Genomic DNA, 60948 nt, shown 5'->3' with positions numbered 1-60948 from the left:
TTGGAGAAATACTCTTCCCTTTTGTGATCCCATCACGATGTTTTATCCAATTACAACGGACAAATTTTCTTGATACCAACCATTTTATTACATTCTTTTTCTACACACACACACACACACCCAATCAACTTACACTTTGGTAATGGAAACGATACAACCTTATCTATCCACGTCGCGTCGCTTCGATTTGATAAATCGATACCATGTACTATGTATTAGTTTTATCTACGAGTGCTTTTTTGATAAAACTAGCATTATTTTTACAAAACAGACCAAACAAACGGAAAAGCATTGGGCGTTTTAAACATATAATATTAATGTTTTGAACAGATTTAGCTATGTAGATCTGTTTGTTGAATCTAGTGATCAATATTTGTCACGAATTGATTCAATAATACTGGCCATTGATGACATTGATGACATTGTACATTTGTTTGAAAAATCAAAACTTAGTAGGTATTGTATGTTCGTATGTAATTATATAAAGTTGATGGCACAAGCCAGAGAGGCATTGTACAATATTACAATACAGAGTAGAAGTGACACGAACACTGTCTTACGTAGAATCTTTGTTTTAATTACCTGCTCTGACTCCAATTACTTGAACTTGGTATAAATGGGAAATGTTCTCGACAGACAATTACGCCACACCGCTTTGTGCAAAATTTGCAATGGAGCATCATTGTCGAGCTGCGATAATAGAGGTTGCAAATCGACGAACAAAAAAGACAAATATTTATGAATTATTGTTTTCTAAACATTCGTTTTTCAAACCTACTTACAAACTGTACCTGAAAATGTTTGTAACCGACGACCACTCGAACGTTCACTTTTTTTCTGTAAGAACTCTAAAGAATGCTTCTACGTACGTTCTATGTACTATTTATGTATGTAGTTTGAAAGTCGCATCGATTAAATACTCAATTAAGCAAAACAATTAACCCAGATAAATTTTCTCATCACTCACAAGAAGAGTATCGTCATTTCATGCATATGTACATATATATACACATGTATAGGAACGGTTTTCGATATAAGCGATTGATTCTAGGGGCGCTTTTAAAGCTCTTTTTTTCGAAGCAAGTTTATGTGCCTCATCAACCCTCACCTTTTTTCCAAATCGTTTCGAAAATTATTTTTCAACCTTATACGCCCTGCCGGGGCTAAGGTGCTATTTTCCCGAATTTTATGGTCCCGTAAATAAATTTCCCGGGTGAGATCGATCATATTACCCCAGAGACGACTTCTTTTATATAAACCGCACACTTTTCAAGCGAATAAATAACACCTCGAAAACTTTTTCATTTCGCACAAAATTACTCGCAACATCCCAGTGTATTATACCTACGGAAAAATCCCGAATGGACGAAATATGTACATATGTATACCTACCTACACCTTTTTTGACACAAACACCTACTATACTAAGTATATCAATTACAAAATATTAAAAATATATTCCAGTTAAGTTTTTATTTATTAAATCAATTTCTCACATTAAATCCATCATACACGAAAGATATATATATGTATTATAAAAATTTCACAAATAAAATAATTCAAAAAATTATACAATAAACACGGACATACAAAAACGTATTAAGGATTATCATATTACATATATGTATTTATGTATGTGTAATATATTTCAGTAATATTTACATTTTACATTATTTTATGGAGGAATCGACAATTTTACATTAGTTAAATGTAATTATACGTACCTATTATTTAATGTGTCAGTATTAAGTCGAAACTTGAAACTTCGCCTTACACACACACATCTCCACGACGGGACGTGAAGATGCAATTGACTGTTTAGAAAAGTGTTCATTTTAAATTGCTTTAATTACTTTATAATATATATAATAATATGTAGGTACATACATTATTTTTTTTAATAAATTAAAACGTCTACTGTTATAACACCATCTATGGATTAAATATAAAATTTTCGCTTTGTAAACTATCTACAAAAAAAAAAACTCACGTTACGTGACATACATATTTCTTCTTATACATATTTAAGATTGTTAAATTTACTTTAGAATCGACTCCAATTTTCCTATACACAACATTCATAAAAAAACGTCGCTGGTGTTGTTCTCTATTTTAAAATACAAATTGAATGAAACGAAAAACAATCAATTCCGATCAGTCAATTCGAAGCTTAATTACGTTGATTATATTAGATAATATGTATGATGTTGATGTTAAGACATTTTACAAATGTTAAAATTGTTTTTTATTTAATCCCAATCAAGACATAAGAACTTAAAATTTTCTTGCATTCGTGTATGAAGCTCAGGGGCATCATTTGAGAGGGGGGGGGGGCCCGGCCCCCCTAGATTTGAACGGGACTATCCACGTTGTTTAATGTATTATTATGAATTCTAACATACTTAAATTCTAAACCAACAAACCAAATCGCAAATTATTTTACTATTAATTTTATTGATAAAAATATTATATATAAATAAATAAATGACATAATTAAAATTCATATACACTCATTTATTTAATATAACACACCCTCGCCCCCTAGAAAGTCATTACTTACTGGTCAAAAATTTTGCCCCTCCCCTGGGAATAGCTGAAATGACGTCCCCGGTGAAGTTCCTGTGTTTTGAAAGTTTTCAAATCAAAATGATATAAAATATGCATTCGATGTTTGCACTCAAAATATTTTATGCAAAAATCAAATACATATACATACATACATATTGTGGTATTTTTATATTTCGCAATGATATTTTAAATCCATTAGTTACACTAATTATTTTTATATATATGTATCGTGGTTATTAACATTTCATAAAACGTATCACGTGTGGGTCTGGGTCACTGCAAGGAAAGTGACTTGATGGAAAAAATTAAAATCGATTCGTCGACTCGTCTTTACCGTAGGTCGAGGTTATCTATCTCTTTCATCATAATGTAACCCTGGCACAATCTTTCTAATCTCTTCGATCTACGCTAACGACGAGTCAACGAATAAATTTTAATTTTTTCCATCTTTCGACTTTCCATTAACTCACTTTCCTTGGAGTGACGGACACCGATCACGTGTATATATTTACATATACACGTGAATATGTATATGTTATATTTAGAACAAATGTGTGTATGTACATATCTCTATTAACCTATTTGTCAAAAAATGTATACCACACTATATAATATGTATGTAGGTATATATAATTGGAATTTGTTGTAATGCGACTTAAAATTAAATTGTACATACAAGAAATATACGATACAGTGTAGACATTGCATTGATTCCAATGCGAATTAAATTATGATGAAGAAATGATGAACGGATGGCTTTTATAAAAAAGTTACACACTGTCGGTATTACATCTCAGTGACATCTTCAACTTCCGGCTCCTCTTTGACCGTATAAACCCCGGATCTGGAGAGGGTGCCCGTCACGTGGTTCAACATTTCCGGCAACGGGGTGGGCTTGGGCTCCCTTGTGATCGTTCCATCCTTGGAGCAATCCTTCAGCATCATCCCGTCCAGGTCCGAATCTGGCGTATTGAAAGCCACCGTATTGGAATGAGTCGAGCCGAGCAGAGTCTCCTCGGTTAAATTCCTCTGGTACAATCTCTCCGACTTGGTCAACGTCTCCTCGCCGTTGTATTGTCAAGATATCTGACGGCTGCTCAGATCCTGCTTCAAGGCTCTCTGGACGCTGGCACGCAACATCCTCTCCTGATGCTTCAACCGATGGACGATCTCGTCGTGTAGGACGTTGAAGCACATGGCCGTCAACGCCAGGCCGGATATGATGTAAATCGAACAGAACCATATGGTACCATTGGAGTCGCGTTTCTTGTAGTGCGGACTCGAACCCGGCACCAGGTCGCCGAACCCTATCGTACTCAGGCTCATGAAGCAGAAGTAAATCCCGTCGAGCAGCTTCCAGTTCTCGATCTTGTATAACACGAACCCTCCGATGAAGATGTACGAAGCTATCATGATGAGGCAAAGCAGCACCGGAGCCAAGATCGAAAGTCCTCGGAAGGATATTTTGGAGTCCGTGTCGCCGCAGCTCAGGGAATCGCAGTCCCTCAGAAAAGACGGCTGCTTTTCTTTGGTGGGCGATGATAAGGACTGAGTCCTGTGGGCATGAGCTTGCGCTGCGGATATGATGGTGCCCGAAGGAGACCTGACATAGTACGGCTCCTGCATCAGCTGGTGAGTGGTGTGCTCGGTGTGCTGCCTGTGCAGCTTCTTCTTCCTCTCCTTGTCTGCCATCCTGGCCTCGTCGTAGCAGCAGTAGCCACAGTTGGTGCACAGGCAGCAGCAAAGTGCCCTGGAGAAGACACTCCTGGCCAGCCTGGAGAGAAGAGTTCCCACCACGCTCAGGTACAGCAGCGTCAGGGGGATCCCTAGCACGGCATACCCCATGGTGACGGCTTTGCCCAGCGCCGTGCGAGGAGCGATACTTCCATAACCTGCAACAGAATTTCCAATCAAACAAACAACCAAACTATACATACGCAGTTTCTGTCTACCTATACATACGCACGGGCACATTTAATTAAGGTTCTGATAATTATTTATAGGTGAGTTAAGTGTGTAAAATATGTGGCAGTTATTTCGCAAAAGCTCGACGCCTGACTCATAAATAACCACCCCTCCCCACCCCACAATATGCTCTCGGCTCGGGGCCGTCTCTCCCCCTTATTTATAAACACTCCCTAACTTTCGGATATCAAAAGTATCGAAATCGAATTCGAAACATATGTATGTATGTACATATCCGAACTTGTACACATGTGCTTTGTTCAACTTCTGAAAATATACTAATGTTTTTACTTTTTCTATGTAGTAATAATACATATGTTTGTACATGAAGTTTTGTGATCATGCGAAAATTCAAACTCGAGATTTTGACTGATTGAACACCGTTAGACCCCAAACGCACATGCAAACTATTATATCATTAGTTTATTGCAAACCTTTATATCATTACATACATACTTACGCGACCCAAGGCTTTAAGTAATATTTAATTACATTACATTACAATTTTGATTGAAATCCTAATCATGAAATCCCACATATTTTATATATTTATAGTTTATATTGTCATACATTTGTTATTGAAATAATGTTTAAATTGTCTTTTATTTTATTTCAGTATATTTTTTTTAAACAATATTTCATTTTGACCTTTTAAAATATGTCTATGCATTGTCGAATTTTGTTTATTGTCATTCCTCAAATACATTTTTTTTAATACCAATATTATTTCATCTTTGGAATCAAAATGAGGTAGAGATCTTTTAATTCAGCAAGTCTTATGGTCCGTACGCACCAAACCAACGACGATTTTGGACCAACTTTTAAAACCAGTAGCGTACAAAATATCGAAATAAAAATTAAATTAAAAAATTGAAATTAAATATCAAAATTAAGCTAAAGAGCGAGATTGAGCTAAAATTAGATCATCGTTGATGTTTTGAATTACAACAACGTTTTGAATTACGACGATACGCATTACAACCAGAGAAATATTATAATTTCTCTGATTACGAGCGAAAAAAACCTTGTTGTTATTTCTTATTAAAAGTCGTCACGATATACTACTGTTTCCGCCGTCGATGAAACATTTAACAAAAAAATCTGTCGGTGATTTGTCAAAGGGTTTTTTTTTCTTTCGTCGAAATAAAATTAATAATCACACATTATCCGATAAATTTTACGTCTGAGATGGATTTAATTATTTGATTTATTTCGACGAGAGAAACAATTGAAGACATTATCCGATAAAATTTACTTCTGAAATGATTTAATTAATTGATTTATTTCGACGAGAGAAACAATTGAAGACTAAAATTGCGATCATCGCTCGGTCACCCATACATGAGATATTCTCAGTAACTGCGCATTACGGGGAAGTAAAAATAATAATTCTTTGATTTTTTTTTTTCGATCTTAGAACGTATCTTCGTAAGTCAAAACATTTTCGACAAAAAAAAAGTCGAGGATTACCTGTATGTGATTGTTGATGATCTAATTTTAGGTCAATCTCGAAAATTTATTTAAATTGGGCATGTTCTGTTTTAACTTTCAATATTTTATTTTAATTTTAATATATTGATTATAATTTTATTTTGATATTTGAATTTAATTTTAATATAATAATAATAGTTTTAATTTTGATATTTAATTTCAATTTTTAAATTTAATTTTTATTTCGATATTTTGTACGCTACTGGTTTTATGCTGCTGGTTAAAACGTTGTCCCAAAATCGTCGTTGGTTTGGTCCGTACGCAGCATTATCTTGTATTAATAGCTTGTGTATGTATTTGAAAAAAATGCGTGTAAATTGTATACCGGCAGAAACATCACTTAGTTTTTTTTATGGTTCACGTGTAGGAATAAAATAAAACAAACCATAAGTTCTATTACATAAATAAAAAGTATAGCATTCAAGAAATAAAAACAAAAACAACATAAATTTAAATGAAATCATATCACTCAGGACATCCGCCAAATTCACAACGGTACTTGAATCATAGGCAAGGTTTATTATTAGTATCGAAATAGTCACCGAACCATTTAAAACTTATGTTTCCGCCGATATACACAATCGCCTCACCACGAAATGTATGTATTTGTTGGTAAGATGTATGTACATACATACATATGTATTGGTAGCAGATTATTATTACACCATGAGACTTTGTCAAATGAAAGACCTGTACGATAGATTAATACCGGAAAATCGCATTAACACAACACAACACATATGTACATATTATATGAACACACATATGTATATGTATATGTAATTGTGAATTTAAGTCGGTAGTTTGAACTATATATGTACATATGTATACATTAAAAATAGTAACCATATGATCTATGTATAATATGTTCGTTACTACGTTAGGTTACGTATAATTACGAACGGCAATTTTACAGCGGAGATTTAATTAACAATTTAATTACTTTGAATTTGAACTCTAAAAACGACATTTAAAAAAATACAACAATTTTCTTTATATTTAAATAAGTGACAAATATACAGTCCGTTTGAAAAATGATAGTGTGTAATATACATATATAATACATACATATGTATGTTGACTCCAGTGTGTGTGGCCCAAAATGAAAAGAATCATCACTCGGCGTAATTTTTGCATTTGACAAATTAATAATAATGAATATTTTCATTGTTTGGGGGCAACAAACAAAATGAAACACAAAGTGAAGTGTTGTGTGTTTGTGTGAGGGCGTGTTTCAAAAACGATGACGAGTAAAATGCGGTGATCCGGAACACATTTTATGTACACGTCGAAAACGAAACCTCCCCCTCCCTCTCTTACCCGTAAACTCGGCATTGTTCCGACAAAAAATATTGAAATTGGCCTCTCCCCCAACCCCCAACCTCCCGTATCGTAATTGGACAATAGGATCATTTGCGGGTAACGATCGTGGACCATAATTCCACAGTTTTCCACAGGCGGGCATGATAAGCGGTAATGCGGAATTTTCCACGAGATTTCTCTCGGAAAATGGTCCCCACGTGGCCAGCGACATTTATTGCATCCACTACCTTTAACAACAACGCCGATATACCCTTTATAACATTTTATAAACGCCAGGCCTTACAAAGTTTCAATTCATTATTTCAATACATACATATGTATGTACATATGTACATATATGTATAAGAGATATGTAGCTTGGACTATACACATGTACATTTTTTTTTATTACATAGAGATATACCAAGAAGACCTAACAGGCCAATTACAAACAATGCAGCAATTACGAGACACTGAAAACTCGCAAATTAATGAATTTTTCATAAATTTATTGTACACGTACTCAAATAGTGGTGACATAGTAATCAATTTAATCGGGAACCATTTCAACAGTAAAATCAGAAAAATTGGCAAAATCTGATAGGAAACGATCTACCTGGAGTCACAAATATCCAAGTCTGATCATCTAACATGTATTTACTAGTGCTTCCAATCCCAGAAGATTACTTCAGCACCGGGATTGCGGTGATAGGAATTTCCAATCCCGGGATCCCGGAATTGGAAATACTCCTTGGCTAAATTCTTTAAATTTTTGGTTCGCATCCATTTCTAGTTTTCTAAGATTAAATAAAAGACATCCTTTAATGTAATCAAATAAAGTAAAAAACATCACTTTCATTGATTGATTCGTTTTTTACAAATAGTTGGTACCGTCTAGTAATTATTCATCGAAAGAAAAGAGTGTGGATATGAACCCAAATATTGTTAGATGAAAAAATCAAAAGCAAGCTGAAAAGAGGCTAGTAAAAAAAAGAGAACACCTATAATGGGAGGTACCATTTCCGGTCAACTTGAAAATTTGAAAAAAAATTACGTCGTATCGATAATAATTTCAGTAACCGATACTAAGTTTCAGTTCGATAGGACGGTGTTCAAAAAATTCCCAATATACACTGACGTACAGACACACATACAAACACTCACACAGACACACAGACATCAGTGATCGATTCTGTCATTGCTCATCCCACCATTTTTCATTATATAAAGTTGTTTTATGTTTTTTCTTTATTATTTTTGTAAAAATAATATTTTTAAATAAATTTTGCCAGCACCGTAATCCCGGTATTCAGCACCGGGATTCACGGTACCAGAAAACACCGGGATGCCGGGATTGAAAGTCTTAGTATGTACGTACATAAGTACCGATCATTTGGCATACATTTTAAACTATAACTATGTATATAAAAATCTTTATACCTGTTTTTATTTTAAATTGTTTATGTGCATTTGTACGTATCTATGCTTTTATAGATAGGAAAAATAACGTAAAGATGAATATTACGTACTGTATTTTCAATAGAAAATAAAACTTAGCCTCAGACATGAATTAAAGCAGAAATACTAAATGTAATGTCATATTGTTATGTATGTACATACATATACATGATATGTATGCTCGTAACGAAAACAATGTTGATATTGAATAAACAGGAAACGGAAATGCAACGGTCGTACATTCATACATATTATATAATATGTACATATATACGGATTTAGTTATGTACGTTAATAATTCACACAGCTAAATCACATAGAATATGGTATTAATATGTATATGCATACATATCTACATATATGTAATATAAATATATACATATATGTAGGTATTTATTGTGCAATGCATAGATACACTTGTATGTACATATGTATGTGCAAATATTACATTTTATCCAAAGAAGTTCATAAATATATTTCTGTTTTAAACAGTTAAAGTAAATGAAATTGATTTGTATTACACAGGTACATATAATATGTATATCGCTTGATAAGCTTTACCTGAAAAGGGGGCTTTGGATTGGACATCCTTGACGCGCTGCGCCGGTCTAAAGATGTCGAAATTATAAATAGGTATATGGATCGAAGGAAAGGAAAGGAAAGACATCGTTAAAGCATATGGGGTGTCATCAAAACGAGGAGATCAAAGCCAAAGAACGAGTGGCTGATCTCTTTGGTGGCCATTTCTAAAGCGCGGTTTAGTGGTGCAACCCCTCTTATCGCTCTGCAACTTCATTCAAAACGAGCTTTGCGGTTATCTATTTTATAATACCTACTTATTTATGTACATACGTATGTATGTGCTTCTAAACGTCTGGACGGAAAACTCTTGTAAACATATCAAATTTATAATCAGTGTTCCTCAAGGAAGTGTTGTATGTATACCTATACCATGAATGAATTAACATTCAAGTTAGATTTTTTGATATACAGAGTGTTATCAAACGAATGCGCGCTCATATTACCATTATTAACCTATGCTTCACCTGTATGGAATAACGCCTCGAATACTAACCTTTCCAACCTCCAAGTAATACTAAATAAATCCCTAAAAATAATTTATAATACACCCATATATACTAACCTGAAAAAACTGCATGCCATATATAATATTCCGTTTGTTACAGACATTACTAACAAACTAACCAGTAGATTCTATAACAGAATCACTAATAACCATACTAACACACTTGTGAAGAGTCTCGGTGATTACAACAAAATGTCTATAACCTTCAGGTTTACCTAAGATTACCTAAACACAATCTGCTTTAGGTCATCGACTTTAGAGAGTCTTTAATTAATGTTATGTATTAGATGTATTATGAACATTTATAAGGATTGTTTAGATTAACATTAGAATAATATAATACTGTGATTACTAATCAAATTAAATTAAAATTGTAAAATAGAAAATGATCAGTAGATCAGTAGCTATTAAAATAGATATAAGATGTATTGTGAACATAATTTCGTAATAATAAAAAGCATTTCAAAATCAAACGAATGCGATGAAAGAAGCTAAATTTTCTAGTTCAAATCTTCCATCGATAATATTATTCTTGCTATGTAGAAAAGTGCAAAAACGCACGCGTCAAACACATACATATTTTTTCTTCTCGATCGTTTTTCTGAAGCTGTAAACGTACTTGACAATAAATAGAAAAAATCGTAATAAACTTGTTTCACAATGTATTCATGTCTCGTAAATTTTTTTGCATGTATGTATATATAGGTATAAAATATAAATGTATATAATATGTAGGTACATACATACATATGTCCACGCAAAATGTTAATGCTAAATTATTTTCATAAAATTGTGTAAACAGTCAGCGTAAAACGACAGGCATCTCGTAATGAATAGTCATGAGTTGAATTGAAATCCGTTTTCACTTTTTGCAGATACGTATTTTATCACACTCGACATAGTATGTACATGTACATATGTATGTGGATATGTAGATATGTATGTATGTACATAGAATGGCTAAGGTTTCGGCGATACAATGCAGTGCGTTGTTTCGTTCGTTATCGTAGCATACGCGTGTCTCTAACTTTGCAGACGACTCTTCAATAGAGTTTTCTCGACACAATCGATTTATGTTAAAACATGGGACCGGAGAAAACCCAAAACTGGGCGTCGGCTCATTCATCAGCCAGTCCTGGGAAAACGACACGGGGGATGGAAAACGACAGGCCGCAAACCCCTGACGTTTACTGAAAAGGAGCGATACCCCGCTACAAAACCATACCCTACATATGTATCTATCTATAACAGTGCTACTCAAACTTTTTCTGCTATCTATAACATTGCTACTCAAAATTCTCACGGACCAGCATCATATTTTAAAATAAAAAGGTTATAGATTATACATATGTATATGGTTGAAAACTTGTAAACAAATAAAAATAAAATAAAATCTGAGTAGTAAAATTTGTTTTATTGAATTCAAAGAAGTACAATATGTATATACTTAGACAAAGATAAAAAATGAAAATAAAAAAAACTAATGCGACATACATATGAGCTTATTTGTTATTATGTAGATAACTTATCGAGTTGTGGTTTAATCGAAGACAATGCCACACGCAATGGATCATAAATATCCACACTATAACGATGTTTTGTTTTAATTATACTCATGGTTGAGAAACCAGTCTCGCAAAGGTATGTTCATGCAAATGGTAAAAGAGTTTTCACCGCAAGTTCATAAATATATGGGAATTCTACTTTTAATTTGATACAAAAGCATGCAAGTGAAGTTGTGGTATCAAAGCATTTTTTTTAATTCTTGATTTGCAGTCAGATCAATTAGTTTATCTTCCAAATTACGTGATATATCATCATTCCATGGCAAAAATGGATTTTGTATCCATCCTTTTCCCTTTCGTGGATCGGCATCTGGTGGAAAATAGAATCGCTCTGATAAATTTGTCAAATGACAACTAATATTTTGAAATACGAATCTTCCATGTTTTTAGTTTTCGTTTCAACCCATCTGTATTGTCTGCCATTGTGAAACAAGATGACATTCTTCCTTGCATGGATAAGTTAAGGTAATTCTTAAGGTCACTTGGAATGAAATTCTTAAGGTTAAGGTCACTTGGCTATCCAGTCTATATTTTGAAATAGTTCTGACATAAGCTATTGTTTTATTTTTTTAATTACGGACCAGTAATGGGTCGCGGACCATAGTTTGAGTAGCACTGATCTATAATACAAACATTTGTATATTATATTACTGATCTCCACTCGCACACCCACTTTCAGTTTCAACGAGATAAATTAAATATAGGTTTATCAAAATGATGGACCCAATTCAAAAAGCCAAAAGCTGTTTAAGTCTTCCTAATGATGTATACTTGTGGAAAAAGCTAGTTCTGCAGCTTTCGTGTTGCGAAGTAGACATTTCGCAAACGACCAATGCTAAAATACACAGAGATTCGCTGAGACACGGTGATTTAATATATATATATATATATATATATATATATATATATATATATATATATATATATATATATATATATATATATATATATATATATATATATATATATATATATATATTTATATATATATATATATATATATATATATATATATATATATATATATATATATATATATATATATAAACATATATATATATATATATATATATATATATATATATATATATATATATATATATATATATATATTTATTTATTTATTTATTTTTTTTGATATGCATATATATGTATATGTATTTAAATGACATATTATCACCATAGCATGCTTTTATAATAATGTTTTATAAAATCCATTCCGAATGGCTTCGATTTAAGCTATGTAGTAAAAGTATGGGCGTTGAAGATACCGTGAAATTTTATTTATTCTTTGATAAAGGGGTAATTGAACGGTACATAAGAAAATTGATGATTTCTCTTAGCTTTCGCGAATGGCGGTTCGTTTCAGCCTCTGAACAATAATTCCCCTCTCGAATGGAATTTATTCATTTTTGGTCCTTTCCCCCCCCCTCCTCACCCTCCTTCCAATTCCCACCCTTTTGTTTTCTTTGTTCATTTATTAATTATCGCGTTCTTCTGTAGTGTTTTTGTTTGATTTATTGCAACCGAATTATTTCAATTTGACTGGAAAATTCAACACAAACACGCAAATATTTAAAAAATTAATAGGTTCATTTTGGAAATCAAATATTTGTATAGTATTATTTTAGAAATTTAAAAAAATATTTGATCCTCAACCCTTTGAGTGCTGACGACTTTTCTGTTGAAAGCCCGCCACGCTGAAAATTTGGCCAACATTTCTAAATAGATTTATTTTTAAATCCAATATAAAGCAGGTATAAAAATTGTAGCTAATCCAAACAAACCCTATATCACTACCCTAGATAACTACCGCTGAGGATTTCGAGCTTTATAAAGGTGTGTTTAGACTCTAATATATCTTGCAACAATATAAAACAAACAAAAGAAGTTTATTAATGAATGTATTTTTCCAAAGCTAGTTCCATCTTCTTCATTGTTGTTAAAATGTAATGCTCACAATCTAAATGCCAAGCCACAATCTAAAATACTCAGCAGCTAGCTAAATTATCCATCGGAAAATTCTGCTATAGTTATAAATTCAGAAATCCCGATGTAAACTAGTCTTTCTAAATGTTGAAAAATTAATGACACATATTACACAACCCATGTTCAAATGCATTTTTTTTTCAATGCTACCTGGAAAGGCTTAGCGGGTAGCGTTCTTGTTTTCTTTGTACATGCTCAAAATTTTCGTTTTTCAGGCTTATGGAATTGTTAGCAAAACGCCGATCGGCGTTGGTCAGCATTCAAAGGGTCAAGGAGTTTTTGAAAAAGTTGACTCCGAATTATAAAAGTCTATGTATCATTTCTCAGAATTTAAACTCCCCGAATGTCATCATATTAATGTAGGAGTCGAGATATAGGGAGGATTGCAGGAGAGAGAAATTAAAGGCGATCTAAAGTCAACCTTATACGTTTATTGTACATTAAAGTATACACACGACGCCTGTACACCACCCCTCAACATTACACTCATTACACATCAATTCATTCACACTAATAACTTGTTTGAAAATGTTTTTAATTTAATTTCTTTATTTTTAAACAAAAGAAACCAAAAAAGTGCAAAATCAACGAACGTTGTGCTTGAACGAGCGAGTAAAAAAACGAGATTTATTTATTTAAACATTCGTTCAAGATACATAAGTACATATGTACATAGGTACATAGGTAGGTAAGTGTCAATATAATCTGAAGTCGTAAATAAGGGCAGGTAGGCGAGAGGTCGAGTATTTGCACGCATAAATCAGACGTCCGTTTAAGTGAAATAATGTGAAACGTCAAACGAGCGGGACCGAAACGGGATCGCTTTGACGCAGCCTCCCCTCCACGTTAATATTCGAATAAATCGTGCAAACCCTCCGCTTCCGGTGTATAAATTTCCGGTTTGTTTTCTCACGCGAGCCCAACTTGTGCAAGCATCGCGACGCGGAAAATCACGGCAAAGCTCCCGCGGGAAAACCGAATTTCCCCGCGGTAGTTTTTCCATATTCACCTCGCTTCCCCCCCCCCCACAAATGTTTACGCAACGCGTGAAAAGGTGACCCAACCCATAAATAAAACCTCTGACTTTATTGATACATCCTCTAACCTACACATGTATATGTAAAAAAAGAAATGGTAAAAACTACCAACCGTACATATTATATAAACAATATAAAAGACCGATAGAAAAATTAATTAATTAATTAAATACATTATTAATAGATGGCGGTTAATTCTCAGAGATTTAGCACCATATATTTGCCTAGGGAAAACATTGGTATCGAACAGTAAATATAGAAGTTTTTTCTTTTGATATTGTATTCATGTATACGTTTTTGTAGTGATTTAGCCGTGACGTACATATGTATGTCAAATTGAAACGACTGATATAGTACGATGAGCGTTATCTCAGATAGACAGACAGACATACAGATAGCGATATTATTATTAACTATTTTTATAAAACAATATCTTTATCTAACCTTAGTACAAAAGTACGTAGGTAGGTATATAGTAATTTTTTTTCATTTCATCCGAGTATCGCCAAATCGAATTTTTTTCACTACGGAATAGAATGAAAATTCTTCCCATGGAAAAGATAGTCATCCTTCATCATATATCACGGTGAAAATATTTATCCGAAATATTCACCCGTTGCTCGACGAGCGAATAGGTATCTCCGAAATCAGGAGCCGGGGGTTGGGAAGGGGGGGGGGGGGAAATTACGAAGAGATGGAAAAAGAGAACGGTTTATTCTGTTTCAGACGCCGGCCATCCATCAACATGGCGGACGTCAAATGAAATCAGCGTCGGCGAAAATGAAAAAATGGTTTCGCGAAGACAGAAATTGGACAAGCTGATCCGTGAGCGGCCATGTTGATCCGCGGAATGAAGATTGGCTTAGAGGCAGAGTCGCGGAAAATCGCGGAAAATCGCACTAACCCTCTCGATTACGACTCCGATCCATCATCGTCGCTAATGACACGATGACGCCCATCCGCCACCCGATATACACGTATTTCTACTACTCCTTACCGAAAGATTCGATTTCGAATACCGAACTCGATTCATTCACTCACTCAACTGAAGCAGTTATGGGGATCCGAAACTGAAACAGTAATCGGGATCAGGAACTGAAACAGTAATCGGGATCCGGAATTGAAAAAGGCATCCGGATCTGGAAATGATGAAAGAACTGAAAAATAATCGATATCGTCGCCATACAAACTGTTGCACTATTACAATATAAACATAAAAATAAATATACAATATAGATTTATCACTATTACAATATAAACATTTATTATTAGCACTATGAGTGAAGTGAAAAAATATTATTTATTATTTATTATTATTATTAATAGTTTTGGACCATTGTGGCATTACAGGAAGAACCTAATGCGCCACAATGGCCTACATTTAACAAAGATATAAGCAGAAAACATCGTAAAATAAAATAATAATAATAAAAGTAAATAATAATACAATTAAAATAGTACATAAAAATGTACAAAGGAGAAAGAAAAAGTAAAATAAATCAAACAAAATATGAATAAAAAATAAACTCACAGAGAGGTCCAAATGGAAGAGAGTAGATTAAGATTCCACTCATACATCACATTCAAATTAAGAAAGTAATGATGAGCGCAGGTTACCAGATAAATATGTTAAAATAACATCCGATAATCTACGCTCCCTAAGGTGGAAAATATCACATTCAGGGACGGCAGCAACGATTTCATTGATAAGTCGAATAGCTCTAGGTATAGGAGCCATTCGAAAAAGAACTGTGCGAGCAGAAGGTACAACCATTAAATTATGATATCTACCACGCACATAATTATTAGGTACATAAAGTCCCAATTGTTCCAGCAACAACGGGCATGACGTATTACCACGCAGTAGCTGGAGAACGAAACGAATTAACGAGAAGTTTCTCCGAAGTTCAAGGGAATTATACCCAAGCATGCCCAAAAGGAAAGGGAGTAGGATAGAGATATAGGTAATACCCAAACTCTAACTTATATAGAAAACGAAGAAATGATTTTTGCACTTTTTCGATAATAAGAGAGTAAATATGTATATATAAATACATGAAAGATAATGAGAACCTATAATGCAAACGTTATAAAATATTATGTGAAAAGAAATAGTTATAGGCGTTTAAACAATTAAAATCCGACAAAACGAGAGGGTGGATGAAAGGGAAATATATAATTCTACTTACCACAAGACGTCAAGATGGTCAAAATTTTTGTATTTCTTAAACATGTCTATTACGATTATTTTTCGCATTGGCGGAGTTGATTTGAATATCTATTATTGACCGAACCGCGCAAAATGGCAAAGTTTCAAAACTATCGGAAGAATGTCGGATATAATATACATATGTTGTCAGACCAATGAGCGAAGTGAAATAAAGAAGAGGCTTGTAAAAATGTTGTGAGCGAGAAAATCCGTCTACATATGTACCTACATACATATGTATGTATGTAAGTGAGAGATGGGAAAATGGTGATGAATTAAATAATATGAGAAATGTGCGAACCCACGTTTTGGGTATGTTAAATAAATAAAACGCCCCTATAAACACGAGTGTGTGTGTGTGTACATTAAAGCAACAAAGGGAACTCTTTCCATTCGCTGACAAAAGAAAAATATGCCGAGTACGTATACTGAGAAGTTATTTTCATTGTACAGACATTGAATGCGCGTCAACCCAAGAGGAGACGTCTCGTCTCGTGTCGTGTCATACTTAATAAACAACAATAATATCGCACTGTATTGTATCTACATATGTATGTATTATAGGTACGTATACATACATACATATGTATGTATTTATCACATATTACACTCACTGATCCTATAAATAACCATCGATGACTGCATACATACATACATATAATTACAAAGCCCACCATGTTGAAACACCAATTTGGCGTTTTGAGACTTGTGACAAGTCGAAGAAATCAATGAAATCAACAAAAACAAAATGTAAATTTTCCGCCTGTGAAGAGAAAGCGTAAGAATAGTGAATCGAGCTGGTTGAGTCTCTTAATTAGCTTGGGTAAAGAGAAGAGAATGTCACGACGCGGCCGCAAGAAGTGTGTGATGGGCGACAGAATAAATTACGCTCGTTAATAATGAAACAACGTGGAAATGTTGAACATTATTAACGACCGCAATCCAACCTGTACAAATGTCGGATATTAATTTTCACATTCTCTATACACACGATAGGAGAGGAGAGGAAATCAGCCCATGACTCGACTCGACTCAGTTTCTCCTCCGGGGATTATTTGCTCATCAATTCGCAAATTGCGAATCATCTATCTGACTCGAATCAAATTATACAACGTCGACTTCAAATTCTATTTATACATATGTATGTATGTATACCTACACATGTTTATACATATGTATGTGCGGTTCATCTTGCCCAGTGGCTTGGAACAGCTTCATTCGGCTGGATTTTTAGGCTCGTCTCATTCATCTTCTTCGTTGTACGTACATAATATAAAAGGACATAATTATGCGAAAATGCATGTATGTATATTGTTGCTATTGTTGCGTAGGGGTGGGTGGAGGATCCAAGTAAAAGGCCAACAGTCGAGTCACAGCATTTATTGATGATTCAGGAGATACACGCAGTGTCACTGCTAAGTCCAGAATGACCTGATATCGCTTACGTACCGCCTTATAAGGGGTAGATCTCTCAGGACGTCTAATCTGTTTACCAACTGTATAGTCACGTATTCGGATATGTATTCCCACGGTATGAGAAGTGCAATCATTGTCTAGCTTTCATGCACTTAGCTTGTCGCTAATCCCTAAAACCACTTACACCGGTCTCACGGTATGCATTTAGTTAATAGATATCCGTTACAGATAATCCTGTCCCATAGGTTCGGTCACACAGTCTCTGGGATTCTATTCGCTTAATCCGCGACGTACGTAACATTTATTCGCTTAATCCGCGACGTACGTAACACTATTAATCAAATGTATGGATTTAAACAATAATTATTTTTCCCGTAGAAAAAATAGACTAGTAAAAAAAAGTTTTTTAAAAACAAACCTCTTTTTTAGTTTTGTATATAATATTAAGATATATAAATTATTATCTTGAATAAAAATACCAATAATTTAATTTTACTACCGCCATCTGTGTATAAAACTAAAGACTACATAGACGTCACCCAGATTTAAAACTTGCAAACTTCAAACGCGTCTAATGCTGCGTACGGACCAAACCAACGACGATTTTGGTCCAACGTTTTAACCAGCAGGATAAAACCAGTAGCGTACAAAATATCGAAATAAAAATTAAATTGAAATTAAATATCAAAATTAAAAATATCATTATTATATTAAAATTAAATTCAAATATCAAAATAAAATTATAATCAATATATTAAAATTAAAATAAAATATTGAAAGTTAAAACAGAACATGCCCAATTTAAATAAATTTTCGAGATTGACCTAAAATTAGATCATCATCAATCACATACAGGTAATCCTCGACTTTTGTTTGTCGAAGATGTTTTGACTTACGAAGATACGCACTAAGATCGAAAAAAAAATCAAAGAATTATTATTTTTACTTCCCCGTAATGCGCAGTTACTGAGAATATATCATGTGTTAGTATGGGTGACCAAGCGATGGTCCCAACCCGGTACGTAGTCGGTTTATCAAACGAAATTTTTTTAGTCTTCAATTGTTTCTCTCGTCGAAATAAATCAATTAATTAAATCATTTCAGAGGTAAATTTTATCGGATAATGTGTGATTATTAATTTTATTTCGACGAAAGAAAAAAAACCCTTTGACAAATCACCGACATCCGACACCGCGTTTTTTTATGAATTGTTTTTTTTTATCGATCGTCGACGGTAGAAATACAGTAACATCTCGTGACGACTTTAACAATATTTTTTTTCGCTCGTAAGCAGAGAAATTATAATATTTCTCTGGTTTTAAATGCGTATCGTCATAATTCAAAACATTGTTGTAATTCAAAACATCAACGATGATCTAATTTTAGCTCAATCTCGCTCTTTAGCTTGATTTTGATATTTAATTTCAATTTTAAAATTTAATTTTTATTTCGATATTTTGTACGCTACTGCTGGTTAAAAAGTTGGCCCAAAATCGTCGTTGGTTTAGTCTGTAAGCACCATTAAACGATATTTTATCTCTATCGTAATGGCGGAGGATCCATTTACTTATATTGATGACCAAAATGAGCAATATGGCAAAGTATGAAAACGATCGGATAAGAGGCAAACTTTTTCCTGAATTGTAATCGTAAGTGAAACATAAATAAAGGAGGGTGGAAAAAGCAGTTGTATGTAGGTAGTACGGTTTTATAGTATATATTAGTTAAGCATTTAACTTACCTATTGTAGTGAGGACGGTGAGAGAGTAGAGAAAAGCCTTGGCGAAGTTCCACTCGAACTCGTCTGCTTGCGCTCCACTTCCGGCAGCTTCCAAAGCTCTTCCGGTCCCAGAAGGAGATCCGTTGTTTCCCTGTCCGGCCAGCTCGGCGGCCACCTTTTGGACCAGCTGCTCTTGAAACCTCCCTATCTCTTGAGCGGCCAATCTCGTCCAATTCTCCTTGTACAAAATGTTCAAAGAAACCGTTATCTCCCATATGTTCTCGACAGTTTTCGCCCTCAACTCGGCGCTAGCCTGAGAAGCGGTGTTGTTCTGTCCCGTTGCCAATTTATTCGTATCCTTGTCCTTCATCTGCTGTTGGTAGAGAGTAGTTGCCAGCGTTTTCTGATGCATCTTGGCAGCGCCGCCTTCGATTGCCAAAAACACGAACGACCCCAGCAGAGTGTAGGCCAGCAGCAGAGCAAATATGCCTATATTGGTTACCACTCCTGTCACCAGTCCTTTCCTTTTGGCTTTGTTCGTTTTTATGCAAAAGCAGCACGTCGTCGGCGAATCTCCGCTCGTTTTCCGTCCAAAGTTTTCCGGATGCATTTTCGATTCGCCATTTTTCGCCTTGATGCTCTTTTTGATGCCGCTTCCGTACTGCATCTTGGCGATATCCCCCCGCGCAACGAATCATCGAAATGTGGCCCTCAGCTATTTTGCATCATCATCGGTTCACCGCCATCTGAAACAATCGAAACGAAATCATATATAAATACAATTTTTTTTTCTCTCTCGAAAATATTGTTTTATACGGGGAGACCTCTTGGAAAATCTGCAATCAAAACACATTAAAAAAGGAAAATCCCACAAAGATTACTGCCAGCCTGTGGAAACTGATCCCGAGCCATTTCCCATCAGATTTTCATTCCCTTTGATATTAAGCAGCGCATGAAACGATTCAAAAGACGCTTAAATGTGTCCCAATGTTGTTTTTTCTCTACATATTACATATATGTATAGTATTATATAGATAAATGTGTACATACATACATATATATAAAATATATTATATATTACTATTTTAATGTTTTGTTTTTTATGATTGTGCTAAATGTATTTTTGTTTGTGTATATATATATATATATATATATATATATATATTTTTGTTAGCTCTCTGTTTATATATATTTTTTCGACCATTGTGGTGCATTGAGGATTCCTGTAATGTCACAATGATCCAAACTTAATGTACAAATAAATAATTGGATATGATGTATTTTTCGATTTTTGATATTCTTCAAATTGAGCCTCACGGGGATGTTTGTGTCCACGGTTGGTTTGTACATATGTAAATATGCACATATATACATACATACATATGTATATTGGTGCTGACTGTTGATACTAGACATTCCCAATTACATATGTTATGTAAATATATTATGTTCAATAATTAGTTAAATATATTATGTTGTGTGAATAATTATATTGCTTGAACTTTCGGTTTTTTATGAATTGTGTGTATAAATATGTATTTAATTTCTGTATAGTTTTTATTCTGTTTCGACCATTGTGGCGTATTAGATATCCCTGTAATGCCAAAATGGTCCAAACTTTAAATACATATATGTTTGTTCTACTAATCTATTCAAGGGATGTTTTGAAATATAATGACAAAAATGAGGTTTTTTCGTTGAGTTGAAATATAGATTATGAATTATTATTTTCAACAATGATTTACATGTTAAATGTTAACTTTTTCACATAGCAAAGGAGGTAAAGCAAGTGGGTGGAGTGGGGCTTTTACGGGTCTTGCAACCCCCAACCCCCAACCCCGCCACTAACGATCGTTAGCGACAATATAGCCAGCCGAGTAATCTTCGTTAAATCGTTAAACTTTTACCCGTTGAAAGCTTTCATGTGTGCCCTCGAAATGAATGAAGTTTCATCACACGAATCGAGTCGCTCTCTTACCCGTAGGATTAACCCGCTATTCGTTTTTATTATTTGCAACCCAATTTAACTGGTTTCGCTGTCGACTGTGGTCGCATTTTCCACATTTTCCGCGGTCGGGCGCTTTTCTCCAGCGCGAGCTTTTCCAACCGGGGTAGACAGCTTCCGAACAAAAGATATAAAACCTGATGATTTATGTATGTATTATGTAGTGTATGTTGCTGACCGGGCGATCCGAGTTTGGCGTTCCACTTGTCAACTATTTTGGATGAGTTTACAACGCTCTCAGACACTGCACGCGCACATGTAACATACATATGTACATACATATGTATACGTACATACATACTATGCATTATATTATCTAGATATGTATGCATTCCTCGTATGTACTCGTGTCGGTGCGCACACTGGAAAAACTTAAGGAAAGTTCTCAATTTGGAATTTCTTTTCCGGGTTAGAAGATCTGGAACGGTTCCACAAGCCCCATAAATATGTATGGGGTTTCCGCCTCTTTGTTGCAGCTCTTCCTGAAATCCCATAATCAGGTTTGTATTCCACCAACAAGCTCGTATAAATCCGTCTTCTATTTTGCCAATTGGAACGTCTCTTTCGACACGCATCAATATATTATATATTACTCGCCTATTCTTTTATTCGACATACGTATTCGTCTCTACAAATATTTATAATAATTATACTTCCGTAGTATTTTATTTTAGATACGTCTGCTTGATTTGTACTGTTTCGGAAATTTTATAAATAAAACTCGGAGGGGAATAAATTTCATTTGAAAATTGTATTTCATCCAAGTATTACATAATATCTTGCGTGTCGCATAATTTTTGCGATATCCTTCATTTATCGAAAGCATAAAAAATAAATTGTCGACCGTCGATTTTTATTTTGGCACTTTTCACATTTTGATTCGAAAATTTCATCAAAGTAAGATGACATTTAAGAAATCAACATGCTTTCCATCGCTCGCAAAAAAATACAATTCTCTCGATTTTTTTATATTCCGAGAAGATTTTATTTATTACGATAATTTGACGAGATGTCCCATAAAAAATGCGTTAAAATTTTTCCCGAAACGTCTTTTATATAACATTTATAAAAATTCTTCAAATTTAATATTGAAAAAATATTATTTAGAAACGCCTATTTATTTAAAATACCATGAAATACTCTAGGCATAAAAAATATACAACGGACTTTTGGAAATATGTACATATATGCAGGCATAGGAACAGCGGCGCTGCAACACCCCCAGAAAAAATACAAAAAAAAAACACATTTGTATACATTTACAACTTGTGAATATATTTTAAATAAGAATGATTAGATATTTGACATAATCATTATTAATGAGTATGTCAAATATATCTAAATACAAGTTGTAAATGCGATTTTTTTGTAATTTTTTGTAAACTGGTGGTGCTGTAGCGCCGCAGTTCCTATGCACGAGCCGCGCCTGCATATACATATGTAGATATTATTTATTATATATTTATTTTCATTTTTAATATGCAAAGTTTTTTTTTTTTTTTTTTCTTTGGTTTTCTTTTTCGGTTTGATTTGGATCAATTACCCAGTAACAATGTCCAATTTCGATTTTTATTTATTTTTTTACGCAAACATACATAGGTATTATATGTTATAAAAGTTAATAATTCCTAAAATTCTAAAATAAGATGTTTAATGCTTTGAAGATTCCTTACTTTAATTCGTTCATCCATTTTATAATAAAATATTACACACCTATGTACATACATACATACACTTTTGGTCCACATCACTATTTATGTACCCGCGAACTTTTCGATGCCTTTATTAGCATTATATTAATTTCCCACTTTGCGCAATTAATTTGCACAAAGAGAAGTTTTCAAAGGGAGGTTTTGTCTTGTCCCTTTGATATGTAAAATTGATCGGCCTCCATCTGATACGGCTGCCGGTCCAAGAAACCAAAGAAAATATATATTTATGGAGGAAACCAGTCCTCATCGATCGCATTTTATTCGCAAGACAGCGGTCGACAAACTCATTAACAAACTAATTGAATGGAGAGCGGGGGGAAAAGAGGGGGGGGCGGGTGTTCCAACTTTTGAATTTATGTGCAAAACTCGATTTATCTCCATCCGATCTCAAACACTTACTTAAAATTAAATAAAAAGAAAACTTATAATGCCACCATCGTGACATTATAAGTGAAATGATCAATCCCGGTTGTTAAATTTTCCGCAATTCTATAGAGAAAGATAAAAAAAAATGGAACAAATGTTGTGCGTAATGTGAAGTTTCCCAAATGAGACCGAGAAACACAATTTTAAGTATACATATATATGTAAAATAGACAAATATTGAACATTAAATGCGTACATACATATGTATGAATATATTATATAAAAAATATATTAATTCGAAGTGTGTACGAACTTTGTAAATGAAGTTTCATCATTATCGATTTAATCTAAAAGAAAAAATGCTAAACGTTTCGTAAATTATTTTAATGAATAAACTGTCAAACTCTTCGCGGGCTATCGGATCAAAGAAACCGCGGAATGGTATATTAATTAATCACGCAAAATTTCAAAACAATTTATTCCAGACGAATCGTTTAAATTCCAATTTGCCAGCGTTTTGAAATTTCGGCGTCGAATTTACAAAATTAGCAAGAGGAAGAGGAGGAGATTGAAGTGCGAGATAAGGAACGGGGGATGGGGGGATGGGGGGATGGGGACACCCTATAATGATAAATAAATGGAATTAAAGTGCAATTGGTGTGGTGTGAAAGCAATCGAATGTACCACATATATACATACATATGTATGTATATGTGTATGTAATCGACGCGATGAAGTAAATTCTGTCGGATGAAAGAGCGGAAGGCGGTTTCCCGGAATGTTTGTTAATTTGAACCCCCCGTGTGGAAGTAATCGATGAACAACACCATTTAGTAGACACACACACACACACACACACACACATTCGATCCAACCGAAACGAAACAATTCCAAATTTGTTGTGCTTTCACAAGCTTTTTAAATTAAACCGAAAAGGATGCATCTCGACAACACACAAAACTAAAACGTCACGCTGACTCAATCAATTACACTGTTCGACACGAAAAATTGTTCAGAGACGAGATATGACTTTTCTTATAGATCTATGCACAGTAAATTGACAGATTTTGAACAGGAAATTGACAGATTTTGAGACATCGACCGAACAACACGATATAGAAAAATCGCGCGATTTAAAAAACACATATATCTCCGAATCTCGTGCCAATCAACATTTTTTATTACCAGATTCATGTTCATAGATCTATAAGAAAAGTCATATCTCGTCTCTGAACCAAAAAAAAGTCTTCATTTGTTGGAAAGTGTTATCTACCTATATATATATATATATATATATATATATATATATATATATATATATATATATATATATATATATATATATATATATATATATATATATATATATATATATATATATATATATATATATATATATATATATATATATATATATATATATATATATATATATATATATATATATATATATATATATATATATATATATATATATATATATATATATTTATATATATATATATATATATATATATATATATATATATATATATATATATATATATATATATATATATATATATATATATATATATATATATATATATATATATATATATAGCCAGCAGCATAGCTCGGACGTTAAGCTTCTGCTTACCGTCAAGAAGGTGCCGGGTTCAATCCCTGAATGAAAATGAATTTTTCAGAGTATGCTGTTGGTCAGACCTGGATTTGTGACTCCAGGTTGATCGTTTCCTATCAGAGTTTGCCAATTTTCTCTGATTTCATTGTTGAAACGGTTCCCGGAAAAAAAAATTGGCTAAAAATCCTTCCTACCTACTATGTCACCACTATTTGAAATTTGATTGATGTACAAAAAAAATTTATGTACAATTCATAGATGTCTCGTTAATTTGCGAGTTTTTTCAGTGTCTCGCAATTCAACGACTTATAATTAAAATGCTGCATTTGTAATTGGCCAGGAAGGCGCATTGGGATTTACCTGTAAGGCCTTCCTGGTATATATGTAAAATAAAAAAATAAAATAAAAATAAAAATAAAAAAATATATATATATATATATATATATATATATATATATATATATATATATAAATATATATATATATATGTATATATACATATATACATATATATGTATATATGTTTGTATGTGTGTATGTACAATCACACCGCACATATGTACATATGCTACGCATGTATATTTAATTTATAGTGAGATGCGGTGCTGTGGTATTTCATCTTAATCAAAAATGGATATTGAAAATATGTTTGTATGTATTTACAGCTTAGAACTTCTATCTAAAGGATACCGATCGCATAATAACAAAATAACAAAGATATCACCCCTAGGTACAAAATTGCGTTAGTGAAACGTGTCAGACGCCCTTCTGGGACCCTTCTTGTAAATAACTCGAACCCAATAATATTATTATTGAGGCATTGTTCCAGACACCCGATGACTCCCAAAATGTTCGACATGAAAATTTATATTTTATATTTCCAAAAAAATTACAATTCGGATGTGACCAACCCACGACTTTATCTATGTATTTGAGGAATATAAGAAGGCTACAAAACAAAATTCAATAATTAAACATACAAACACCTTCACACAAACCGGTTATGAGAGCATTTTCGCAATTACAAAACTCTTCAAATTTATTCAATTTTTTTTATTACTTAAAATCAATATAAATACTATACCTACACATTAAATATCAAGTAGATCAAAATAATTTAAAAGGTCAAAATAAAATAATGAAATATAGTTTTAAAAAAAATATATATTTTCATCATATTGACACAAGGATTATACTTGAATTGTCTCGTGAAGAGCAAACATGTAGTGTACCGCGAGCGAACTGTCAATGTCGAGATATGTACGTGCGCGTGCGGATAATACTCGTTTGTCGTTTCACTGTCGTCCTCTTGACCACTTGTGCCAATCTTCAACGTTGCACACACTAGTAATATTATACTAGTGCCATCTGACAAAAATGAATCTGACCATCTGTCAACATAATTCTGACCAATCAATATAAATTCTGACCAATTAATATACATTCTGACCATTTAATATTTATTCTAGTTTTAGTATTCTGACCGTTTATTATAAATTCTGACCAATGTAATATAAATTCTGACCAAAAACGGATTAAAATTCTGACCCGAAAAATACGAGCCATTAACAATTAGCCGAGAGGACACAAAGTCCAGCCGCATTCCTGAAGTAGCCCGGTCTGCAGAAGCAGCCCTTGGTACATCCACGGCAATATGGAGGTGCAGCCAAATTGGCACAAGTGACAGGACAGGCGGAGCCGCAAAATCTGGATTCTTCGTTGGCAGGACAATCATCGCCAAAAGCTGATCAAATTATTGATATTGATTTAGTTACCAAAATTCATACATAAATTAAAGTAAATTAGAAAAAAATCTCACCTTCCGTAACGACGACAAAACCGATGGCGACGAGCACCGTCATAATAGCGAATTTGGTTTTGATTGACATTTTGGTTTTTGTTTACCGACTATTTCAAAACACTTTGGTAGAAGTCCTTCAACTGATGTCTCTACAAACTTTTCAAGGGCTTTTTATAGTAATAGACAACGAATAGACCGGTTCTTAATCTATGTATGTACATACGTGCATATATATGCATGTCCTAATGTCGTATAATAAAAATGTTCGATAAGGGTTTCCTTTTGTCAAGAAACAACAGTTGTGTAATCGTACGTTTAATTACAAAAAATCGACCGATAGTTCAAATCGAGTGTAAGCATTGGGTATATAAGGCATCAAAATTTCATAGAAAAGCATCAATTTTCACAGTCTACACCTACAACTGCAGTCAGTCTCACAGTCTCATAGTGCTAAAATGGCATTCAAGTGTAATGTGTTGATTTTAAGCGTGTTGGCGGTGTTTGCTTTGGCGACAACGACCAAAGCTGATGGTGAGATTTACTATTTTTAAGATTGACTACAAGTAATTAAAAAGTATTTTCCACGATAATAATCCATGATTGTAATGTTCAGGACTGTTCACCCAAACGTGTCCCACAAACGAAATGCATACGTGGTGCGGCAGCCGCTGTCCCGTCACCTGTGCTAATTTGGCAGCTCCTCCATTGTGCCATGGCTGTGTCAAGGGTTGTTTCTGCAATCCAGGATACTTCAGGAATGCTGCTGGAGTGTGTGTCCTTCTCGCCGATTGTGCCGCTCTTTAACGCGTACCAGCAAACATTATACATTCTGCTCCTTCTAAATTATTGTTGACGCATCTTAAGCACTGATTCAACTTGTATATGCACCCCTCCCCCCCCCATGCTTTCAATGTGAATTTAAATATAATAGTTTTATTACAAAAGAAAGAGTTTAAAATTTATGATCATGTGCTGTTCTGATATTCTTATAATTTCAAAACTATGTACACCAGTGGCTCTTAACTTTTTCACGTCACGGTGCACTTTTGATCATGACGGTTTACCAGAATTAAACGGTCAAAAAACAAAAAATGCTCACATATTTTTTATTACAAATTAAACAAATAACATAAAAAGTAGAGAAAAAAATTACAGTCCGATTCGATTAGCCGTTTGGAAGATAATTGAATTCAAAACTTATAAGGGGAGGACACCTATAAGGGGAGGTACCATTTCCGGTCAACTTAAAAATTTGAAAAAAAGTTTAAGTCATGTTGAAAAGAATTTCAGTAACGATCAGTGATCGATTCTGAGTTCGAATCAGTCAAAATCTCGAATTCGAATTTTCGCATGATCACAAAACTTCGTCTATTGTTATTACGTACATAGTAAATTAAAAATCACAAATGATTACACTTTACTACTTTATTTAAAATTCAGCGTTCCTTAAATTTATTCAAAATTAAATTAAATAAATACAAATGTGGTTCTAGAGGATAATCCAATGAAAAAGAAAATCGAGCAAAATAAATTTCTAAAAATTCAATATTTATATATTATTTTGTATGTATCATTTCGTTGATCTACTTGACAATGCATCAACATTTTTATACATACAGAAAATATCATAAACTTGCGATATTTTTTCACATTTCACAGATATAATTATTCAATTTTTCATGACAACCTTTCAGTGTCTTGACATTCATTGTTCATCGATATTTATTGTGATAGACGTATATTTCACATTTAAAGGCTTTTACAGCGAATTCAATAATATAAATGTACTCGTATCATATTACCTGTATGTATAATATGTAGATATTATAATAAAAAATACATCTCTTTTTAAGAAAACCCATTTGAAAAACGGTTAAAACATATATATATATATGTACATATCTACATACCTCAGTCCAAAGCCTTACGGTTTTTTTAATTTCATTTTTAAAGATTTTTAGTAAAAAAACCAAAATCTCACAGTTAATTACTAATACTGGCCAAGTTAAAAGTAGTATGCTAGCTAATTACTATTTATTTTCTTTTTCTAATGTTTATTCAATAAAGTAAAACACAGCTATCTGTATTGAACAAAGACCGCCATTCACTAGCGACTTCAATTTTAACTTCTAATCACTAATGTTAAAATGATTTATTGTTTATGTTCAAATGTCAATTTCTAATGCTTGATAGAGTCCTTTGATTCACTTCCGTGGGGGTAATTTTGATTTTTATGTCTTCATTTATGGTTTGAAAAGATGTTTGATATTTTGTTATTAGCGTTTTTTTTTTTTAATTACTATTTTAATATTTATACTTAATATTAATATTTTTTTTGTTTTGCCAGTGATGACGTATGCATGTAAAACTTGGACATTGAACGCCAAAAAGTCCAATGCACTCAAATAAGTATGGAACGCTGTATGCTCAGCATAACGAGGAAAGACAGGAAGCGGAACGGAAGCTTTGACTCGAATCAAATCCCCGCGTCTAGAGTACTCGGCTGTGATTGGTTCCCCATACTTGTCCACGTTCCGTCACAAATATATGTATGTATGTATATGGGTTTGGTGCAAACGATCGACAAGCGCCAGACAGACTGAATCACAGATTTACTGGATGGCAGCTTTAATCGCAATTCTCGACTTCAAGAATGATAGATTGCACATCAGATGACGAGTAACCTTTCGATGTGCACAGATGCAATTATTAAAATGGTAATTATTAAAATTGAGTTGGATCTTTCTGGCGAGTTTAATAAGGCAAAATTTGGAACTTAAGTATCAGAAGCACAGATATGTCGGGATGTCGGGACTTCGGGTAGATTTCGCTAGTAAGATGTAAGTGCGAGCAGTGCGCACGCATAAGGTACACGTGTCGTTAATCTGTGCTTCAGTCTGTCGGGCGCTTGTCGATCGTTTGCACCGCATCGAAGCGGAACACGTGGATGAGAAGTATTATAAGGGTTGTGGACATAATCGATAGAGTAACGAGATTTAAATGGCAATGGAATAAATACGTACATGTGCGTATATATGTACATACATGTATACATACGAAAACTTCCATAAAGATTTTTTCGCACACACTACAATCGAAATAAATTCGCACAAAATCGAATGGTTCCGATTTTGGATACACAAACGAATTTATTTTACGATCGTAAAGCTTTATGTAAATTTTCGGTAACGAATTTACCGTCCGCATTAAACAAAAAAAAAAAAACAGAAAAATAAAACAAAAATGGCGAGATTGTCTGATTTACGACGTTTCGTTTTTGTGCGAAAATTTGCAAACGGCAATCGGTTTTTGGAGAGCGACTGTGGGGTAAGGGAAGGGGAGGGGGTCGCACGTGCAGTGGTCCCAAAACCGTGGGACCGAGCAAAGGGAAAGCAGCACGTAGCTGGAGGCCAGGGCCGGACATGGAGCGTGACCGACATTGCTGATGAGCTGATGAAGAAGCCACGCCGGATTATATGGGTGGGGGGATTTCAGGACACGGAGAGGCGATTTCAGCAAATTGTTTCAGGCGCGAACCTCTCAATGCATATCTTGAAAGCGAAATCGCCCACCCCTCACCCCCCCCTAATCTCACCCTCACCCCGAGGCGGAGGAAACTCGTGACATTGAAACCTCAACGTGCTTATTTCATTACAAGGCTATGTAGTTCGATTCATTAAGCGAATTCATCCAACGCATGTTTTTAAAAACAATCCAAACATGAAATTGTGCATAGTATAAAATAGCACGAAACTTCTCATTTAACGTCTACATACATACTTTAATTCGAACATTTTTCCCTTTTACCTACCTAAAACTTCGAATCCTTAGAGGGTACTTCTCGGGCAGATTTCACTAAATATATGTATGTAAATATTTCAAAGTTGTTATTTTTAACAAAATCACTTGTTGTACTGTCCGAGGATAAAATTTGATGTTGATGGAAATAAAAAATAAATAAGATATTAACTAGTGTTGTACCCGTTAACATATTATCGAATGGGTGTTGGCATATTCAGTTATTAAATAAAAAAAAATTAATAGAAGTATCTTCAGTCATGTGTTCGATACCTTTTAAATATATTTAATTTAATATTTATATTTAATTGTTTAATATAAAAACAAAATGGTAAAAACTAACTACTAACCTACATGTAAAGAAAACAGCAATAGAAAAATTAATTAATTAAATAGATTTTCAATAGATGTCGGTAAATTCACTGCCAAGAGGAAACATTGGTAGCAATTAGTATATGTACATACATATATACAAGTTTTTTTCTTTTGTTATTGTATTCGTATGTATGTATATACGTTTTGGCAGTGGTTTCTTCAAATTGATTCAAAACGACTATTAGGGCGAAATCACACAGCATGGTATGCGGTATGTGGTACGTCGACAAGTTCTCCTATATTTCTTAAAACCGTTATCGAACACTATCAAGGAAGGATAAATAAAACCATACAATTTGACCAAAAAAGGTCTAAAGGGGCGGGGCGTACCAGTAGTGGTATACGTACCAGGTTTGCCACATTTTTTATCTCAAAAAACGTCCCAGATACCGCGCTGTGTAACTTCGCCCTTATACAATAGTACGGCGAGCATTATCTCAGACAGACATATATTTTATACATACATATATGTATATGATATTTGTATAATATCACGAAGTACATATACGAAATATTCATAATATATATTTTAAGTTATTATACGTATATATGTAAGTTTAATAAAATGCTGGAATTATATTATATTATTTTAGGGCTACTAATTATAGTTTTGTTTATTTTGTTAACTATGTTAAATGTAAGTTGTTAATTTTAGTTTAAAATTGTTAATTTTGATATAATTCATGAGCAATTTTTCTATTCAATAATAAATAATAATAATAAAAAAAAAAAAAGTTTTCACTATTAGACTTTTAGTGTAAAATTTTGACTAATTAGAATAATTTTATGATAAGTTTAATATTTGTATTCTAGTTTAATTATGCAATTGAACATTAAAGAAAGGGGAATCGCAAAAGCTTACGATTCTATAAATTGGGTCAACGTTTGAAAAAAGTTTGATAACTTTTTCATATTCATATTTTACATATTAATGGACATATACATATGTGTATATGTATGTATGTATGTGATACAAATCTCCAGGGAAGAATTACAAGAATAAATCTCAACATATGTACGTTATTATACATATGTTGTATATGTATGTATGTACATACTCGTACAGATAAAGCTTGTTAATTTGATCAGTGCAATCGCGACCGAATGATTTCGAATTAACGATAAATCTTAATTGACCGGTTTTTGTTATGGAAATCACGTAGTACGTCGTTGTTCTACGGACCGTAAATTATACAGGATTATTAATAATGGTCGACACGGGTAAACAGACAAACGAAGAGTAAATTTCCAGGTCAAAAGGTTTTAATCTTCTCACTGACCAGAGGAATTACTGAACATTCCTGGAAATTCCCTGCGCTTATATTTCAATTACTCATCCCGCAAACGAACAAATCTTAGGATTTTGTGAAAAAAAGTATTAAATCCAAGCAAAACATCATTTTCTCAAAAGGCGGCTTGTCTTATTCCTTCGCAACAAAACAATAATATTTTTTCTGGATCTAAATCCATAATAATCTTAAGTGCTGTTTGTAAAATAATTAAATATGATACTTAAATGAAAAATCGTACATTATGAACTGATTTATTTGTTAGTATGAGTAGGAATGTAATATTCATACATACATATAAATAGCAATTTAAATATTTAACCACTTATTCGCCACGCTTTTGTAAAAACTGATTCGATTATTTTATTATATGCGTTTAGTGTCAACCTCTTGAATATATCATAAACTAACGAAAAATATTGACTTTTTTCAATTTCATTATTTTCACAGGATATTTATAGATATCACTATGAAGAAACCAAAATCAATTTCGATTCGTAGACTTAAATAAGAAAGTGCGCTTATGGCGATGAAGTGAATGAATGATGAGTGATGATGAAAAAGTCGCATTTTTGAAATCTCAATACATACTTTGAACATACATACATATGTATGTTCTAATTAATACTCCAATTATTTTATTATATAGATGTACATGTATAGGTACAATTATCTTCAGTGGGATTCTGACGATATATTTAATCTCAAAGTTTATTTTATGGTAACAGTTTATATCCAAAGGCATTATGTACAAAAAGTATACACATATCATATATGTACATACATATGTACATACATATGTACATATATGTATATTGTTGAGTTCAAAGCTTGTGAATATTTTTGTAATTTTTTCTATTCATTTTGGTACAGCATTTTAATACGACAACTAAGCTAAAACTGTATATATTGTAAGTTTACATTTTGATTACATCGGTCATTTTATAAATATTTATTTATTTAACGTTTTCGACCATTATGCCATTTTAGGAAGAACATAATGCGCTACAATGGACTACATAATGAAATAATAAAATAAGATAAGAGAGGGAGAAAACAAAAAATAAAATAAAAATTAATAGATACAATAAAAATCAAAAGCAAAAAATTAAGATACAAAAAATTTAAAAAAACGAAAAGTAAAAAAAAAATAATACAGCATAATCATAAAAAACTTTACAGTAATTAAAATTTAAAATAAGAAAAAATACAAATAAGGGAATGTCTTGCACCTACAGCCTGTTCCGATAGATAAGAACAAGCTACAAAACAAAACGCTATAAAAGATTAGTGGTAGTGGAACGACATGGTGAAAAACCATGCTGCTCATCACACAACAATCTTTTGAACTGCAAAATAATCAAACGGTGAAGGATATTATCAAAAATTTTGGGAGTGGCCGAGATGATAGCAATAGGTCTGTTATTTTCAACCTCATTTTTAGAGCCACTTTTATGAATAGGAATGACTGTAGATAATTTCCATTTTTTCAGGATAATTACCAGAACCAAGAATAAGGTTAAAAATAAACTGAAGAGGCTCTAAGAGCGAATTACAGCATGCCTTTAATACGTCAGGGGGCACACCGTCAGACCCAACAGACCCCTTCAGCTTCAAAATTGCCATCCTAACATCTCCAAGTAAGACCCGCGGAATGTCTATATTGTATATTGAAATCTGAAAAATAACATTTCACAATTTGATGTGTGCAGTTAAAAAACAAAGTAAGCAGTGTTATAAAAATTTGTCGATGGTTGAATAACATGCCAAGGATTGAATTGGCACATCCGTTTCCTGCGGATTGTAAATTTTCCAAGCCGAAGATTTACGAGACACCGCACGAGAGGAGAGAAGAGCAGACGGCTGCGCCGAAGAAAAGCCGAGGAAAATGTTTCTCCTCATAAATAATGTATAATATGTCTAAGAATCGCGTCGAAATCTTCAAATTGAATCGTTCTACGGGTATAATAAAGTATGATTCAAATTCTTGATTAATTATATTATTTATGTATGTACATATGTAGGTACATATGTAATATATGTATGTACATATGTTTATTCGAGAGGCAAAAGTTTCGAACATACTTTATTGGCACAAGTGAAGTTTAAAATTCATACGAATATTCGAGAGTTGGCGCCAGAAATTGGTTGATAAACGCAACAGCGACGTAAGTATAATTAAAATTAATGATATAAAGCTTTTGCGCAACTTTGTGCCCTAAAGTATAATTAAAGTCTAATATTCATCAAACGTCTAACTAATCATACAATTATGTATGTATGCTGACATGTGTGTGTGGATCTATATTATTAAAATTATTACATAACTTCAATTATATATTATAACGCTTATATATTAGTCGTATTTTCATACATACATATATCACATATTTTTTTTATTTTAAGGCTCATATTATAAAAAACCGAATTTCTGGTAGCAGTGATTAATAATGATCTACATACATAAGTATCTTTTCTCACGTCTACATATAGATAATATAAATGTACTGCAAAAAAACTCATCGAACTTTTGTTGAAGGTGGTGAAAAATGTTGATTAAATGTGCATATGTATTTGTAATATGTACATATATTGTCGCATCGTAAAAATTGGTTGAATATACATATGTATATACATAGTTAAAAATATAGCATTGTAACAGTGAAACAGTTATATACTAATAGTATTAGTACATGTATGTATAGATAAAGAGAAGCTTAAGCGATAATAATCTGTGACAAGTGAAGGTGTGTGTGTGTTGGGTATGTAGGTAGGTAGGTAGTAGGGGCGAAGTAAAGGGACGCCGAAAGACGCTGGCTTTTCCCGAATTTGCATAGCTTTTCCTTTTTCAGCGTAGAGAGCCCCCGGGGTGGAGAGCACACAATAACTGAGTTTCCCGGAGGAATTTTCCACTCAAGGCTACATAGTGTGAATGCCATTTTCTATTGCAGTGTACGCGTCGAGTCTTTGACTTTTCACACAACCAACCCATCCCTTCATTCCCTCATTCCCTCATTCCTCTGGATAAATTCTCGGCGCATTCCTGATTTTCACAATTTGCCCCGAATAAGAATATTTGCTTAACGTGACGCGACGCGACGCGACGCGACGTGACGTGACGTGACGCCTAATATCAAAACGCTCGCGCGCCATATCGACGCTCGCCGAAAATCTTCTACTCTATTATTTAAATATACGCCATCTCGGAGGATGGCGTATTTTTTCCCAGGAAAAGCACAAAGAAAAGCGTATGAAAAATTTACGTCGCCATCCGGAAAAGAATTTAAGCGTCTCTAATAGGCATTCCTGTTCGCTACACACGCTCGCTTTATATTACATGTATGTACATATGTACATATGTAGTAGGTATAACATACATTGTATATAATATAAAATATATCCTAAAAATTCATATGTTCATATGTATATACATACATACATACATACATATACCTGAATGCTAATTTTTACACTTCAATTTCAAATTCTTTATTTTCAATTATTCTTGTATTCAAATAAATCTACATTAATAAACCTACATTCAATTATCATAGTACATACATACATATGTACATATATGCACATACGTGTGTGTGTGTGCTTCTCCAACGGATGTTTAGCATAAGTGAAACATAACTCACGGCTTATGCTACCTGGCATTACGTCGGAATTACTTTGATTATTTATTATGTAATACATACAGTATATTATACACACGTTAGTATGCAAATACATGTAGCTACAAATGTATGTATGTATGTTCTAGTAATATAATACGTACGATAATGCCTCAAGATGCATCGCGTTTCAAATTAGGTACATATACATAATATCTTATCAGCGTGGCCGTGCTACGAGCTAATAAATGATTCTAGTTTAATGTACCTATACATATTGCAAGTTTTAATTATTATGACGTATTATTTATCGTACATTTTATGTATAATATTTTTTTTTGTAATTATACCCGATTTTAGTTTATTTGGTTATTTGCAATTCAATTTATCTCCCTCTTCTAATTTTCTAAAAAGAAGAAGACATCGTTTTAGTTGAAATTACAAATATGTAGTGATAAATTTCTAAGATAATAAAACGTATTTATTCCTCAAAAACAATGCAACTATTCCAAGCGTATTAAATAACTAAAAAATCTTTTAATAAAATTGCACTCTTTTATTTTTTTTTAATTCAAGTTCGATTATTTATGATAATTCCAAGGATATCCACAAAAAAATATTCAAAACTAGGAGACTTTACAAAATAGCAACGATTTTATTTCCACAAAAAATCTTAAACTTAAGTAAACATCATACATTAGGTATGTATGTATATCGATTTACGCTTAGACATGGCGGATAGTATAAATTCGTGAAAAAAATCATTGGTTTTACCATATTAATTTGATTTACACTGATACAGTTTAACGTTATTCGTTAGTTTAAAAAAAGAGTTTGAAATTTTGTAGTCGTTACGAAACTTTCGATCGCAACCCTTTGAACCACTTCTTGCTTGCGAGATTTTTCTCTTTCGTGTTTTTAATTTTTATTAATACTCCAGTGTAAACTTTCCAAATTAATCTCTCTCCGAGATTGTTATCTGTATACAGCTTAATGCTTTTACATAAAAAGTTATTTCAACTCACCTCTCTGCGTCTACGCCCCTATTAAAAGTTACAATTTTCTCTTCGACTTATTTGACCTGTATGGGGCGAGTTAGCTATTTTCTTGAAATTTCTCTTCTCTTCTCTTCGACCAAAGCCGTTTGACTCCTTAAGTATGAAATCATGATGCAATATCTAATGCATTCAATACGATCTATGTACATATGTACATACTTCATTCACCGAAAAAATAATAGAACTTAACGATATGCATGTATTGAATGTCCAAAGCTAGTTATATTTATTTTTGAAACATTCCACATTATTAATACAGTAAATATACGATTACACGTGTACCCATTTTCAGAGCTGAATCGAACGGTTTTTTTTTTGTATATTAGACATCATGGACCGTAAGGAAAAAAGTGTTTTCCGTTTGAGTCCCATCGATATACATATGTAGATATGTAGTATAATATGTAAATAAAACCCTTGCAGTTTCCTCGTTTGCCGGTTAAATGGAAATGTTGTGTTAGGGTTGGGTTTGCGCGCGCACATTTCCACACCCTCTTGGCCAATTATCAGCTTCTCTTGGATATTTTGGGAGCGTCAGCGATATGCAAATGGAGTCAATAGTATAGTCGAGCGCACTTATTCAAATGCTCTCTACTCCATGGATCGAGGCAAAAAGTAGACACTGCGGACCCTCTTCAATCAAAGATTAAGGACTTCAAGAAGTCTACCATCACCCCACCCCACCCACCTCTTCTTCCCTCAAATATCAAATCTGAATAAAGATGGCTAGAGGGTCCATTAAGACATTCGAATCGACTGCTCTAAATTCACCCGATTGCACTCGCCGAAAATCAACATTGCCATTTTGAGCAGCATCAGCCAGCAATATAGCGGATTTTAAACGCTGGAATTCCAACAAGTGTGTTTTACAATCATTTCATCTCGTAAATTTATTCGCTACTAAAAGTTAAAGGTTAATTACATTATTTAAGTATTGAGTATATTTTATCAATCAGCATATCTACGTACTGTTCAATTTGTAAAAGTAAATATTATAATTGGTCTTCATCAAATTCGTTTTCTTATATTTCATTAAAAAGTATACTTTTAGCATTTAGATATATTTAGATACTACATATTTTTTATTTAAATATTCCAAAATTTCAACTCGATTCAATATAATCGAATAATAACAGACGACCGAGAGTCTCTGTGCTGGGACAAATATTTTAATGCCGCAAGCGCCATTATGTTTTTAATATTTACATATTTCTTTTTTACCATCTTGCAATGGTGGGTAGCCCCACGTAGACACTGACGACCAAATTTGTTAATATGTATGTATGTACATATGTATGTATGTACATATGTATGTATGTACATATGTATGTATGTACATACACACTATATAAATATAAATTAATATAGTATGTATAAATTTTAAACCAATATGTGAGGAACCGTTTCATCAATTAAATCATATAAATTGGAAAACTGTGATAGAAAATAATTATTGAGATACAAATCTAACCACCGTTATGCAGAAATACCTAATTAAAATTATACAATGTATGATTTGATTTGCAATCGAGGATTAAGGAGGGTTTCTGGCTTTTCGAACTCTTTCAATTTCCGGAACAGGAACGGAGTTTAAGATCGTTTCTCGGGAGATTCTCAGGATTCCGGGACATATTTTTTTTAATATAAAATTTATTTATTTAAAGAAAAAGTGAGCAATGAATATTATGTGTATAATATATGTTTATCAATTAACTGGAATAAATTTGCTCTTCGTAATATTACTAATGGACTGGTGGTTTTAATATGAATTATATTGAAAATTAATGAGCGGTTTTATTTATTTTATGTAGGTGCACTGTTATTAGACATTCTACAATTGTTTCACAATTTTCATCGTTATTTGTAGTACTCGCATCTTTATGACATCTAACCAAATGTATTTTCATGCCATTCATACTTCCTCCTTTGCAAAGAAATTTCAATTGAAAAAGCTAGCATTTAGCTATCTCTTTGTCGCATTTTTACTTTATCTACATTAGATGAAATTTTGCGATCATACGACAAAAACTTTGAATGATTTAAACTCAGAATCAATCGCTGATCACGTTTCTATGGCTTAGAAAAAATATATGTGTGTGTGTGAGTATTATAGAGATTATTTTAACACCATTAGTCATTTCGAAGTGAAACTTTCGGGTAAACATAATCGTAGTATAATGGAAACTAGTTTTCGTCAATTTCTTGCTAAATAACCGATATTTAGAGAATTTTTAGTATTGTACACATGTACATTATTTTATGTACATTTATTTAGCGTTTTAATAAATAAAAAAAAATTATAACATATACATAGTTATCAGTGAGTTGATTTCAGGCTAAGGTATTTTATTAAATAAATATTGGATTGAATACATAATGCAATTCTAAAAAGATGTAAGATAACAATATTATTTAGAATTTATTTTCGTACATACATATTTACATATACAGGGCCGCTGAGAAGAATCCAGGCCCTGGAAAATTAATTCCGGCCCTATGACAGATTAAAAAAAAAAGATCTTATAGATATATATTTAATTAATTTAACTATTATAAAAATACCTTCATATAAACATGTTAAATATAATTTTTAAAATAATTGAATAAGAAAGTATTCTCGAACTTCTTGTTTAAAAATTCTTTATTAACGATATTCACCATCTGTAGGGCTTTTATACTATTCAGTTGCAATTTCAAAAACGATCGGATAAGAGATAAGAGATATAAAAAATTACCACTTACATGAAAACCATGTGAACTGTATAAGAGGTAAGTAAAAAATGGATAAATTCATGTGAACGGTAAAATGATAAAAGACACAAATAAAATTAATTAACGAATGCAAAACCCTAATTAATTATAATTGTTAACATTTTGCATTTCGTATGTACAGAGAGAGAGAGTAAGCAAATGTGACTTTTGAGCAGTTGGCGAAACACAACAGAAATGTTACGCCTATTATGTAGTTTGTATTAAAATATTTAGTGTTTTCGGAGAAAAACTCAAAGTACATAACTTATTTATAGATCTGGAAGCAAAAAAAAACCAACTGACATTTTAGTATTAATGGTAACTCGGATTGTTTATTTACCAATTTTTATCGTTTCTAAACTTAATAAATTTATGATTTCATATTATGTAATGTGTTTTAAAAGTACGCACTGATGTGAAATAACAATTAAAATACCCAAACTCCTACAAAATTTAAGTTTAAAAGAATGATTAAATCAGTAAGTTGGAATAATTTCATTGGAATATATTCAACAAAGCAATAAAAATATGTATAATTTATTGCTTCCAGAGTTAACAGCATTGCAATCCTGTGAAAATTTTGCAGAAAACGTTGATGTTGGTAGTGCGCGTATGTTAAAATGACGAAATGACACATTCCGTGTCGTCAGAATGAAAAAATGTCATTCAAAATGCATTCTAGAAAGTCCTATTACTCCTATTATGTTCTGAAAATATCCTAGAATTATCTAAAAAGCTAATAAACTATCTAGAGATACTTTATAACCAAGAAAAAGAAAAATTCTCGAAAATCTCGGCGAATAATCTTTTGGAGAATATTCTCGTTCTCCAACAATATTCTCGACTATGCACGCGTACCAAGTGATCGTATTTGGTGCGTACCAACACTACTTAAAATGTTTTTCTTTAAATTTGTACCTATTTGTCAAGCTACTGATTTTAAAATTCTAAATTTACAATATTTAATCTGTCTGTTGGTATAAAAATATAAATCCAACTTTGTACAACACCACATGAAATCAACACATTAAAACTCAAATTGTACATTCGATTTGTAACACGAAAAGCTTTTCAATATTATAATAATCTAATCTGTATTTTTCATGATTTTAGCCGCCAAAATTTAACCGCCTAATATAAATACATACGTACATTTACGCGTCTTTACGACAAATCGCCTAATTAAATCATTGTAATTTCCTAGATATGTAGCTGATTGCGCTAGATGCGTATCTAGAGATTTCCTATTTTTAAATAAAATTTGGTAATATGAAAACAATGTTAATTTTCAGCTACGGACACGACATCCTCCACTGTGCGACGTTGTCGTCGAACCAATCCGCCGTATAATTTAATCCGCACATATTTAGCAGGTGCTACGACGACATTGCAACTATTGAACATTATGTACATATGTTCATTATTATGTTAGAATATGAAGAATAAAATTGCTATTAAGACTTTTTCACCGAAAATGAACCACTCGAGCGGGAATTCGCTTACCGTCAACCATTCCGAAAACAATATCGAACCTGTGTTAGCGTTTCTCAATCTGCGATTCGTAGGGCGATCTCGCTCTGATTTGTTACGCGCAAGTTAAGCCGATTTCACCATCAATAACGTTTAGCGCGCGAGAACGGAAAACCGTCGCACGTTAATAATCGTTACGCCAATAGCGATCGTCGTTATAACGAGGTGCTTACCTCGCTGTTCCAATAAACGTTCGAAGCCCGCTTCGGTGAAGGGAGAGGGGAGGAAAGCCGGGAAAATGTCGGCAAATCTGGCTCCGGTGGCAATGTTACGCGATTCGTGTTTTTCTGTTTATCGCCGCAACTTTCACAATTAAGATCAACTTGCACACTTCTCGTGAATAGGATCGCTTTCTTAAGCAAATTTTACTGCGTACATTGCATTTTCGTTAACAGATTCGCTTCCGTTCAAACTATACGCAATTCATGGACTTTTACAACTCTGCCGCTGTAAATTATTATTACCGATACAAATATTGGATGAGTCAACGTAACACATCTCAATATTTTCTTATTGAGACTTATTTCCTAAATATCAACTTATGTACAATTTTTGCTTAAGAAGTATTCTATTAACAAATTTTCATTCGTCGAGTAGCACTGGTAAATTCAAACATTTGTTCTATTTGCTTTTTTTATTTTTGATTTTTGATAAGGTCGAGAAAATCAATGCCCTCATTTTTCATAAATGGAATTATTTTTTCAAATTATTAATCCATTTATTCCACGATATTCTGTCTCCGATAAGGACCGATTGTATTTATTAATGCTTCTTAAGAGGGCTGGACAGCAGCGCCTTGTCCATACAAACGTACGAGAAACTATTTTTTAATATCCTATGGATATCCACCATTGGGGTGCATCTATCGTTTTATTTTTTTTTAATTAATTATTTTTTATTGGAGCTAGGAGCCGCCAAACATCTATAAAATCGCCTCTTTTTTACACCCACGAAAAGAGTCTATAGCGTGGTTATTTAACGGTCGATTTTTAAAAAAATACGCCAATAGATGCACAGAAAATATCTTTCTCATACCGATGATGAAATTTTTTTAAAAATTGGTCCAGTTTTGGAGGAGAAAATAGTAGAATATGAATCCTCGATTTTGTCAATTTAAAACACGTTTTATCTGGTCAAAGCGCAACTGTCGCATTCACTCAATATATATATATATATATATATATATATATATATATATATATATATATATATATTGATATATATTGTCGCATTCACTCAATATATATATCGAAGAAAGGAACGGTAACAAAATTAAGGTTTCGGGTGTACAGCTCTCTTAAAACGAATTATTATTACGAAAACATTATTGTATTTATTAATGCTTCTTAAGACGTCTTTTCTGTTGAAAACCAACCACGCTGAAAATGTAGCCAACATTTCCAACTAGAATTATTTTGAAATCCAATAGAAATCATGTATAAAAATTGCAGCTAATCCAAACAAACCCAAGATCACTAGCCTAGATAACAAAATAACAAAAAATACAACGCCTTTCGGTGTTTTTCAGGCCTATGGAGTTGTTCAACATTAAAAGAGTTAAATAAATTTAATTTCAAAGTAAAGACCCAATTCAATGGATTTTTGGGGGACAGGATTCCACATACATATGTACATATGTATGTGGATAACTTTGAAAGGTGCTTGCTATGTTGGCTATCGCATGATTCTCAAAGTCATAAGCCCGTATCGGTATTTCGCCAAGTGACAAATGTGCGTCTGGGAGATACATATGTACATATGTATAATACAATAACGCTCTCGCTCATTTGGCGCAGATGCAAGAACGCAAGAGCGGGTTTTGTCGCCACCCCCTTCCCTTTCCTCCCCTCACCCTCACTATGAATAAATGATATATCAGGCTTTTTGCCGGCCGCCGCCGCCCAAATGGCAAAACATCGAGCACAACCCTCATCCTGTTTCCACAACCACCTCCTCCTCCTCCCCCACCTTCAAGTCCTCCTGACATCTCCAGGACTTCTTGTACTCCTCGCCCTCCTCCTCCTTCCGATGTGAACTCGGCGATATTACATAACTTTGGTCATTATTCGCGCCGTGCGGAGATTACCGCGCCACACTTTGGGAAGCTGTCGTGATCTTTGCGACGGAACGACAGCGGTGAGGGAGAATAACTGTTCCAGTATTTTAAACTATCGTTATCACGCATCAAATTGTCATCAATGGCAACAAAAGGTAAGATATCGAAAAAATGGCTGCATTTCGAATTTGAATCATTCAAGTAGGTACTTTAATCCAGACATTTGAAGTTTCCAAATAGAACGATATTTATTAATTCCTAATAATTAGAGAGGCGTATTTTAAGCATTTTTTTGCCTCAGTAATTAATTCAGCTTTCGATCAACAAAAAACACTAAATAAATTGTCAGTAAATATTTCGAAATTATCAGTGAGTATTCTATGTAAATGAACAGTACGCTGTGATCAGTTGTCAGTTATTGAACTAAATAATCAATCAAAAATGATCAGATAATAAAATAAAACGGTCGATGATTATTATAAGATGATCAGTAATATCATTTAAAAATGATTATTTCATTTTGACAGCCAGAAAATCGTCAGTGTTACCATATCACATTATGGCTCCGAGTATAAAAAATTCTGATGAATTTTGCCACTTAGCAACATTATTTTAATAATCTCCCCCCTCTCTGTTTTTAACCCCCTCTGTCCTCGTCCCTCGCTCCAGGTTCAGTTCGGTCTCACTATCTCAATTCTCGCATGTCTGTTGATGTTTACCTAACCTAATCTTAAATGAACAAAGACTGGCCCTAACAACCTAATCTTAAATGAATAGGGCCAACTCTAACTTAACCTAACCTAACCTTACCCTTAAATAAATAAGCGTTGGCTGTTAAGATACATTTTATTTTTGAGAAAATATTAAATAGTATTATAATCAAATTCAGAAGAAGAATAATAATATCCAATCAATTATGCAATGCATCGAACGGTGTCGCGTTTCATTCGACGGATCGTTTTAATGAAAATCGATCGTAAATTTTTTTCACCGAGATTGTTAACGCGCTCATGACTAAGGGTTGTTATCTTACCCTTAAGGGATTTGTATCCCGACCCACACATCCTCCAGGAGCATTAAATCAATTTTATTAAAGAGATAGCCATCAGATACGTGTGTGTCGGAGGATGGGCTTTCGTGCCGACGAATAATCTCGTGACGTTCGGTAATTTGAAAAACGATTCACGCAATAATTTCAATATAAATTCGCGTGAACAATATATGTACACACATATGAATGTACCTATTTACATATATAAAATGTTACATGTACATTTTTTTTATTTATATAACATAAAAAAATTAACCCATTTGTGCGAATCCTCTTGTGTGGCATGATTTTGATTTTTCTTCTACTCGCATTGTTTATTCCATTTATCTTGGCAGCCGCAATATAATTGATGGGATCATTCTCTACCTTTGCGCAATAATTAATAACTGTCAAGGTGACAAACAGAACCTAATTAATTACATACGTATAAGATAAACGTTAACGTGTGTACTGATGATTTTCTAAGCAAAATGACACGTACAAACGCTGTGATAACAGCCACGCTGTAAAAGTGGACAAAACCTACTAAAAATTTAAATAACAAAACACTATCAAATTTGACATACAAATGTACATACGTATGTTAGTTATCCTGAAAAAATATAACCATGTCTCCAATTTTATCAATCGGAGAAAGCTCGCTTAGCAATCACAAATTCTTAAATTATTTCTGTATGATGTACATATTTGTAAGTTTGTTTTGTCAGGAAATTGATTGCATACATATGTATGAATCACGACGTAGGAAGGTATAGGTTTTGTATTATATCTTCATAAGTATAATTTATATAATACATAGCATAAAAATATATTAGTAAAATTGCCTTTAAAACTGTGATGAAATATCAACATGTGAAAAATGCAATCAATTAATAGAAAACTATACCTATACATATGTATGCATTTTTAGTATTCATACTCCATATTTTTAAGGAAAAATATTTTGCTAATCGTTATGAAATTTGAACAAATGTACATATGTATGTGCGTATGTACAAACACACGTGTGCATAAAATTTCGATGAATCTAATCAATACAGACATTTGATCAACAAGTCGTGTGTGTCTATTTGCGATTCGATTTATTTGAAAGTCAGTTATTCTGCGTCGCATCCACAATCATAGTTGTGGCAAACCATCTGACAAACATCGATTCAGTCGCGAGTCATTACTCATTCGATAATGACACTGGTTGTTGAACATATGTATGTGTATGTATATATGTATGTAAAATCAGCACGCGAAATAATCGAATCACAATCAGCGCAGATTTCTAAAATCGACTAACAATTGCCTCAAATTCGTACATACGTTCATCGAATCAAAATTCATCAAATATATGTATGTACATACATATGCACGAGTATGTTTGTATGTACATACATACGTATATGCAAATAGTTCCAAGTGAGTTGTTCATTAAAAACCTTTTTAATATTATATATTAACACGCATACTTGAAGTCAGTAGTCTAATTTTGACTATTTTTACTTTTTTTTTTTTATTTGTTTGTAGGTTGAAAAAATAAACATGATTTTTTGGTAAGATGCGAACTTTCAAAAAGGAAGTACATACATACATATGTATGTGGGTGCGTTTCATTGGTTATACTGGTTTCATTGGTTGTACTGTGAATAATAAAACAATTTGTTTGTCATCGCTCATTACGAGTGAAACATTACGATTTGGCGTGCCGTGAATACATAATACGCATTCCCTATTTACCATTCCCTTGTTTGCCCTACCGATAGTACCGAGTACATAGTACCGATGTATTGTACATACATACATATACATACCTACATATTTACATTGTACATAGTTCTCCTTTGTTTGCCGAGATTACCACCGGATTGTTACGGCTCGGATTAATTGGCCCGTTCCAATTTCGTGCGCACACCGTGATTTGTTTAAACAAAATACATTCAATCATAATAAAACTAGGGGCTGAAACTGAAATTTAAATTTGAATTACATACGTTGTGATTGTTGAGTAAACGTAAACTCATATTTCACATAATCATAATGAGACTATGTAATAGAATACTATATATTTTCGTAGCTGTGTGTATGTGTGTGTGTGTGTGTGTGCGCGTGAGGGGGTTGTGTTTATATCTGTTTTACGCGGGACGCAGGTGCCGGGAAGGCCTCATTCTTAAATTGGAAACTGAAATGGGCTTTCGGAAAAGTTTCGGCGATTTAAGCCTCCGAAATCCGTTGAGTATGTCTCGCTGCGTCCATAACTCCGGAAAACGCCGGCATAACTTTTCCGTACAAATCAACAAAAATTGTTTTTCTTATTATCAATACAACCCCTTCATTATGCGAAAGCACGCCCTTGTAAAATTTCCTCTCGAATAATTTCAGTTTCTTGAAGAAATTTAAGAAATTTCTCCCGGTATCCCCAGTTGCCAGTAGCGCCAAATGTGCCTGCCTACTCGAAATAAGCCCAATTTTATATACATATGTACGTATGTATATTGTATGTAGGTAACAAGCCGAAATTATCATGTGGTATGTTAAGCTTTATCAATTAGGTACGAGCTTCTGATTTTGCCTCTTAAATTATTAACAATTACGTGGAAATGTATACATATATAAAAATAACGTTCAATTTGTATTTACGTCAATTTCAGCATTCCAGCAATTTCAGAACCACAGACAAAACCCAAAGTATCTGGCTTACGTTTTATATGTACATATGTACATACATATATGCGTTTTTAATACATAATTGAAAATATTGATACATGTATTTTAAGGCAGCCCTCACTTTACTGAAATCTTATCTTTATGTTTTTTTTTCTTTTTATTATTAGTCTATTTTATTATTCGTTTATATTTTTTATTAGTTATTGCTCTATATAAGCAGTCGATTATGATAATTTTAGGAATGCAGTAAAATATCACGGGCGTTAAAAATTTAAACGTATCCTAAGATGATATGCCTCTTTGAAAAAAAAAGATGACTTTCATGTTTTCCAATGTAAATAATACTCATTGATTTATTACTATGAGAAAAATATAGTTATTTGGGTGTTTACATGTGAATATATGAATACATCCATATATCATTATAGTATTAAGAAAAATAGTAGAGAATCACAAAAATAACGAAATTAGTTAACGATAATATAAAGTTAAAATGTTGACAATGGATACTTGTTTTGTAGATTTTATATTCAACATACTCGATTTATCAAATAAACAGTACAAAAGAAATTATCTGGGTGCCGAAATGAAAATTATTGAAACTGTAGCACAAAAAAGAGCCTTGTAATTAAAGCCGATCTTAGAAATATTCGCGGATAAAGAAATGAACTTAAATAAACAAACGTTTAAAATTAGCACCTCGGCTAAAATTATAGATAAATGTTTTCAATTTCACTACGTATCCATATACATAAATAAAACTCAAACCATGTATGTATTATACATATATGTACATATGTACATACATATATCCGAAAGGCTCCTATATGACTCCATGAATCTTCACTGAATTTGGCACAAGTATTCTTTGAAATCCGGAGAATCTATCCGTGTAATCAGCTATTTATACATACACATATATGATGATATGACGCTATCTTAAGAGGGCTGTACACCCGAAACCTTAATTTTGTTACCGTTCCTTTCTTCGATATATATATTGAGTGAATGCGACAATATATATTAATATATATATTGAGTGAATGCGACAGTTGCGCTTCGACCAGATAAAACGTATTTTGAATTGACAAAATCGAGGTTTCGTATTCTCCTATTTTCTTCTCCAAAACTAGACCAATTTTAAAAAAAATTTTATCATCGGTATGAGAAAGATACTTTCTGTGCATCTATTGGCGTATTTTTTTTAAAATCGACCGTTAAATAAGCACGCTGGACTCGTTTCGTGGGTGTAAAAAAGAGGCGATTTTATAGATGTTTGGCGGCTCCCACCTCCTATAAAAAATAATTAATCAAAAAAATAAAACGATAGATGCACCTCAATAGTGGATATCCATAGCATATTAACAAATAATTTCTCTAGTGCCATAATTGAGGAAGGGAGAAGTTTAGTACGTTTGTATGGACTAGGCGCTGCTGTCCAGCCCTCTTAAGATAAAAAAAGAATACCAGTACAATGAGTTATTTATTAAAAATAAAAACAAAAAAACAATTGAATAATTTCAAATTTATTCGCCGCCTGCGTTTAACCGACAAATTATCATTATTGTAATTTAATTTGATTATTAGATATTAATAATTTTAAATTCATTATTAAAAAAGAACAAATCAGTTCATTTTGAAAAAAAAATTCATGTGTCGAAGCATTTACTTATCATGTCAGATTTAGGGTATGTAAATGCTTTATAAAATTATCAATTAGTGCATATACAAACATATGTACATATGTATGTATTATTAAGTTTATATTTTTTGAAACATTGCAAAACGACAAGATGTTTTTTGGTTTACATTTGTCTGTCATCATGTCTTTTCAGAAAAAAAAAATAAACTAAAGAAACTAATTTAAGTAACCAAGATCTATATACACGACTATTTGAGTTGTTAATATCATTGTTTAAATCACCCCCTTACAACCAATACCTACTAATCTCCCATCGACTAAAAGTTCAAACAACTTCAGACAAACGTACCTACATATTTATTTTACAATTCTTTTATAAATACTATACAACATGTAATCAGTCCACATTCGCTTAAAGTCTATCTTCACAGAGTCCCAAGCAACGCCGGGTAAAAGCCGCTAGTTTTATATACACATAATCGAGGATTGGAATTTTTTGATAAACATACCAATGAATTTGATTTGACATACATACATACATATGTATATGTTTAATAATAGCCTAAATTATGAAAGGTAACTATTTACTTTTGTAAATGTGTATAAAAGGGATCAATATACTAAAAGTTTTAAATGATACACACAAATTCACGTTCGAAAGTATACCATATTTTATTAATTATAATATAGTAATTAGCGTTTCAAATCGATATTTAAGATATGTATAATATAGCTTAGTACAATAAATAGAAAAAAAGTCAATGTATTACATATCTTTAACCTTTTGAGTGCTGGCGTTTTTTCTGCTGAAAGCCCTCCACGCTGAAAATTTCTTTGAATAGTTTATTGATATGTGGTAAGATGAAAGTATTTAATATTGTTTTGACTTAAGCCTTTGAGTGCTGACGTCTTTTCTGTTGAAAGCCCGTCAACATTTCCAACTAGAATTATTTAGAAATACAATAGAAAGCAGGTATAAATATTGTAGCTAATCCAAACAAACCCTAGATAACTACCGCCGAGGATTTCAAGTTTTCTAAAGGTGTTTTTAGACTCTCTAATATATCTTGAAACAATATAATATAAACAAAACAAGTCTATTATTGAATGTATTTTTCCAAAACTAGTTCGATCTTCTTCATTGTTGTTAAAATGTAATGCTCACAATCTAAATGCCAAGCCAAAATCTAAAATATTAAGCCGTTAGAGATTTCCATCGACAAATTCTGCTATGGTTATAAATTCATAAATTTCGGTGTAAATCAGTCTTTATTAATATTGACACGGATTACACGACCCACGTTCAATGAATTTTTGCAACGGTACCTGGAAAGGCTTAGTGGGTAGTGCTCTTGTTTAATTTGTACATACTCAAATAAGAACACCTATCGGCGAATTTCAGGCTCATGGCCTATTTGGCTAAACGCCGATTGGCGCTGGTCAGCATTCAAAAGGTTAAAAACGTAAAGGAGGTATGTAAAAATGACATACGACCAAGTCCAATATTTCAATAGGTGGAAATAAAAAAGATAAGTTCGTTCTTAATTAATAAGGATTCATATGTAAATATACATATATGTATTCATGTGTGTATTTATTGCATCGGGTCAGCCCCGCAAAACTGACGTAGTTATGTATAATATTTAGATAGTGTGCATGCATATGTAGGTTTGTACGACCGACCAAAAGATGGCGCAGCTCGAAAATTGTAAATAGTGTACAATACAAAATTTGAATTTGATTTAAACTCAAAAATGTGTCTGCCAATGTTACATATGTGTGTTTGTTACGTATTGAAAAATGCCCACCTTTCAGTGTCAAAAGGCCACCACCGAAGAAGGTCAATCCAAACGTCAAGTTATGTATTTTTGTAGTGGTGGTGGTGGTGGCGTCTTGGAGCGATCGATGTCAGCCAGTCAGCCAGTCAGTCAGCCAATCAGTCAGCCAGTCAGCCAGTCAGCCAGTTGACGAAAGGCACGGAATGAAAGGACGAAACAGGGGCCAAAAGCACGGCCAACCCGTGGCGCGTCGCCGATCGCTCTGCGTGTACCAAATTCGATGCCCCATTCGATGGCACGAGCTCACTTTCGACGGCCACTTTTCATGCCAATTTGCCACACTTTCCAACTTTCAGATTGTCGACGATACGATTAGCGAATTCCCGATTAGCGATTAGTGGTTTGTGATCGGGGGATGAGGGGAAACGAGCAGATCGCGTCGGGATCGCGTCGGCCCCACGGCTGCCATGATAGATTCTCGGAAAATGCGACTGCGACTGCGCACTCCCCACTCCCCACTCCCCACTCCCCACTTCCCACTTCCCACTCCCCACTCCCCACTTTCCTTGCACTGCCTTTCGCGACTTTCCACACGCCCCGCTCGATCCTCCCCTCGCCCCCGCACGCTCTGCTCCACGTTCCCCGATTCGCCCTAGACATCTATTATACTACGTTACGTTATATGTTACAGTCAAGTGTATCTTCCAGTTGTAATATATTTTTACTAGTTGGAATATTTGTGTACATATATTCCGTAAAACCCACGTGAGTTGATTCATATGGTGAATTACATTACAACTGGTCAAAATATGTATGTTACAACTGAAAACACTCTTCAACTATAAATTAGTACCAGGCTAGACTTTCGTTAAACGTCACCCGACTAGTTGAGTTGGAAAGGATAATGGAATCTGCTGGATTTTTTTTGTGCTTTAGAATCAAATAAAGTTTTAGCAATTATTAATGCAAAAGGTTTTATTCATTCCTCAGCAATCGTGTGAGGCTTTTTTTCTTAGCGAACAGATTTATTTATTTATATATTATCTTAGCTGTCAAGCTAAGTATACTTAGATACGAGTATGCCACTTGATAGGACACTTCTAACAAGAGCTTTTGAATTGTTGCGTCACATAATTTTGTGATTCTACCACTGGCATCATAACGAGCCTTCTGTGAATTCAAGATGTTCAGACTATGACCTGCACCTTCACCACCATGCACATTTATTTATTTATATATATTTTAGCTATCAAGCTAATTTAAAAATACATCTTAATTATTATACTTAACTCTAAAATTTATAATTAACTTATATGTACTGTCCCTCACAGAGGTGTGTCTTCGCACCTCGCAGGAATGCATCCATGTTTTTAGCAGACCTGACGCACTCAGGGAGGGCATTATACATGAGCACACCCCAGTGAAAAACACCCCCAGCCGTCTTATTCTTTCTTACTCTACTTACAACTAGTTTGTCCTTATTTCTAGTATAAAAACTATGTTTATCTCTATTCCTTATTATATAATCATCAAAATACTTAGGTAATAACTTATGATCTAACTTATAAACAAAAGACAATGTACTAATATTTAGACTAATTCTAATACTCATCCATCCTAATTCATCTAACATACTTCCAATACTCTTAAATCTACTCACATTCAAAATAGCTCTCATAGCTTTATTCTGTATTTTTTGCATTTTTTCTAAATCTTGGCCACTAAACAAATTAAGCACAGTGGCACAATAAACCACATGTGGCAAGACAATTGAATTAAACACTAAAATTTTACTTTTTTTACTTAAAATATTTCTTAATCTACATAATACACCAACTTTTCTAGCCATTTTTTTTATTATATAGTCAGCGTGCATTTTAAAATTTAGTCCTAAATCTATGTATACACCTAAGTATTTTATATTTTCAACTTTTTCAATTAACTTATCATCAATCCTAATTTCATTCAATATATTTTTATTTTTGAAATTTTGAAATTTTGAAATTTTTTCTGACAACTTTGATGGTTTAAGATTTTTTTGAAAACATCTTGGAACGTAAGATGCATTGAGGTCTTTGGGTACCATATTTTGGATACAAAACTATACATATTTTGGTACTATACATATTTTGGTACTATACATATTTTGGGTACAAAAATATAATATATAGTAAATTCACCTGTATGTATGTTCAAGTACGAGCTTTGCTGATTTTATTCGATTACTTTTATTCGAAATAGTGAATAATATAATACATTTTAACGCAATAACAATATATTATGTTAGGATTCGTTTGCGTGTACGGCGATTTCTCTTTTATATATGTATGTATAATACACAAACATCACAATTTTCTTCTCCATTAACAAAAATATATTTTCTTCTCACGTTTCACAGAATAATACGCTATTTTCCCAAAAACGCACAATAAATCACGTCAAGCAACATTTTTTTCAAAATATTCACAATCGCACGAAAAGAACGGAAAACGTACGCACCCACTACATATATACTTATGTACATATATAAAACTCTTAAAATATCTCGTAGTTGTACAATAATAAATAGAATTAAAATGAAATTCCTAATATTGTACGAACAATTGTGTAGAAAGAAGGGCATCGCATCGGAATCGCACGCGATTTTCGCGCAATAAACTCGATCATTTCCGGTCCCTGCAAAACGAGAAAAGGGGGAGAAAAAAAAGAAAAAACGGTTACTTTTTCACCTTTCGACCGATACGAAACGCGTATTTCAGGTAATGAATAAAACATAACGCTGAAAACAAAACCATCGTAAAATGAAAGCGATAAAACACCGCGAGGGGCAACGCGGTGTAGCAACGTTTCTGCCGCAAAAAAGAAATACCGACAAAAATAAATGTAAAACACCCACCCACCCCTTTTTTACTATTCGCATTTCCTTCTCGCACAAGCCATTGTATTTTATGAAAGCTTACTAACGTGAAAATCACCCCAATTAATTAAAAATTATTATCTTTCGGCATTATTTACGCTCCGAAGTATTAAAATTTTTATTTAAATTGTGTGCAACCTCATTTAAAAGATATTTATACATACATACATACACATATAGATGATATTGAAACTCTTTAAAATGTATAGATTATATTTACATACATATGTATGTTATCTACATATTTTAAAAGCATATTACATATACATATACCTATGTACATATTAATAAAATATTGGTAAGTTATAATGAAATTTTTCTTCGATTAAGTTTTCAAATGGATATGTACCAATAATATAATTTAATAAGTATGTTCAGCACCATGTGATCAGTGGGTTCGATCCGCCGTACTGCTGTTTAGATTTGGGGGTATTTGTGACTCCTAATCGATCGTTTCTTATCAGAGTTTGCCAATTTTATCTGATCATTGTTGAAACGGTTCCTCAAATAGGTAAAAAAATCCTTTCCTGTTGTCACAAATCGTCTGTATTAATTGTGTGTATAATTTGTAAATATTATGTACAAAATCTAAATCCATAGATGTCTCAATGGATTAATTCTTTAATTAATTAATTGTTATTTCATGTTCTTCAGCTTCTAGAAATACATTGATTTATGTAATAATAAATTGCTGCATTGTTTATAATTAATTGTCCAGGAAGGCGCACTGGGTCTTCCGATTAAGCTTTCCTGGTATATATCTATGTAAAAATAAAAAAAATAAATAAAAAATTAGACTTTTGTTCCCATCTTTTGATTTGAAGACGTAAGCATAATTTATGTGGAGTCAAATTGTGTGAGTACAATAGTATAGGACACGATGACACCAGCTAACGAGTACGCAAGGGAAAAATCCATAGGAATACAGTTTGTCACACAAAAGTTGACTTTAATTCTCGTCAAAAACACAGAGAATCTTTTCAAATCAATCAGAGTGTTCCCATCTGCAATACAAAGCAATTTGTTAATATTAATTTATATTTGTACATATCGATGGCTTGGCGCACAGATATATTGGATGTCCATTTTTGAATTTGTATCGAGTTTTATGTTTATAGATGCTGGAATAATTGAGGTTTTTCCTTTCAAGGTAATTTATGTGGTATACAAATAATGATTCCATCTATGAATAAATTTAAAATTCGATACAAATTTAAAAATGGACATACAATATCTGTGCACTATTGACTATACCATCGATATGTAGTATATATATTTTAATACACACATATGTATATATTTGACTCAATAATGGAATATATTACCGAAGAAAATCCTATAGCTGAAGCATTTAGATACCAATTCCCTGGTCCAGTTGGTTTCAACTACTACCGCTTCAATTATTGTCATGACTAATATTGTTTCTAAAACGTAATGAACGCACCAAATTCGCAACGATACGTGTTGTAGAAATGTCTATTGTAGAAATTAAAAATAAATAAATATTTCCATTTGACAAATATACATATATGTACATACATACATACATATATATATATATATATATATATATATATATATATATATATATATATGTATATTTGTACATGTATTATATAATCGTGCTGGCAGAATAAATTGTATTATATTTTAACAAGATATGCACTTTTAATACTCACATAGCTTTCACCATATAAATTTGGACTTCTCATCAATTTCACGACGACAATAAAAATATCTACAGTTGCAGAGATCAATACTAAAAACTGCAAATAATAGTACATATACATATTATTATAATACATACATACACACATACATAATATATGTATGTGTAATATATGGAATACTAGACCACGTTATGTAGTCGTATAAATGAAATATTACCAATAATTTAAATCGCTTAACAATCATCAACATATTATCGGTTAAATCTTCATAGATTTTCATCCAAGCGAATACGTTTATCTGTATTGATTTTTCAGCCAGATTTTCTTCACTCGGCATCAACTTCCAGGTTGTCAACACGTTGCATTTTCCAACATCGGCCGATGAATCGCCCAATGCGCTTTTCAAATGATTGTTCAGTATCCTCAATCTCACAATATTTGAATGCAGATCACTCACGAATTGCATAATAGCCAAGTCCATGTACAGCGTTTTCAAAAACCCAATCAAGTCCTTTACTTCGTATTCCCATACGACGAAATCATACGCGTAAGACACAAAGGTGTAGATGAGACATACCGAAATAAACAGGGCCAATTTCGACACTGTGTGTGCCGGATCGATATTGAGCTTTCGATCGATTCCCTTCAATCTGCCGTAAATCAATTCTTTTTCGTAGGTTTTATAAAAGCTTTCGATGCACAAAGAGAAGAAACCCGTCAACCATTCCATCAATTCCATAATAATTAAATATGCCGTTACGTCACTGTGTGAATCGACCATTATGATGTACCTTACATTGCGAACGACAATGAAGAAATTCACAAATATCACGACTAAACAGTATAGAGTTTTAATTTTTTTTAACTTTAAAGTGTGGGTCGCGTAATCGACTGTCTGGTAGCCGAACATGGCGTAAAGGTATCGAGTGAAAGTCAAAATGGAAAACGCGATTCTCATTCTTTTCACTCTAGTCATTTCTCAGGAGTGGGCGCAATCGATTGTTTCGTTTTATTCTTTTTTCATTATTTTAAGTTTTCCAACCGTAGGCTAGGTACGGTACGGTACGGTAGGTACGAATACAATACAACCAATTGTAAAATTGACCAGCAATATTTTACAACGATTGGGCGTGAATTGATTACATTAAATGAAAGCATAAACAAATATAATTTTTTAAGGGTTGTTTGTTTTATCGATAGAATATTTTCAATTGTACATAAATGTACATATGTATTTACGTACGCATGTTCACCATTAGGTAGAATAGGTACCTGTAATGATTTATTTGACATTTGAAAAACCATGATACCTCCAAAATCCACTAGCTTCAATATACATACATACATATGTATGTATCATCTGCATATTAATATAATGTTAAATACAAATCACGACGCGTAGGTGCGACTAACCAAATACTACCCTGAACATATGTACCTATACTACATATGTATAGTGAAATAATAAAATGTGTACTTTCGACAATGGTAAGCGGTAGTAAAGTTTCTTGTTAGGGAAGTATTTTTCCGTATCTGAGAAATGTTTGGTAAAAGCTCGGCGGTCGCTTTGAGTTCTCTTTCTCTCTCTCTCTCTCTCTCTCTCTCTCTCTCTCTGTCTCTCTCTCCCTCTCTCAGCCCGCATAAGCCTCTCGGATATATGTATGTATGTACATAGTATATATACGAGCCCACATGCAAAACACTAGCATTCAACTTCAACTCCTCAAAACAAACACAAAATTTGTAAAAGTACATATTTGTGCTGCCACATTGCTAATAAACGCAAAATCGAGACGATTCCCATCAGCGATTAGTACGTACTAATAAAATATATTGTACATATGCAAGTAAGTGCACTACATTCAAGGCAAGGCACATATAACGGCTAATATTCAGCCAGTTTTTAAATTAAAACAAAAATATAAATTATGTTTAAGATAATAATTACTGTCAACACAGACCAGAATTCCAAATTAGATAAGCATATACATACATACAAGGAGATTTCCCCCAGATAGAACGTCTTTGATTGAGTCACACAGTCTGTAAATGCACTCAAAACGAGACATTGTGAAACTATTGATAACCGAAATTATTGAAATCAAACAAAAAACACAACACAATGATTTGCACTTTTTCACTATGATTAAACAAAAATATAAATTCAAATTAATATGTATGTATATACATATTAATTTGATGTATAATTATTATAAGTATTAATTAATATGTGTGTATATACAAAAATATAAATTAATAAAAATATAAATATGTATGTATATATAAAATTATTTTTATTTTAACCGGAAGTAGTACTTTTACCTTATAAGATCGAGGTATTTTTATGTTTTTCTTGGAAACTTTTCGACGTATTGAACTGGTATTTCATATCCATATTTATAAACCTAATGCCAAGTTATATATAAAATTTCGTGAACACCCGTTAACCGAAAGTGACAGTTTACTCCTGTTGGCAGTTTACCGGATATTTTTTCACTATTTTAATCGACCCTTTAAATATGTGTGCTCTTTAAATTTGAAGTATAATTAATTTCTTGTATTAATGTGATGAAAATATAATTAAAAAAAAAAATTAAATTTAGTTAACCAGAAGTGAGATTTTTTCCTCTTAAAAAAGTCAAAAAAAATTTTAACACACCCCTGAACGTATCAAGCTGAAAATTTATATTTGTATTCTTTATGTACTAAATTTGATAAGGTTTTGGTCAGAAAGCAATTTTATTAAATAACTAAAACCTTTTTTGGACCGAATTCGTTACACATGAAGTTTAAATCCATCTCATTTGTTGTTTTGTGAGAGAATGGACGTCTGCAAACAAAATAAAAATACGAGAAATAAAATCATTTGTTCGAGAAATAAATCAAATCGATTCGCTCCATATGACAATTTCTAAGAATTTTACCCAAGGCACTTAAAAACCAAAATATACTTGTTTCGAAATAATTAAATCTTTTTTTTTCAAAGCACATAGCAGCGATTATTTTATTAGGTACCCAAAAGTAACATACATAAGAAATAAACGTATCATTCATAGATCAATAGTATCTCATTAATCATTAAATTCATAATATTTTCTAAATTCACACTAATCCTTAATTTAGGGGGGCGAGTGGACCCCTATGCCCCCCCCCCCGCCCCCAAATTACGTCCCTGAAAAAAATGCATAATATTTTCAATTAATGCTAATCGAAAATCGGGATTTTGGGGAGGGGGTCACTATCCTGTATTTCTATATAATGGATGTGTCTAGATTAGGAATAGATTTTATATTCAGAAACTGTATAAAATTGTGTATTTAATAATAATAATAGCTTTTATTCCAGACGATGAGGAGAATAGTGCAATCCCCAACACCCATATAAATAATATATAGATAATAAAAAAAAAGTATTGAAAAATAGTAAACAAAAAATAAATAAATAAATACATAAGTAAATATATAAATATTACTGATAATAAATAATAATAATAATAATAAATAATGATAATAATAATAAATAATAATAATAATAAATAATAATAATAAATAATAATAATAATAATTATAATAAATAAATAATAATAAATAAGTCTAATAATAATAAATAATAATAATTTTATGTCTATTCAAGGCGGTCGGTGTAGCAGTTCCATCCATCGAACATACAATGAAGAATGCAAATGAGAAGATGCAGCAGCAAGAAGACAATTAGGCGATAAAAATATACGAAGACGTAGAGAGGCCGCTCTCATCCTGAGAATGGCTTCAAAATGAGGCACATACCCTTCTACAAACATTTGCGACGCGCTACAGCTCCTAGGTAACCCGAAAAGAGCACGGTAACAGTTGTTGTATTGTACCTTTATCTTCCTCATCGTCTCCCGCTTGTATCTGGTCCATAATTCACCAGTATAGAGGCTAGTACAAAAGGACATAAATAATTGTCTCTTAACCTCTACACTGGAGTGGAAAAATCGTCTAGCCAGCATATTTGCCCTTACACAAATGGCTCTTCTTTGTCTTTCGATGTCACGGTCATCAAATAGATCCTCCGTCAGCAAGTGTCCCAGATACTTGACTTCCCTATCAGTTTCAAGATTACGCCCATCTAAAATAATGTTGGGGACGAAATGAGGACCTCGACCGTATCGAAAAATCAATACCATGGATTTACTCGTATTATACCGCATATTATGTTCTGCAGCATAACTCGAGCAAACTTCCAGGAGGCGATTCAGAGCTGACGGAGAAGGCGCCAAGATCACCATGTCATCCGCATAGCTGATGTGGTTACTGCATATTCCTCCTATGTGGCAACCAACTCCAGTCTGTCGAAGGCGATGTGAAAGTTCATCCATGTAAAGGTTGAATAAGCCAGGAGACATTGAATTAAATCTTACAATATCGTCGAAGTATAATCAAATGTTATTTTGAAAGTATGAAGTAAATTTAAATCGCTGGCTTGATGATGAGTCGTCCTATCAAAATTGTTTTAAGCAATTCAGTTTATATTTTTCACGGAAATATTAATTTATTTCAGTAGGTAGTTGTTACATAGGTATTGGTATAAACATAATATTGAGGTTGGAAATGGACTTGGCAAAAGGGCCCACGCAAATGTTGAAACTTACATTTCGAGCCAAATAAAAAAGTTAACCAATTAGGAATGTTAAAGCAGGTATTAGTTGTTTGTGTATATCGTAAGAAATTTGTTTTGTTGAAATACCCAAACTTTAGGTCCCAAAGTGCAATATCCTATAAATTTTTACACACGTGAAATAGTTAAAAAGTTATTTAATTTTACTGAGGGCCCATATTTTCTAACAGATAGTGGGGCCCACATGCCATAGGGCATGTTCGCTTGCGGTCTCCGTGATTTGACAGAATGTTAAATTACAGAAAACGCAAATATCGGAAGGCAAAGATCAAAAATCGAAAGATCTTAAGTTGAAAGATAAAAAAAAATGGTGCATGGTAAACGGTACATACTCACGTACATACTCACTTAATTTGCGCGAGCAGGATACAAGAGGAACATGCTTTTCCTGCCGTGTTAATGTGCGCGCGCAGAATACGGGAGGAAAAGCATGTTCCTCTTGTTCCTCTTGTTCCTGTTGTATCCTGCTCGCGCAAATTAAGTGAGTATGTACCGTTTACCATGCACCATTTTTTTTTATCTTTCGACTTAAGATCTTTCGATTTTCTATCTTTGCCTTCCGATATTTGCGTTTTCTGTAATTTAACATTCTGTAAAGTATATATGTATATATATATATATATATATGTATATATATATATATATATATATATATATATATATATATATATATATATATATATATATATATATATATATATATATATATATATATATATATATTTGTATATACATACTAATCGATGCCAATCTTTCCGCTTGGCTGAAAATTAGCCGCTATCTATTGAAA

At 32.9% G+C, this 60948-nt stretch overlaps 1 protein-coding gene across 1 annotated transcript; it reads right to left on the bottom strand.

The window, feature by feature from the left end:
- Positions 1-3645: 3645 nt before the first annotated feature.
- Positions 3646-20474, bottom strand: LOC143910999 (potassium channel subfamily K member 18-like). Its single transcript, XM_077429697.1, has 2 exons — positions 19829-20474; positions 3646-4460 (listed from the first exon to the last, which is right to left on the bottom strand). Exons 1-2 carry the CDS (start codon positions 20472-20474, stop codon positions 3646-3648), a joined length of 1461 nt encoding a protein of 486 aa, XP_077285823.1.
- Positions 20475-60948: the final 40474 nt, after the last annotated feature.

Source organism: Arctopsyche grandis, chromosome 1, assembly GCF_051622035.1.
Source record: "Arctopsyche grandis isolate Sample6627 chromosome 1, ASM5162203v2, whole genome shotgun sequence".
Lineage (NCBI taxonomy): Eukaryota > Metazoa > Arthropoda > Insecta > Trichoptera > Hydropsychidae > Arctopsyche > Arctopsyche grandis.
This window is presented reverse-complemented; position numbering and strand designations above follow the sequence as displayed.

Bases quoted from the DNA above. Each gene is read 5' to 3' on its own strand.
- LOC143910999 (XM_077429697.1), bottom strand. From the start codon at position 20,474: ATGCAGTACGGAAGCGGCATCAAAAAGAGCATCAAGGCGAAAAATGGC. The intron at 4,461-19,828 runs GTAAGTTAAATG...ATTCTGTTGCAG, and splicing joins CACCGTCCTCACTACAATAG to GTTATGGAAGTATCGCTCCT.